Source organism: Lissotriton vulgaris, chromosome 2_1 (genome assembly GCF_964263255.1).
Source record: "Lissotriton vulgaris chromosome 2_1, aLisVul1.2, whole genome shotgun sequence".
Classification (NCBI taxonomy): Eukaryota; Metazoa; Chordata; class Amphibia; order Caudata; family Salamandridae; genus Lissotriton; species Lissotriton vulgaris.
In genome coordinates, this window is record NC_141687.1 from 877,952,194 (window position 1) to 878,024,282 (window position 72,089).

Here is a 72,089-nt window from a genome sequence, read left to right on the forward strand (position 1 = left end):
ACTTGAGGCAGGGAAGGTGTGCTTTGCTTTGCCGAAAATAATGTACACTGGACAACCAGAGGGTGTGGTGATGAAACAGAGGGTGGCATGGGTGGGCCAGAGGGTGGCATGAGTAATCAGAGAGTGGCAGTGGTGACAGAGAGTGGCAGTGATGAAGAAGAGTGTCTCAAACAGGCTGGACACGTAGAAACAACAAGTTCGCAAAACTTGCGACCCGACAGGTAAGCTCGCAAATTGCGAAATTGTAAAAACCCTCGCGAACTGGCAGAAACACGGGCGAACACAAAAAAAAAAAATCCGCAAATTCGCGGGAATTCGCGGATTTTGCGGATTGCGAGTTCGCAAATTCGCAAAATTCGCGAACGCGAGATTCGCAAAATTCGCCCATGCTTAATTGTAAGTGCCTTGAAAAGCGATCGCCATCACACATGAGTATGGTTGTCTGAACCTGGAGGGAGATCCTTGGTTTCCTTGGTTAGAGACACAAGCTAACAGCTCTAACCCCGCTGTGGCATAGTGACCTGCTACGAGAGGTGGGTACACTTACAGGGTTCTCTCCATGGGCGACAATAGGTTCTGATGTGTGGAGAAATGAGTTGTTGATAGAGTTCAAAGGTTCTCCGACAGGAATACGAGATGGTGGAAACTGAACGCTACCGATATCTTCAGATAGTAGATGCGCTGTGGGTGCATATTCTTCAGGGCGACGTCTTGCCAGACACTCCGCCTTTAGAGGACCACTTACTCACTCAGCCCATACTCGAGAAAGGTATCTCCACTATTTACCTGAAGATAATCAATAACTTTCCGACTTATTTGGAGCCCTGAGAAAACCCTGGACAGTTGACTTGAAAGACCTTGATGAAGATGACTGGCTAGAAGGCCGCGTTAAATAGTAATGCAAGCTCAGTTAAGGTTGGTACAACTTAAGATCCTACATAGGGCATATTATTCACGGACCCTCTTAGATAACATCGGGAAAGCCAATACACCATTAAGTACAAGAGGCTGCATACAGGAGAGAACCTTCCTTCATATCCTATGGGACTGCCCAGATGTTCAAGAATTTTGGCTGGGTGACGCTGGGGTGATGTCTTGGGCCACATATTTGCAGATGCCTTTAGATGCTAATTGGTTGCTCCAAATGGTAGAAGGAGAGGAAAACTGGCCCAGCCACCATAAAATATGGCTGGCAATAGTGGCCAGGGGTCTCAAAACACATCACAAGGAAATGGGGAGCACCAACCCCCATAAGTGTTTTGGGCTGGGAATCCAACTTTGATTGGTGTCAGAGGGCAAAAAAGGTGATATACGAACTGTGGTTGCCCCAGAAAATGGTATAAAATGTGAGTGGCCTGGAGGGACTTTAGGGGAGCTGAGTATAATCGTGTTTGGAGGAAATAACTGAAGAAAGGTTAATATATTAAGCTATGCAAGCTATCCAAATTGTATACCATACAATTGTTGGCCCAGGCAATGCAAATCGTGTACCAAACTTGATGGGAATGGCTCAAATGAGGAATATGTTCATGGCGTCTCATATTATACACGCTGTTGTCATTCTCTATGTCGTCTCTGTCCTGCCCTGTATGATGAGTTTGCTTCAATAAAGAGAATTTTCTTTTCAAAAGTAGGCTACTGTGGCACCTTGAGAATGTGTTTATCCTTGAGATAGATTTTACAGAACCAGACCAGTAAGTGGTGGCATGTTTCTCCAAAAAAGCAGGTCAACCTGGAATGCACAAGACACTAGAATTCATAATTTGTCATTAATGGTGGCTGGTTATGAAACAAGAAATAAAGAAATGTGTCTAGTAGTGTGCAATCTGTGCTTCAGCTAAGATACCTTGAAAAAAACTAGTAGGGTTATTGCAGCTACCGCCAATACCGTACCAACCATTGTCAAAAACCTGCATGAATTTCATCCTAGATTTAGCTCAATGAGAGGGGAAATCAATGCTGCTACTAGTTTACTACTAGTTTACCCAACTAAACATTTTATTCCACTTGAATAGATTCCCGCAATTTCTGTTTACTGTTTTACCAGTAATGTTTCTATAGGAAGTTGTCTGCCTTCATGAGCCACCATACATTATCATCCCAGATTTTCCCAGATTTTAGCTAAATTACGGACAGCTCTATTATATAAAGAGTAGGAGTCATGCACTATTTATCTACTAGAGACCACCTCCAGACAGATGGACAGACAGAAAAATACAATCAAATGCTATAGCAATATCTGTTCTGCTTTCTCATGTATCACCTACATTAGTGAGTTTGGTGAATCCACATTCAGGGTTTTCGTTTAACAATATGTTTCATAGCTCCTTATGATAGTCCCCTTTCTTCTGTTCTTCAGACATTCAACCTGGCATTTGGATTCCCATCTTCTCAACCTGCACTGTTCCCTCTGTGCAATCACTTCTCAAAGACATTAGTAAGATCCATAAATCTTCCCTTACCCATCTGATATTAAGGAAAGCTAAATATATGACCTTAGCTGACTAATATCGTAGTCCAAGTCCAGTTTTAGTAGTAGAACAGTTAGCCTTTCACTCTTAACCTATCCAATACCATCACCCTAAATTAGCATTAAAGTATGTGGGCCCATTCTCAATCACAAGATTTTTTTAATAAACATTTTTATTTCAGGAAAAAGCAATAACAGATGAACATTGAATCACAACCATAGTAGCATCCCAGCAGAGTCAAGTATCCACTGAAATACAAAAAGCCCTGAAGCTCTTGCCTTCCCTCCACCTTGACTCTGCAGCAAGACCTCAGAGCCCATCGTCAGTAGGCAGCACCAAGCAAAGAACACCAGAGTCAGTGGGATCGGTCAAAGAACAAATACCACATGGGAAGTGATTCCACTTACCCCCATATTTTGGTTACATTTTTAGGGCAGACCCCTCCAGTATAGACAGCCATTTCTGCCAAAATGCACCAATCCGTGTCTTTTTTCCAGGCACTCAGACAGGGCACCTGGATGGCCCTCGCCACTATCAACCACACTGTTATGTGAATTTCGTCCATGCGGGGAGATCCGTGGCCTCCCAGATGTTAAGTAGGAACCACTTCACAGAAGCCTACTCATTGGCCCACATACCTCATTTAAGCATGCAATCACATAGTTCCAGTAGTGTTGAATAGCAGGGCAATTCCATATCTTATGCAAAAACATCCACTATTGGATGCAACCATGATGACACATTCAGGTTGACGCCCTATCCATCCATGCCATGGTGGTACATGCAAAATAAGCTGAAATGGAGGATTGTTAACTGTACAAGGCGGACCCTGTCTCTAAGCCACTTCACATGGAGATGCCAGTGCCTCCAGGCATTCATCATCTTCTATACCGTCTAGATCTTTCTCCTACTTCTCTCATAGCCTAACCAGGGTATCAGGCTGATTTACGATATGTGAGGGAAATTGCTTTTTTAGGCATGTATTTGTCAATGAGTCGATTCACCAATGGGGAAGATTCAGGGAGCTACTCCCCTCTTGGGACCGCCTCCTAAAGGGCGTGATGGATTTTCAGGTACACATATGCCTCTGTTGGTCCCATTTGATATTCTTGTTGGAGCTCGATGAATGGCGTGACCTTTCCCTTTTTCCATTTATCGCCCACTATGGAGAGACCAATGATGCCCCATTTGTCAAATCCTTGTTGCTTTCCCAGAGCTGTGTGTTGTCCCAGAGTGGGGTAGCTGATGCAACTTTTCTTCTCCAGCCTAAGGCACAACAAATGCCAGAGGGAGAATGTAGTTGCTGTAGGGATTCAAAAGGTTTTGAAGTGTGAAGTGCCATACAATTCCCTCAGTTAACCCCCTGGGTGCATGGCTAACCAGTCCAGATGACAAGCTGGTTCCTCCTCCTGATTAACTGTGATAAGCTGTGCTGCCTCATCAGGACCTTTGGATGTCGTGGAGGGTGATGCCGTCATCGTACCATCCCCTTGTCCATATTTTTTAGTGCATTGTGACAGCCCTCCCATTCCAAAGTAGCGCACGGATTTCCTTATCAATTACCTGAAAATAAGAGGGAGGGACCAGGTAGGGTTAGTTATGAAGTGAGAATAGAAAGCGGAGCAGTACCATAATTTTAAACAGGCCAGCTTTCCTCAAAAAGGACAAGGCCAGGGTCTTTCAATGCTGTATATCTCCTCGGAGGTGTGTCAGAGGTAGCTCCAGGTTTCTAGCAAAGACAATTTCTGGATCTGCTGTAATGTAAATCCCTAGATATTGGAATCCCAAGCTGTCAGTTTAGCCATGCAGTCTTGGGCAATCGTGGGTCTTCTCTGTGAAGGAGGTAAATAATGGATTTATCCCACTTAACGGTGTACCCTGAGTAGTGGCAGAATAAAGTGGGGATGTGCATTACTCTATCAAGGGTGGGGGCTGGGTCGGATATTTATAATAAGATGTTGTCCGCGTAAAGGGAGATGCGATCCTCCCAGTCCTCCATTCATTTTAGTCCTTGGATTAAGGGGTTCTGCCTTATCAAAGCTGCAAGGGGCTCCAGGACCAAGGCAACTATGGGTGCAGAGAGTGAAAGAAAGAAAGAACATTCTTTATTGTATAGTTAATTAAAACCATCACAATGTTGCAATACATGAAATCCAATTTCTCTGTATGTTAAGACCATCTCAATATTCCAATACAAAATATCAGATTTTTCTGTATGTTAAAATATACCCCTATGTTAAAATGTAAGATTGCTTTGTGCGAAACATTAAAACTGAGAAGAGCAGCTAAGCAATGCTTGTGGCGTATAACATTGTTTCGTTAAGTTCTCAAAACAGGTTAAAAATGTTATCAGTTTGCAGATTAATTGCAGATCCTTTAAGTCCAGGCTTTTTTGTATTGTGGATCTGCAGGTGCGGATTCCTCTTTCATTAAACTGTCTCCGCAGCAAATAGTGCAGAGAGTGGGCAACCGTTGTGTTTTGCGCCACAGCTGAAATGCCCAGCTTTGCCAAGGTCTCGAACATATATGGCCACTCCACGGTGTTGAGGTTATATGCTCATCAAACAATATCATGAGTGCATTCTACCACAGCCTCCCAGGACGCCATGTAGGCAGTGCATGTTAAGTGAGGTGTCCCGTTCAGGCATAAAGCTTGATTAGTCAGGATGAATTAATAATGTTATCTCCTGGAACAGCTGGTGGCCTGCAACTTTGGTTAGATTTTCACTTAAACATTTCTTAGTGAGATATGTCTATGTGAGGCACAGTCTTCGAGAGGTTTTCCCTCTTTGTCTATAACAACAATGTTAGCTAATCTCTGGTCTCAGGGCAAAAGGCCCAAGTTCCAGCTTTTCTTAAACATTTGAAACAAATGCGGTGCTATCATAGGGGCTGTGAGCTTTTGGAGTTCGATTGGCAGCCCGTTAGGGCCTAAAACCATACTCTGGGCTGGATTGCTTGGACAATTTCGTTCTCCGCCCTGTCTGCTGGTGCCAGCCCTGGTAAAGGAATATCTGCCAGTAGCTCACGAGACTGCTCGGCGGAGGCCATGAATGTCAGACAGTAGAGGTGGGTGTAATAGGTCGCAAAGAAATCCTCTATTCCCTGTTGGGTGTCAACTCGATCTCCTTAGTCCTTTAGTATGCTAGGAACCCATCTATTTATATTTTCTTTGTTGTCTAACCCTGCTAGGAGTTTTCTTGCCCTGTCTCCTCCTTCATAGAGGTGTGGTTGATTGGCGTGAAATTTGGTCTTCACTGCCTCCACTGCAGTGTCCCTATGCTAATTTTGTTTGAAACTGAGATCATGTTGAATGTTGTAACAATTTGTGAGGTCCGAGTCTATTAGTTTGTTCTCTCCCTCCATGTGCGCCCTCTTTTTTTTTAATATACCGCCATCACGGAAAGGCTCAGACCCTTTATGACCGTCTTCTACACCTCCCGTAAGGCCCATGCAGAGGTCACAGAGCCCTTGTTCTCAGCAAAGTATCACTCTGTGGCCCCACAGAGGCCCTCATGAACGCAGGGCACTATGAGGTACCAAGGATTGCGCACTATTATATTGTGGACATGGTGAAGAGGCTGTCTGTACACCACCCACACAAGAGAATTTATTTATTTTGAAAGTTTTATAGAGCGCGAACAAGATCCTTGTCGCTGAAGGAGCGCCAAAGGAAAGCCCGTCTGCGCCCGTCAGTGTCCCGGAGGCAGACGGGGGCGGACGGGTAGGGGATTCCCAGGCGTACTCTCCAGGGCTTTTACTCAGGTACTCCTCAGCATCCCTGCTAAGTATAAGAGTAAACCTTATCAATGGGTGTTCAGGGGGATACAATTGCTCAGGGAGTAATTTTCACTGCCCCAAATGCGGGTGGACTGCAAAAAAGGTCTTAGTTCATGACGCCGCTGAGGTGCAGGATGCTCAGGTTGCTACTAAGAATGGCAAGGGAATGGCGGACAGACACTTCCCCTGTCCGCTGCTGAACACCCGGTCTGTGAGCAAACATGCTCTGGATCTTTTTAACCTTTTGCTAGAACGCAAGCCTGCTTGTCTTTTCCTAACAGAAACCTGGTTAGGCGAGCTTTCAAGTCCTGACATTGCTGCTGCCTTTCCCCCGAAATATTTTGTGATTCCGAAAGACCGAGCAGTTGGCAGAGGCGGGGGGGTGGCTTTAGTGATCGATAGGCGCTATAGCTGCTCCGTGGTCCCGACAGAGGGCATTGATGGAGCAGAGGCCCTTGGCTTCTGTTTGACTCTTGCGCCCTACCAATCCTGCGCAGGACTGTTAGTCTACAGACCCCCGGGTCCTATCGTGGCTTTTCGTGAGGAGCTATATACGGCGCGGTATCTGCCTTCAGTGTGAAGTTTAAACACTGCTTATTGCTGGGCGATTTTAATATCCTCATGGATGAGTCTGGTGCGACAGTCACCATGAAATTATTTGATACCACTGTATCACTGGGCCTACTACCCTATTTGGTGTCCCCTACCCATAATAAGGGCCATATTCTTGACCAAATATTCTCCACGGTCTCTATTCTAGCAGCTGTACCTGAACCAGTGCTGTGGTCTGACCACATGCTGGTTAGTTTTGACATCTTGTGTAAGTCCAGGCCCCATAACAGGGATCCTGGCTGCAACTCTCAGCCACAGCGTGCTTTGGGCCGTATTTTTGTGGATATGGTGGCGCAATACCTAATGTCTTATCCTTGTGAGCTCACGGGTAGCCTGGAGGACGACTTAGAGCGGTTTCGCTCATGGTTGGCGCGCTTCCTTGATGAACTCACACCTATTCTACCGGTGCATAAGAACTCGGCGCTGGCCTCAGCTCCCTGGTTTACGCCGGCACTTAACACCAGCCGGAGGCATTGCAAGAAGGCAGAAAGAGCATGGAGATCGAATTACGAAGAGGCTCTTAAAGTGGCCTATAAGCAGTGTGTTAAGGCTTTTTACAAAGACATCTATTCAGAGAAGAATGCTTATTATGCTAGGAGGATTGAGGAGGCATCTAATATGAGTAAAGAAATCTTCACGATCGTGAAGGAATTCACATCCCCTGCTTCAGCGACTACTACGTGCGCTTTCTCGGAGCCATGGATCGTGGATCTAGCAGGATTTTTTGCTAATAAAATCTGTAGCATTCAGGCCACATTCAGGCCGGCTGTGACAGAGGTGACTGATAATGCCGCACATCTCCATCTTCGGACGGAACTGAATAGATCTACGCTGTCTGAATTTCCGTCTATCAGCCATCTGACTTCGTTGGACCCCTGCCCGGCTAAGTTTTTAGCTAAAACTGCTACGGCCATTTACCCAATCATGAATCCCATTTTAAATTGCTCTCTTGAGTCAGGGGTAGTGCCGCAGGCATGGAAACAGGCTCAGGTGCTACCCCTTCTGAAAAAAACGACTATCGATCCTAAATGCCACTCTAACTACTGGCCCATTTCCCTGCTTCCGGTTTTGGCAAAGGTAACGAAAAACCACGTTCAGGCAGTCCTTTCGGATTTTGTTAAACGCATGATATCCTTCATCAGACACAGTCAGGTTTCAGAGCCAATTTGAGCACTGAAACTGCTCTGTTGGAGGTTTCTGAGGCCATTAGGGAGGTTCTTGACAGGGGAGGGAAAGCGCTGCTAGTAATGTTGGACTTGTCGGCGGCGTTTGACACCGTCCCCTACAGCCGTCTCCTTGCTAGACTCTCGGAGATCAGGATTTAGGGGACGGTGTTCAGCTGGTTCAAATCCTTTCTTTCGAACCACCAACAGATGGTCTGGTCCCCCCCATACTCAGCCGTGGTGCCGCCTCTGGAGGTGGGTGTTCCTCAGGGATCTATTCTGAGCCCCACTCTCTTTAATATCTATATGGCCCCTTTGGCGGTGCTGGCTGAGTCGTGTGGTGTCCAGATCGTCTCTTACGCTGACGACACCCAGCTCCTATTCACCTGCGAGAAGAACATCGATTTTGATGGGGAGCGGATCAGGATTTGCCTGAACTCCGTCTTCGCCTGGTTCCAGTGTAATCAGCTGAAGTGTAACTCCGATAAATCAGAGGTTCTTTTCTTTGGTTGTTCCCCTGTCCCTGGCTGGAAATCGTGGTGGCCGGCCGACGTGTTTCCTCCAGCCACAGACACTTCGGTGGCGAAAAATCTCGGAATGAAAATGGATAATGGTCTCTCTTTCAAACCTCAGATTATGAGTCTGGTTGGACAGCGTTTTGGCTTGCTCAAGATGTTGAAGAAATTCCTTCCACTCTTATCTATCTCTCATAGAAGGACAATGGTCCAGGCGCTGATAAGATCCAGACTGGACTACACGAACGTGCTCTATCTCGGCCTCCCTGACTATCTCTTGTCCCGTTTGCAGGTGGTGCAGAACTCTGCGGCACGGGCAATTCTTGGTCTCGGCCGTAGATCCCATGCGTCTGGGATCCTGCAATCGCTCCACTGGCTGCCCATTCGACAGCGTATTGTTTTTAAGACCCTTACAATTGCATTTAAGGCTCTTCATGGCAAGGGTGCGCGATACTTGAGGAACAGGATTGGCATTCACCATCCAGCCAGAGCATTTCGCTCAGCTTCACTGGCCTTGGCCAGAACACCGGCCATTAAAAAAGCCCGTACCGGCGGTCGTTAGATTAATCATCTGGCGCCCAAGGCCTGGAACGACTTGCCAGTGGCCTTAAGGAGAATTGACAATCTACTATCTTTTAGAAAAGAGCTCAAGACATGGCTCTTCAGCCAGTAATGTCATCTGTGTCTTCCTTTTGTGCTTTATGGGTCTGCTAGCGCCAGGACACTCTGTCTGAGTAGCTGAGCGCTATACAAATCCCTTAATAACATAACATAACATAACATAACATAACATAACATAACATAACATAACATAACATAACATAACATAACATAACATAACATTACATAACATAACATAACATAACATCCTGGCGGATATCAGAGCGCTATACAGTCAATAAATGTTACTTGTACATCAAAGAGAAGAAGAGCAGATCAAAACAACATCATATGTACAGGGGTGTATTATACAAGGACAAACAAAGTAAGAAGCGGTATACAGTCTGCCTCGTAGTGAGAGACTGAGTGTCAGTATAATGCCAAGATTGCTTACAAGGGACTTTTATCCAGTACAGGTTGTGGATTTCTATGTACCATATTCATGTGAATTTGGCCATGAGGATGGCTTTTACTTCCTTTTTAAATGAGGCAGTGGAAGGGGTGGGTCTGGTTTCTGGGGGTAAGGCATTCCAAATTCTGGGTGTCATCCCAGATAAGGATCGGTTATATTTTTTTTGGTATTGAATTTTTGAGGTTCAGAAGTAGTTTTTCAGCATTTCATGAGGGTCTGATCCCACCCAAGATTGTCAGCTTCTGTGCCAAGTAGCTGGGGGCATTGTGATGCATGGCTTTGTGCGTCATGCATGCTATTTTTGGATGAATTCGGGCTTCCAATGGTAACCAGTTCAGGGATTGTAGATCAGGGGAAATGTGGGAGCTTAGTTTAGAACCAGTTATGAGTCTTGCTGCTGCATTGATTGAGGCTCGTAATGGAGCCGTAGAGGCTTTAGGTAGGCTGCACAGAGAGACACATCCGTATTCTACTCTAGGGATAATTAGAGCTTGTACTGCTTGTTTGAAGTCATTGGGTGGTAGGAAGGGTTTCATTTATCACAATGTGTATATCTGGAAGTTTGCTCCCTTTGTAGCACTACTGATATGTTTTTGCATGTTAAGGTTGCTGTCCAATGTTATTCCCAGTGACTTCGCTGAGTCCACAATGGAGGGTTGGACATTGAGCGCCGTAATGTGTTTGAGCCAATCTTGCATTTTGGGGATTGGGGATTGAGGCTGCACAGAGAGACACATCCGTATTCTACTCTAGGGATAATTAGAGCTTGTACTGCTTGCTTGAAGTCATTGGGTGGTAAGAAGGGTTTCATTTATCACAGTGTGTGTATCTGGAAGTTTGCTCCCTTTGTAGCACTACTGATATGTTTTTGCATGTTAAAGTTGCTGTCCAATGTTATTCCCAGTGACTTAGCTGAGTCCACAATGGAGGGTTGGACGTTGAGCGCCGTAATGTGTTTGAGCCAATCTTGCATTTTGGGGATTTATGCGGGTGGAGCTACTAGAAGGAATTCAATCTCTTTAGGGCATTCAGTTTGAGATGATTTTCTGCTAGCCAGTCTTGGGTATTTCTAAGCGTTGTGTTAAGCAATTTGATGTCCTCTAGGGTGTGGATCTTATGGTATAGTTGTGTGTCGTCTGCGTACATGTAATATTGCTCGTTGGAGGCTTGTAGAATTTCAGTGAGTGGTTCCATGCAGAGATTAAACAGTGTAGGGGATAGTGAGGAACCTTGTGGGACTCCCAACGTCACTAGGACTGGTTTGGACAAGGATTCATTGACTTTAAATTGTTGCGTCCGATTTTGGAGAAATTAGGTAAACCAACTAAGAACTGCCCCTGATAGACCCATTCTGTGTTCCAGGAGGTTTAACAGGTTTTCATGTTGACCGTATCGAAGGCTGAGGAGAGGTTTAGAAGGATGAGTAAACAGGAACCATTTTGGTCAAGGATTTGCAATGCATCATCAATTATGTGTGTCATGGCTGATTCAGTGCTATGACCTGCCTGAAAGCCTGATTGGTGTTTGTTAAGGAGGTTGAAGTGATCAATATGCTTTGTTAGTTGTAGATGCACACATTTTTTCCAGGAGCTTGGCTAAGGTTGGAATATTGAAAATAGGGCTGTAGTTGTTCAGGTCCTCAGGGTCTGCCATGGGCTTCTTTAGTATGGGAGAATCTTGGCCTACTTTGAGGCGATCTGGGATGCAACCTTGTTGAAGTGAACTGTTTATGATTTTGGACCGGAGAGACCTCCGTAAAGCACAGGAGCTGTGATGCCAAAGTGAAAATGTAGTCAATGCATGATAGGCTGCCGTGCGCCCCTGAGTGAAAGGTAAAGTGTTGGGTCGCAGTGATACGGAAGCACCAGGTGTCTAACAGTCCCAAATCCGATAGGAGATCGGCATATGCTCCATAAGAGGGTCTAGTTAATTCTATTCTATTCTATTCTCAGATTTATAAAGCACATGGCTACTCACAATGGCTTTTGGGGCTGGCTAAAACAACACACATCACTGTCCTGCAGATGATATTCAAACAGTCTAGTCTTTAATAGTTTCCTAAATTGCACTTCTGATTTGGTTAGCCTCATATGCATCATCTTGGGGGCCAAAGGTCCCTACAGTCATCTAGGGCCAGGTTAAAATCACTGCCTATAATCAGCTACCATCTGGTTGGCAGAGCAGAAGAGCACCCAGGTCTCAAAACAGCGATTCATGCAATCTTGGGGAAACAAATCCCAGGAGGATGTTGATACCCTCCCAGTGGCCAGAGAGAGCTACATATATACTGTGTGTGTCTGGCCAAGTGCTCTGTATTGTGAGTGGTAGAGATTTGTATAGTAGGGAGGACAATCCTCTCAAGCTTGACCTGTATCCTGTGTGTCACCATTCTGTATCCCCATCAATTAAGGCGCAACTAGAGTTTCCATGAACATGAGTCTCCTGGAGGAGCACAACATCGGGGGCGTGTATTTTGAGGTAATGGAGTACCATTCCTCTTTTAATTTTATCCCCAGCTATTTACAATTCAGGAGAGTATTTTAAAATTAGGAGTGGCCAGTTTGGTGGCTATGACTGGTGGGAATGGGGTACTGAGTCAAGAGGAGACAGAGCTTCCCCCAGGAGAGTCGCGCTCTATTTTTGGCAGTGTGCTACTAAGAATGAAAGAAGAAAAACAATACAAAATGAAAATATACCCGCCCCCAAACATCCTTCCCTTCCTGCATGGCGGGCTTGAACGCAACCACCCCTCAACTCTGCAGAGTGCCTGTCGCCCTGATCCAACATGGGCAACCGGGAGAAGAAGATGGTTAGACGAGAGGTGTCCACCATTGTTATGGCAGAGTTTTTGGCTCTATTTAGCAGTGATATAGATCTTATTCTTGCTCACATCTAGGATAGGTATTCTTAGCCTGTGTTGGCCCTTTTAAGCCCTTTCTTCCAGACCTAGAAGAGGATAGCTGCTTAATATGATGATAGATCCTTTATTCTTGACTCTAATCTGTCTATTGCCTATTGGCTTTTGACATACTAGACACATTGGTATGGTTTATGTAGGTATTCTGGCAGAGCTAAGGGGCATTTCATCCCTTTCAGGCCTACAGGCCTAGAGCTAGAGGGACTCCATCTTGATGAAGCTGAGAGGCTTTTCAGGGTAAAGGTAATGTTTATAGTTAAGGCTGTTGTGTGCTAGAGGAAAATCCAGTTAGGACTGCTTCTTATCCGAGAAATGTGTTTTTCTCTTGGGCCCAGACGTAACAAGCAGATGGCCACTGCGGTTGCGAGGAAGCCTGGGAGCTGGCACAGGAATTCGGTAGGAGGCAGCCCTCTGGTGGAAATTTCCATGAGGGGAGAGGAATCCATATTAGTGAGCTACAGGAGAGGAGGAGAGTTCAGTTCAGCTTGGAGTTCAGTTCAGCGTGGTGTGCAGTTCAGCCTGGAGCTCAGAACAGCTTGGAGCTCAGAACAGCTGGGAGCTCAGTTCAGCTTGGAGCTCAATTCAGCTTGGAGAGAGAGAGAGAATGTCTGCTGGAGCTGCAGAATAGAGTGCAGTTCTTAAATGGAGAAAGAAGGCAGACGATTGCTGAAGATGAGGAGAGAGAGAGCAGTGCAGAGGGCATCAAAGAAGGCTGTCAGCTGGAGCAACTGAACCAGAGGCGTGGTGATGTGGTGAAGGAGGGAGAGACAGAGAGAGCCCTAATCCCACCAGAGGCAGAGAGAGAAATCTTCCTTCTAATAGGTGAGGTAGTCTGAATTAGTTACACTTACACTTACACTTTAACCTTGTTCTTATTCCCTAGACTATTGTATGTCTAATCTTTTCCCTTTCAGCGGTGCGTTCCTGTTACCCCGCAGATAAATTGTATGTTTAATCCTTTTCTTTCAGCGGTGTGTTAAAGTTACTGCTAGTTATAGAGACCCCATAGTTTATGTATACTTTATTATTGTTACAATAAATGACCCCATTAATTAGTGAATTAGTGTGCATGAGTTTTTTTTATGATAAAGCTATCTTGGCTTCTAGCCAGTTGCTGTTGAGCCACTGATGGATCAGAAGGGAGTAGGAGCGCTTAAATCAAGAAATAACTCAATCACATAGTGTGTATATCTTTGTCCCCATACAGTGAGGGTAATCCCCTTTCCTAGTAGTATTACTGTTTGAACAGATGCTACCCCTGATCAGGTAAGTAATAGTGAGGGAGAGAGGAGACCTGCAACTAAGGGACTAAGTTAGTACACCCTCCCATAATCCTGTAAACAGCGTCTTCTGTTCCAAAGCATAGGTAACCTTTTTCTCCTAGTCAGATGTTACAGCCAGAACAGATGCTGCCCCTGATCCGGTAAGTCTGAATAAATAGAGAGAACAGGGAGCCCTTGAGCTAGGGAATTGTTGACACTAAGTAATTCGGCTATCCCATAATATTATTGTAGTAGCAGATCCTTAGTGAAGAGACATATATCTGGAGGTGTTCATAGGAATGTGGTCCTCGTTGATATACGGCGTTAGTGAGAGCGCTGGGGTGGATGACCAGCGTGGATACCCACAGGATTGTGGCTTGCGTAAGTGAGAGCGTCAGGGGGGATACTGGCGTTTAGGTTTGCCGGATTGCGAACCGTTTGGAAATAAGGGAGAGCACTGGGGCTGCAGACCCACGTGTGTAGACGCACCGGATTGTGTGTCATATCTGCCCCAGGGTAGATTAGTCTGGGTCTGAGTGGCCGCGAGACTATAAGTTATCCTTAGTAATCAGTGAGTATTCTTAGTATCCCTATAGATTTAGTGGTGTTTTTAATAATATGAGCTTGTATATTGCGAGTTCCCCATCCTCAGGTAGGTACCCAGGTGCCTGGATAGTTGGTCCTGAGGAGGGATGTGATTACGTTCTGGCTGGGTTGGAGGGGCCCCTAGGGGCTGATCCCATCTAATCAGAAAATCCAGCCATAACAACCATCCATCCCCCCATCAGACAAAAGAAGAAGTGTTCTCAACAATACCAAAGAATAAAATATTAGGCAAAGTCATCCGGTGCCAGTCTTTAGGCATTGGTTAGTTTACCAGCAGCCAATCTGTATGCATTATTCCGGCTATACAGGTCTGTGTCTGATTTTTTAACAACGTTCGCTGGGATTCAGACCCATCCATCACTCACAGGCAATCAGTATGAAACTACAACTAGTTGTGTGATCACTCACGCAGGTCGTTATGAAAAACGTGTTCTTGCTGCTGAGGGCAGACACCGTCTTGCTATCTCAATACCTCCGCTCCTCCACCCCGGCCACCAGTTTATGTCCGCGGCTGGGGCCTTCCCAGCATACTCCAGCCCCCAGCCAGTCCCATGTTTCTTCTGGGTTGGAAAACACCAAACTGTTGCCTTCAGCCACAACTTGGAGTGTCACTGGGAAGATCATGGCGTACTTATCGCCCAGTCTCTAAGTAATGTTTACACTTCGAGAAAGCTACAGTGCAGTTTCTGAACTTTCAAAGTAAAGTCTGGGAAAAAAGGGATGGTGGCATTTTCATACTTGAGCAGAGGGGCACTGTGGGCTGTCTGGAGGATAGCAGGATTTTACCCCCGAATAGCCGCTGTGATGTCGTGCAGTGATAGTGGCTCATGGTCGAGGCGCGCCAAAGCTGCCAGAGCTGGCATGTCCCCCTTGGGGAGTGTGAATTCATCCAATTTGGTTTGCTGAGTGCCATGATTTGATGGGACCCTTGCCCCATCATTATGTGGGGCCCAGCGAGTGACTCACTTGGTCACCACAAAGCCTGGTGTGGGGAGAATAAGGGGGAAGGGCCTCCAGAAGCGGCCATCTTCCTCGGCCCTCAATTCCAAGATTGAAACAGTCAGCTGCATTGAAGCTCAAGATTTGTCATCACTGAAACGTATACTCTGTTTTCATTGTATCATGCTTTAAGAAAGCTATGTCCCACATCATCCCAACACCACCACCTACTTTACTCCAGGTAGCTCCTTAATATAAAAGTAGAAGAGATCATTTATTCAAGGTGAAATAGGGGACAATTGCAGTAGTTGGAAACATGGCATTGGTATGAAGTGTCAGACAAATAATTGGTAGCATGCTTCCTTTGTTCACAGACCACGGTTTGTTTCTACTTTTCACAAGAAGTTTCCATTAAAACCTAAAACCAAACTTCTGTGCCAAAACCTTTGCTCTTTTTCTGCGCCCTTGATTCACTTGTTCCCTATTGCCTCTGGACATTGAAATTTGTTTGTGCTGCCAATGCTTTGCTTCTCTTCTTCATACTGATGCTACACAACCATCTTATTCGGTTCTTGGGTTTGGTGTTTGGTATGCCTTGGGACTAGTCAAAGCCTACATGCTTTCAGCACCGGTATGTGAAATCCATCAATTGCTTGTTCTGTTTATTGTGCATACATCCTGGATGTTATTTACTTACTGTGAGCTTTACCTTTTGGTAAGGAAGTCGTAGCCTCTCCACTACTGTTGAGGATACTGTGCCATTTCCGTTGGGTCTTGCAAGTCTAGCTGAGGTCTTCCCACAACCTGCTGATCCAAGCATCCCTTTCTCTCTCTCTTTCTTCCAACGCCCTCCACCCTTTGCACATAGGGTCCCTTCACCATCCTGAAGCCTCATATAGGAGGTGAGTGGACCTTCGCGGAAGGAGAGATTATTTGAGATGCCCTCCACTTACTTATATTTGGGTCAGGACAGAAACTGTGAAATTGAAAGCTTCTTAAGCTAGAGTCCATTGTACCTTCGAAACACAGACAATGTCTATGCTTTCCACAAATTGTGTTTCACATAGATATTTAAGTAATAATTCAAGTGGATCATTCCTCCTCGTGTGTGTTTTCATCTTTCACAATATATCTTAGTTTTGTGCCTTGAGGCTGCTGCAACAGAGTGCCTTGCTAATCTGCAGTTTATCAAGGTCCGACTGGCCATTTCTCCCAATAGGCATTTTCACTGGGAGACAGAGCCACGGGGAGGGCAATTTTTGAAGTTTGAGGGCTGCTAATGACTCCTCCGTCACTTTATTTAGCTCCCTAAGGTTAAGTGCAGTAGAGTAGGCAGAGCAAGGTCTGCAGAAGAGAAGAGGCAGATGCGGGAGAGAGAAAGAGATCAGAGAAACATAACCAAAATTGAGTTCATACTCCTGAAAGTTGGCACAGCCCCAGTTCAAAGGGCCACCACAAAATACAGTTTCCCCCAGTCACCTCCACATATGTCAGGCCCCTTTTTTTGGGACTATGGTTAGCCAAGACATTTTAATTTTACTAAAATGATACGTATAATATACTTACTTAAAGGGGTTTTAATCTGCTCTGATCAACCAATGGACTGCCGTTGTGGCATTCACATTATCCTTCCATCCATTCCAGCCTGGACCAGTCCACTCCAGCCACTGGGTAAATTCACTTTGAGTGACTATATTTAAGGAGCACATCCGCACACATGGTAGTTCCCTTCAGTGTCAGCGCGACAATATGCAAATCACTAAGCGAGGTGCACAAAATAAATGGGTCTACATTTTACCTCAGACCATCCTGAATTCCAAGATCTGCTCACGAGTTCCCTTATCGGAGTACATTCTCTCAGCCAAGCTGTTTTTTGTTTCTCAGAGAAACAATCCCCTCATAAATATGGGGTTGTACGTCAAGATATGCTTAGTACAAAAATATTAGTACTTACTTAGTTATACCTACCTTATCCAATATTATTGGATAAGGTAGGTATAACTAAGTAAGTACTGATAAGTATGTATATACTTACTATTCGTAACTAAGGATAGTGCCTTGAAAATATGTGCATATATTGTCTGTGCATAGGGAGGTATGTGGAGGTAAAAAAAGAATTATCTACATTTAGCACAATATGCTTACCTTTCCGATATTCTATAGTCGATATTAAGGCTATGATATTTTTACACACATTCCCACTAACCCACTCTGGTGAGATATCAAAATATTCTGCTCTTTCCCCGTTGTAACTCTCTCTCAAGAGACTGAGGCAGGAATTGTCTTGCAGACCGGAGCAAAACTGACCCCAGTGTAGCGCCATTGCTAGTGCTCGATTAAGGCGCCTCTCTCAACAGATCCGCAGGGTGTTACCACAAAGGCCACAAGAGAGCGCTGAGCTACAATAAATGGCCAACAAAAAGGTTAGTGCTAGATTAAAGCCGCTCTCGACAGTTCCGTAAGGTGTTTCACAATAGCCATAGGAGGGCACCAAATTCCAAGAAATATCCACAAAAATGTTTTCATTTATTTATTTTGCTTGGTGGAGAAGTGATCAACACACGCAAGCCATAATTTTACGACTATTAAATAATTGTGCATCTGTAAGAAAAAGGTTTATTTTTTATACCAATTATCTACATTCTGAATTGCATTAATGTATCGAGGTCATTCCGGATTTAATCATGGCGCTGGAGGAAGCAGCAAGTGCTCAAAAAGTTTCTTAATGGAAGATGTTCACATTTTTTCTTTAGAACTCTCAAGCAAAATCGTAGAAAAAGATAAGAGCTTGGGTTCGTGGTATGAAAACATATTTCACTAGTGCCTCTGTTTACCAAACACCTACAGGAATAAGGCCTAAACTACATGTCCGGGCACTACAGTCATAAAATAAAACCTTGCAGAGTTATGTGAGTGCACACAAAGGCACAAGGCTATGGGTGTCCCCTTGCTTACGTCGTGGGGGAGTGTGTGTGTGAGGGGGAAGGAGGGCACCTTGAAAAGCTCCTGCCCATTATTGAGCACAGAGTTGGACTTCACATGAATCTTGTTAAAATCATGATCATTTATGTCCTCATAAACTGCTTATGAAAGCGTCACACATTAGGCCTGCAGGGGCATAGGAAGGGGGTGCGGTGGGTGGGTGCTCATCACTGAGGAGGGTGATAAAATGTCAAAATAGGTGGGGCAGATTTACAAGCCCTTGCGCCACGTTTGCATCATTTTTCCCATGTTAAAATGACGCAAAGGTGGCGCAAGGGGCTTGTAAATCTGCCCCAGTGTTTTTAAAATATAATAACATTTTTGGGCCTCACAACACTTTTTTCGTAAAAAATAATTATTTAAAACGAGTTTAATAACTTCGCCTGACAATTAATTAACCTCAACAAGTCAACATAATACGTATTGAAACTTTTTAGTTCAGTCAACAAACGCAACTAAAGCGGCTAAACTCGGTGCTGAATAGTGTAGAGTGTATGGATAAGGAAAGGGAGGGGTTGTTTCTTTCTGCCAAAGTCTGTCTTTGCAGTTTGTACTCGAGCGAGACGTAAACAACCGGTGACTCATCATCACTCAACCCGCAACCAGACCTCGGCCCTGCCAAGTGTCTCACATCTCATGTTATACTAATGCATTTTAAGTCAAAATACTGCATTCCTGCAAGCAAAAGTATAGGGGCCCGATATAGGTCGGTCGGTAACGGCCGAAAATCGATATTTTCGGCCGTTACCGATCGGTAAATAGGTTATTGGTATGTAGGGGGCATTATTTTACAGAATCGGTAAAATTACCGATTCGGTAATTTTACCGATTCGGTAAAATAATAAATCGGTAAATTTACCGAATCTGAGCCACCCATATGTAGGTGGGACTCTTCAGAGTCCCAGGAGCCTTACCGAATCGGTATTTTACCATCAAATCCAATTTGATGGTAAAATACCGATTCCGGTGTGCACGCACATGTGTGCATGCACACCTATGCCATGTGACAGGCAGACCTGCCCTTAGGGCATGTATGCCTGTCACATGGCACCCGAGCCTGTTTTGGGGGTGCCAGAGGGTGTCAAAGTGACACCCCCTGCACCCTTGTGAAAATCAGTATTTACCGATTCGGTAAATACCGAATCGGTAATGCCCATTCATTTCTATGGGCTTCAAAGACCATAGGAATGAATGGGCATTACCGATTCGGTATTTACCGAATCGGTAAATACCGAAATCATCCGATTCGGTATTCCAGCACATCTGGAATACCTACATGTCGACCTCATAGATTTACCGATTTTTAATTACCGAATCGGTAAAATTCGGTAATTTAAAATCGGCAAATCTATTTCACCTACATCTGGCCCATAGTCACGCACATCAGCTTATTATAAGAGTTGATTGAGCATGCGTGTTACCTCTTTTTGAGATCTATAGTATCAGCTCCCTATTTTTTTTTGTAAGGCTACCTATACACACGTAGGTCAAGGGAACTCACCAATCAATTGATGTTCTTGCAAGTTATGATGAGGCTGGTTGATTCACTGTGATTGGACGGCATTTTATTTGTTAGCGCAGTGATTGGTCACTACCATTACGCACATCCGTGCTTTGTGAAGCCTGACCTGCACCACGAGATTTGCGCTTGCCCAAGGCCATGCAGTGGCCATCAAGAGGGCGGGCTCCTAGTCATGGAGGGCTGCCCCCGCCCACCTTGTGGCCAGCCACTCCTCACCTGGGCAGGTATCACCCAGTAGAGGTAGGCGGGTCGCTGACGCACGTCCGGGGCAGCTAAGAGGAGCCTCAGGGGGTTTATTACTCCCTTGCACCTTCGTGGAGGCCTCTTTGCCGCTCAGGACGTCGCGCTACAGCTCGGGACACTCTTTTGGGGTGACACGCATCTTCTTTGTTCCCCCAGCCTGTCGTCGTGTGGAGCTCGGTCTGGCGTCGGGGTGATGTTTCCCGTGGTCGACGGGTTCGTCTTATTGGCCGGTGAGTTGCTCCCTCTCGGGGAGGGTTCACGTCCTGTTGTGTGCTGTAGGGGTGCAGAGGCCAGCCGCGGGGGCGCGCACGACACCTTGCCCTGCACCCAAATTTCCGGTGCGCGGCCTCTCTGATGCTCCGGGGAAAGGTTTGTGTCGCTTTGTGCTCCAGCGTTTAATTTACGAAAGGGAGGCATGGTGATTGATTCTTCGGGGAGGCCATGTTGCGGCGAGGCGGCTCGTAGAGGTGTTATATTATATTATATATGCTAGACAGGCAACTCCGTGTCCAAGTGAAGTAAGATTTGTATTAAGGAAAGTTTTGCGGGTGCTCTTTGTGGCCTGTTCGTGGCACAACCAAGTGGTTATTAGAGAGTTGTAGCGGGAGGGGGCCCGGTAGCGGCGCGCCTAAGGCCGGTCTCTTTTCGTCTGGGCATCGGGGCCCCACACTGCTACACTCCGAAATACACCCCGAAATCCAGTGTCGCCTTACCTATCGCTTATGCGTTGAGCAGCGGGTCTCGACAATGTGTTCGTGTGACCCTGGTCCATTCTCTGATCCCCTGTGCCTAGTTAAATCGCATGTGTCCTGGTGTTATGGCAAAGCGTTCTGATGCATGTGGGTGACGTTTGTGCGGTTTGTACCCGGCAGAATATTTCCTTTCCATAACAGTTTCCCTTCCCGCTGCCTAGATAACGATGTCCCTTACTCTGTGGCCACTTCGGGGAGAGCGTACAACATACCGGTGATTGTTACGCCAGGCGCGGATGATGTTAATAGAGGAAATTCAGGCTCAGGTTGGCGAGTGCAAGACGCAGTCCACCCCTAGCCATGCGTTCTTAGGTGGGCCCTCGCAGTCGATGCTCCACTACAGGAGCCACGTTTGCAGATGTATTATTCCCATCACTTTATAATGATCATTTACCTGCATGGGTTTGCCGGATTAGCAGTGCTCCACACTTGGCCAGCTGCTCTGGGCAAATTTATTCTTGAGGTTCAGGCTTGGGTCCGGTTCGATTTTCAAACCAGGTGCAATAGCCTTGTTGGTGCGGGGGCCCGGAATGGTGATGGGCCTTTCCAGGCATGTCACGTGGGTAATGGCGCCCGGGTGCGGCCATCATGGCTCTGTTGGTGCACGGCGACATGTGGGTGCAGCACACATGGGTAATGGCGCCCGGGTGCGGCCATCTTGACTTCTTCTTCTTTGTTGGGGCCAGGCACCTGGACTTTGCGGAGGAAGGTTTAGGCGCAGCTGCATGTTAGGCGTCACATGCAGAGGGAGGTTATCCACTTTGGCATTGGAGGCGCATTATTGTTTTCAGTGGTATGTCTACTTGTGGTGGGCTACAGATCGCTGTGGTTGCGCCATTTGTTAAGCATGAGGGGCAGACGGACTGGGTCCGGGATTCTCCCAACCCCCCCTTCTCCGGTCGGGTGGTGCTGGGGTAACAACGTTTCCCTTGGGCCCTGGGGTTTGGCAGGGCAAGGACTGGCTGTAATGTAGGCACTCTCGTGAGTTGCTTTTATAATATGTAAGACATTTTCTTGTGGGGTTTTTGCTGATTCTGTCTATCATAAGGTGGCACATCCTCGTCTTTTCACTGGCGCGGCACATCCATAGAGGGCATTCCATTTTAACTATGTTGGTGCTTGGGTTAACACTGGTGTGGGTGTCCGGGGAGGACCCTGAGGGGCAGATGCTGCTTTTCTCCGTGGTGGGTGCTTAAGATTGAATTCATCTCTTTCACATTGCATGCGGTGCCGTACAGCCCGGGTGGTCCTCTGTTTCGCGGTCTCCGTCATTCAGAGGCTGGCGGGGAGGTGAGCGTTTTGGATTTGAGGGACTCTGGCCGTGATTCGCTGGAGAGGCTACTTAGCTCGGAGCGGCCGGTCGCTCTCCTGGGTCACGGGCTTAAGCATTGTCCTCTTCTGGTTAGCTCGTGGTTAGCCGGGCATGGGCATTCGGCCTTGCCCCTGGTTTAGGTTTTATCACGTCTGAGTCCGACTTCAGCGGCAGAACCGTTCCCGTGGCGGGCATGTTCCCTAATTGCGCGGCCATATTATTTTGAGGACGCAGTGAGGAGTCCACCGATTGGGTGGTCCCGCCCGCCTGTTAACTGTTGATTTTATGTTGTTACTCTCTGGCCCCTGTTCCATTTTAACCTTCCGCTGCTAGAGGTCGAGGTTATAATCATCTCTTGCGCCCCCCGCCCCTTCTTTCTTTCCTAAGACGAGGCCAATTGGGTCAGTGCATTGGGGCAGAGGTAGCATTTCCCAGATATCCTGGGATCGTGTTACTGGCGCGAGTAACAATATCCCATAAGCAAACAACTTCCTACTTGCATATGTGGAAATCTGCCTGGTCTACGTGGCAACACTTGTTTCATTTGCGGCATAATTCAGACAGTCTCAGTTCCTTTTGCCTACAACTCCCAGTCTCAAAGCAGTGTAAACGCTTCTAATTAGATTGAACAAACTCCCAATTGTACTGGTGCATCACAGCCCTCCCCGTGCTCCGACATACCTTGTTCTGTTCCTCACTGACAAAACGGCTAAATATATTGAATACTTGGCGAGTTAGTTCAGTCCCTGAATTTCCATGGGACATCGGGCATTCGGGTGAGAGCATCTTGAGGGACACCTGGTGCGTCCAGACGAAACTGTGGGGGCGCGTGCCCAGATCAGTAATCTAACAGCATTTCAGTTCGCGTCAGTGATGCACTTGCATGCCCTGAGGGAGTGCGCTTGATCAGCCGTAGAATTACCTTACTTTTACGCCCGAATTAATCTAAATTCTTCGGTTGGCAATGGACTAGCCTGGCGCAGTGAAGGGTAAGTCCTTGTCTAGACAGGCAAGGGCTGTTGATGCAGCAGTAATAATGAAGCACAGGGAACTCAACATTAAATATGGCTAGAAAGATTAGTGAACAGAATGTTTTGTTTCTTGCCTCGCCCATCGCGCAGAATGATGCCAATTTTATCGGCCCCTTTCAATTCTTTTGTGCTATTCCAATGATGGAATGTTGTGTCGGGCCCTTGAAAACAGTTTGCATATTCAGTGCAAGTTATGTGTGTTGCGTGTGGTAAAAGAAATGCTCAATATTGTCCGTCATTTATAGAGGTAGCATCATGGTGTTCCAAAGGACGCATCACTCCAACCATGGGAGCAAGACACCTAGCTCAGTTTCCAGTTCTAGCCTCAAATATTTAAGGCCTCTTACCCTAAATCAGAATCTTCGAGATGCCACTAGTCCGGAGACTGAGGCGTGTAGAGTAGCCATGTCAGCCTAGCTGAAAAGCACAAACCAAGAGGCACCAGGCCCGTGTCTGTCACTGGAAATGTACTGTTAAAGAATGAATTGCCACTATCCTCCAAAACTGAAAGTGTTGCACAGATACTTATGTTAGGAATCCTGGTTGGCTGAAATAACTTTCCAGGTCATTGTTCCCATGTACCTGTGTTATGAAATTGACAAGCTATTTATAAGGAAAGGCACAATACGATTTTGAATGGTGTCAGCCGTGTCGGTGCTAAACCTTAATTCATGTTACTTCTTTATAATCTCACCCCTCATCGGTTGTGCCTTCCCTTCAAGTTTCTAGGAACAGGTGCGAGTGCACAAGCCTTAAACGTCACCAGTATTGTTCATTTTGTAGGATGTGCAGTTATGAATATTTTCAAAATTCATTGTCCCCTGTACGCCAATTTGCTCCTGCTTGGGAGCCCGGCATAGTGGGAAGTACATCTTAATGTGCAACATCCTGTCTCAATGGTATCTTGCTATAAGTTGTCCAACCATTCCACTACAATGTGAAGCATTTTGGTGGCAAATGACATGCCCACGATCATATTATCCAAGATAAATATTGGATATTCTGCCAGCGTCATCAGCAGTTTAGCAGGACAGTTTCACTGGCGATGGAGGGTGCGAGTGGTTCATTATAGACTTATTGAAAGCGATCTTTCCTTCGATCCCTGCTTCTATTTCTAATAATACATTACTTTAAGTCTCTATGTCCTATCCTGTACCTTTAATATATTGTCGTACCCTCCAGCTTCACAGAGTATTAGTTTGATCTCTGATTACGTGCCCGCGAGTTAAGGAGTGCACTAGCACGGCTCACTTTCATTCCATTGCTATAGTCTTCTAATTTTGTACCACGTATAGGTTTGTCGATGGCATCATATTCTTTCAGCAAGTTTTCGCATCTGTAGCATAGTGTCAATTTAGATATGGGGTAATATAACTTGGGTGGTATCCTCATCTTTCTAAACACCAGTAATTCCTCGTTTCAAAGTGTTTGAGGTCACTGATAGGTATGATAGGCTCAGCTCTACTTGATGTATATATGCTTTGGTGTCCATCTGTATACATGGCTGGCTTCCGGCCCAACAAGAGAATTATTTCTGAGTTCTCTTACCAGCTGTTGAATCACTTCTTGAGTAATTGATATTGGGAGTCTTCTTGGGACCTTCCTCTTCAGGTATTTCATTGGCAGTACAGGCTCAGGCTGAGGTTTCTACACTTCCTCCGCTTTTATGTGTAATGAGTGTAACATTGCAGGCTGTAGACCCTACATTCCACGGAGCAGCAGGTGCTCTTAGACTGAGGGCACAGCAGTTGCTGCCTTAAGCCGTGTATATGCGGACAGACAACAGCAGTATTGTGGAAGAGCATTGACTAGTGTCATGGGTCCTTTTCTTTTCATAGGTTAAATTCCATCAGTGCAGGTCCTGGGCTTGTTCATATAATGAGTTATATCTGCACCTACTGTCTAAGGCCCCAGGAGATTACATGCGCATGGGGGTTATTTTGGATCCTATTAGCAAATGGTAAGACCTAGAATTTGCCTAATTATCCTAATTCTAGTACAGCTTAGACGGACCTCCTACAGTCTATCCTTCGCCATGACAGCACAGTCAAGCTAATACCCTATTGAACTGAGTTCATACAGAATAGCTACCTTAGCCACCTCGGCCAGGCGGCCCCAGGGAGTATCGCAGGGATGGGGGATATAGCTGGCGCACTGTGTGTTGACTAAGAGCTGTCTTTGCATACAAGTTGCTAATTTCTCAAGTACATGTCCTGGCAGGCTCCACTTGTGCGTCCACGGCGTTCGGCCACTTTTCTCTCCTCACTTCTCCAGCCTATAAGCAGCACTTTGGCCTTTTCCTGTGTCGGCACCTAAGAGCATTATCTTCTGAAAGGCTCCGAACTTATGCTATTGATGAGCCCAGTGAGAACAGCCTTTGGATGTTTATTACGTGTCATTGGCCGGGAAAGTGGGCAACTTCTTAGAGGGGCCCCGGGGCCACATAGTGGTCCCAACCCTCCCTGCTGGTAAACAGGCCTATTGGTTACAAGAGGTTAGTATAAGTGTATGTTACTAGTTTTCCCTGGTAGAAGATCACTTTACAGTTGTCAGACTCTCCTCAACACGATCGATGGGAAGATACTTCCTCACTCTAGGCAAGTAGAATCTCTAGAAGTGTGGTTCTGCCCCCAATCACTGTCAGTGGAAGTGTCTCTTCTGGGAAATCTTGTTGGTCAGTTTGAAAGCCCACGCCTTCACCTTGCTGATGCAGTAGGTGCTGTAGGCACTCAAGCTCTTGTCCACTGTGACTTAGAGTTAGTGATGCGTACTTGTTGTTAGAGAGAGTGTAATCTTTGTACCTGGCAGACTCTTCCTTGGGTTATCAATGAGAGGCCCCTTAGTAATGGAGATCTCTTCATTAGTTAGGTCCTCTTCAGATGAGAGAGGGCCTGTAGTTTTGGGAGGTGTCTTTAAGAGTAGAACCTTTTTGTGCCACACCCTACTCCTTCGTCCAGGTGGGGGCGACTTAGTGTTCGGGCCGTACACCTAATCTGACCTCTGTCGTGTGGGGGCGGTAGTGGCGGCCTGTGCCCCTTTTGTTAGTAGTCAGTGTGGCCTGTCTATGCGCACCCTTTCCTGAGCTTTGAGATCTCCCCCCCTGTCTGCACTGCAGTGGGTCTGCATGGGCTTGCACGGTGATTGGGCACTTGTTTCCTTGGCATCCTGGGGGCAGCTAGGGTACAAAGTATATTGAGTTAGCGTCATCCCATTACTCCGGGAATCACGCACAGCGTTGCTTAACACCTGGCTGTTAGAGGACTTTAAATTCCTTTATGCCCCTCCCAAAGTGAGAAGCTGGCCTGACGTTTTATGTCGCCAACCTTGTGTATTCATCTTTCACAACATATCTTAGTTGTGTGCCTTGAGGCTGCTGCAACAGTGTGCCTTGCTAATCTGCAGTGTATCAAGGTCCGACTGGCCATTTCTCCCAATAGGCATTTTCACTGGGAGACAGAGCCACGGGAGGGCAATTTTTGAAGTTTGAGGGCTGCTAATGACTCCTCCGTCACTTTATTTAGCTCCCTAAGGTTAAGTGCAGTAGAGTAGGCAGAGCAAGGTCTGCAGAAGAGAAGAGGCAGATGCGGGAGAGAGAAAGAGATCAGAGAAACATAACCTACATTGAGTTCATACTCCTGAAAGTTGGCACAGCCCCAGTTCAAAGGGCCACTACAAAATACAGTTTCCCCAGTCACCTCCACATATGTCAGGCCCCTTTTTTGGGACTATGGTTAGCCAAGACATTTTAATTTTACTAAAATGATACGTATAATACACTTACTTAAAGGGTTTGTAATCTGCTCTGATCAACCAATGGACTGCCGTTGTGGCATTCACATTATCCTTCCATCCATTCCAGCCTGGACTAGTCCACTCCAGCCACTGGGTAAATTCACTTTGAGTGACTATATTTAAGGAGCACATCCGCACACATGGTAGTTCCCTTCAGTGTCAGCGCGACAATATGCAAATCACTAAGCGAGGTGCACAAAATAAATGGGTCTACATTTTACCTCAGACCATCCTGAATCCCAAGATCTGCTCACGAGTTCCCTTATCGGAGTACATTCTCTCAGCCAAGATGTTTTTTGTTTCTCAGAGAAACAAGCCCCTCATAAATATGGGGTTGTACGTCAAGATATGCTTAGTACAAAAATATTAGTACTTACTTAGTTATGCCTACCTTATCCAATATTATTGGATAAGGTAGGTATAACTAAGTAAGTTCTGATAAGTATGTATATATTTACTATTCGTAACTAAGGATAGTGCCTTGAAAATATGTGCATATATTGTCTGTGCATAGGGAGGTATGTGGAGGTAAAAAAAGAATTATCTACATTTAGCACAATATGCTTACCTTTGCGATATTCTATAGTCGATATTAAGGCTATGATATTTTTACACACATTCCCACTAACCCACTCTGGTGAGATATCAAAATATTCTGCTCTTTCCCCGTTGTAACTTTCTCTCAAGAGACTGAGGCAGGAATTGTCTAGCAGACCGGAGCAAAACTGACCCCAGTGTAGCGCCATTGCTAGTGCTCGATTAAGGCGGCTCTCTCAACAGATCCGCAGGGTGTTACCACAAAGGCCACAAGAGAGCGCTGAGCTACAATAAATGGCCAACAAAAAGGTTAGTGCTAGATTAAAGCCGCTCTCGACAGTTCCGTAAGGTGTTTCCACAAAAGCCACAGGAGGGCACCAAATTCCAAGAAATACCCACAAAAATGTTTTCATTTATTTATTTTGCTTGGTGGAGAAGTGATCAACACACGCAAGCCATAATTTTACGACCATTAAATAATTGTGCATCTGTAAGAAAAAGTTTCATTTTTTATACCAATTATCTACTTTCTGAATTGTATTAATCTATCGAGGTCATTCCGGATTTAATCATGGCGCTGGAGGAAGCAGCAAGTGCTCAAAAAGTGTCTTAATGGAAGATGTTCACATTTTTTCTTTAGAACTCTCAAGCAAAATCGTAGAAAAAGTTAAGAGCTTGGGTTCGTGGTATGAAAACATATTTCACTAGTGCCTCTGTTTACCAAACACCTACAGGAATAAGGCCTAAACTACATGTCCGGGCACTACAGTCATAAAATAAAACCTTGCAGAGTTATGTGAGTGCACACAAAGGCACAAGGCTATGGGTGTCCCCTTGCTTACGTCGTGGGGGAGTGTGTGTGTGTTAGGGTGACCAACTGGCATTGGTGCAAATTCAGGACGGTGAGTGTAAAAATTCAGGACAAAGGGTCAAAATTCAGGACACAAATTCAGGACAGGAGGTCAAAATTCAGGACAAAACTTCAGGACAATAGGTACGTTTTACAGACACATCAGAGGTAGCGCAATAGTATATAAGTAAGCCCAGCCATTTCCAAACATATTCAACCATTTGCAAACCTATCCATCATGTATCCTTCCATCTATCATTTCACTCATCCATCCCTTCATCCATCCCCTCATCCATCCTTTCACTCATCCTCCATTATCCATCCATCCATCCACCCTTTCACCCCATCAATCTGTACACTTATCCATCCACTCTTCATCCCATCCATCCATTCACTCATCCATTCAGCCATTTACCCTTTCACCAATCCAGCCATCCTTTCACTTACTAATCCTTCCACCCATCCACTCTTTTAGTCATCCATCCATCCTCCCTTTCTCTCTCCATCGACCCTTTCACTTAGCCATCCTTCCATTCATCCATCCACCCACCCATCCATCCACTCATCCACTCATGAATCCATCCATTGCCCCTATCACTCATCCATCTATCATTTCACTCCTTCACACATCTATTCATCTTTTTGTCCATCTACCCTCCCTTTTACTCACTCATCCATCCTTACACCCACCCTTTCACTCATATGTCCATTCATTCACCCTTGCACTTATCAATCCATCAATCCATCCATCATTTCACTCATCCACCTATCCCCCATCATCCACCCACCATCCACCCACCCACTCATCCATCCTTTCACCCACCCACCATCCAATCCACGGATCCATCCTTTCACCCACCCACCATCCACCCACCCACTCATCCATCCATCCTTTCACCCACCTACTCATCCATCCATCCTTTCACCCACCCACTCATCATCCATCCTTTCACCCACCCACTCATCATCCATCCATCCTTTCACCCACCCACTTATCCATCCATCCATCCATCCTTTCACCCACTCTCCATCCATCCTTTCACCCACCCATCATCCATCCATCCATCCATCAATCTGTCCTTCCCCTCATCATCCACCCATCCATCCTTCCCCTCATCATCCATCCATCCTTTTCCCTCATCATCCATCCTTTTCCCTCATCATCCATCCATCCTTTTCCCTCATCATCCATCCATCCTTCCCCTCATCATCCATCCATCCATCCGTTTCCCTCATCATCCATCCATCCATCTGTCCTTTCCCTCATCATCCATCCATCCTTCCCCTCATCATCCATCCATCCTTTTCCATCATCCATCCATCCATTCATCCATCCTTTTCCCTCATCATCCATCCATCCATCCTTCCCCTCATCATCCATCCATTCTTTTCCCTCCTCATCCATCCATCCTTTTCCCTCATCATCCATCCATCCATCCTTCCCCTCATCATCCATCCATCCATCCATCCTTCCCCTCATCATCCATCCATCCATCCTTTCACCCACCCCCTCATCATCCATCCATCCATTTCCTCATCATCCATCCATCCATCCTTTCACCCACCCCCTCATCATCCATCCATTCACCCTTCCCCTCATCATCCATCCTTTCACCCACCCCCTCATCATCCATCCATCCTCCTTCCCCTCATCATCCATCCATCCATCCTTCCCCTCATCATCCATCCTTTCCCGTCATCCATCCATCCTTCCCCTCATCCATCCTTCCCCATCCTTCCCCTCACCCATCCATCCATCCTGATCCATTTATCCTGCCCCTCATCCATCCATCCTTCCCCTCCATCCATCCATCCATCCTTCTCCTCATCCATCCATCCTTCCCCTCCATCCATCCAACCATCCTTCCCCTCATCCATTTATCCTGCCCCTCATCCATCCATCCTTCCCCTCATCCATTTATCCTTCCCCTCATCCATCCTTCCCCTCATCCATCCATCCTTCCCCTCCATCCATCATCCTTCCCCTCATCCATCTTTCCCCTCATCAATCATCCAGCTACCCTTCCACCCATACATCCAGCTATTTACATTTTCTCTCCATCCTTCCCCTCACTCATCAATCCATCTATCCTCTCTCATTATCCATTTATTCAATCTTTCATTCATCCATTCACCCTTTCACTAATTCATCCAGCCATTCACACATCCCTTCACTTACTTACTCGCCCACCTTTCCATATTAATTTTGAGCTGAGCCCTTTGAGAAGAGGCCCATCAAGAACTTCACCCTCGCTGCAAGAGCCATTCCAGGAGTGAGACAGAAGCCACCCAGGGCAGAGACAGGATCCACTACAGGAGGGGACAGGAGCCACCACAGGCGGGGGACAAGAGCCATCACATGGGGGGGGTGGACTGGAGCCACAACATAGGGGGACAGGAGCAGGAGTCATCACAGGAGAGGGAACGTAATCCATCAGGGTAGGCACAGGGGTGGGCATGCAGTATTCTAGTATCATCTTGGGCTTCTCGCCCCCTCCTGCACAAGACAACGAGAAGACAGGCTCTCTGTCCAAAATGCCATCCCCCACTGTGATGTAGAGTACTTACAGGAGATACTCTAAGAGAACTGATTGAACTGATTGTCTTCCATACTTTGTTAATCAGTGTGGGTGCGATTGTGCCATTTCTTTATTGTATTACATTATATATGTTTGAAGAATCGAGGTTTGCTTACAAATTAGTGACAGTAATTAAGCTCGGTGAAGAGAAGCAGGTGCTGCCTCGGTGTAATCAGGGGTGTAATCTGGCCGAGCCTAGGATGTTTGGGGCCCTGGTAGAAATAGAATGTGTGAGCCCCCCTCTAAATAGCAGATACAAGACGCATTCAGGGCTGTTTGCATGTGAATGGATGCCCCTGCTCCTGAACCTGCAGCCCCTCCCTCTGTCACCTTCGCACCTCTTAACAGCTCATCAAGGGCTGGAGGTGTGAGGGTTGCCATCCCGCTGTGCCTCTACAGTGCTGCTGGGGGTCTGAGCTTTCATACAGCATCGGGGTCAAGAAGGGAGGTGGGGGCAAGCTGTGCCCGGTTAAAATTACGGACAAATGGCGTCCGTTAAAGAATCCTTCACGGACAACGGACAGACAGCCAAAATTACGGACTGTCCGTGAAATTTACGGATGGTTGGTCACCCTAGTGTGTGCGTGTGTGAGGGGGAAGGAGGGCACCTTGAAAAGCTCCTGCCCATTATTGAGCATAGAGTTGGACTTCACATGAATCTTGTTAAAATCATGATCATTTATGTCCTCATAAACTGCTTATGAAAGCGTCACACATTAGGCCTGCAGGGGCATAGGAAGGGGGCGCGGTGGGTGGGTGCTTATCACTGAGGGGGGTGATAAAATGTAAAAATACGTGGGGCAGATTTACAAGGCCTTGCGCCACGTTTGCATCATTTTTCCCATGTTAAAATTGACGCAAAGGTGGGGCAAGGGGCTTTTAAATCTGCTCCAGTGTTTTTAAAATAAAATAACATTTTTCGGCCTCACAACACATTTTTTGTAAAAAATAATGGGGCATATTATCAAGGGATTTATCTCTGCTTTTTTGGCTTTAAAAGCCAAGAAAGCGGAGATAAAATTATCTCCATATCAGCAACAGGGTGCTAACACGCAAATTCACATGTTAGCACTCTTTTTCACTACGCTTCCCTTTGCATCTCTAATGAGATGCAAAGTGGGCGTTCCAGAGCAAAATAATAGGAGAAATGTCGCTAAGCGACATTTCTCCTATTATCAAGCTTCACGCTAACCCTGTTAGAGACAAAAAAAGCAGCACTAACCACGGTTAGCGCTGCTTTTTTTACACCTGGTATTTTCCTGACTTAGCCATGATATCCTATGGAAGGTGGATATCATGGCTAAGTTTGTGAGCCCCTATCATCAAGTTAATGCCAAACTTTGAGAGATTATCGTTGGTTTTCCAGCGAAAATCTCTCATTTGGCAGTTAGCATGAGGATTTTTATCACTTCTGAGATAAACGTTGCTAATAGCAAGTTATCTCCGATAATTTCCGCGATGCTTAGCGATAAAAAATCGTTGCAAAGCCTAGTTAGCGATAAATATCGCTAATCGTTGGTAATATGCCCCATTATTTAAAACAAGTTTAATAACTTCGCCTAACAATTAATTACCCTCAATAAGTCAACATAATACGTATTGAAACTGTTTAGTTCAGTCAACAAACGCAACTAAAGCAGCTAAACTCAGCGCTGAATAGTGTAGAGTGTATGGATAAGGAAAGGGAGGTTCTTTCTGCCAAAGTCTGTCTTTGCAGTTTATACTCGAGCGAGACGTAAACAACCGGTGACTCATCATCACTCAACCCGCAACCAATCCTCAGCCCTGTCAAGTGTCACACATCTCATGTTATACTAATGCATTTTAAGTCAAAATACTGCATTACTGCAAACAAAAATATAGTCACGCACATCAGCTTATTATAAGAGTTGATTGAGCATGCGTGTTACCTCTTTTTGAGATCTATAGTATCAGCTCCATATTTTTTTTGGGAAGGCTACCTATACACTCGTAGGTCAAGGGAACTCACCAGTCAATTGATGTTCTTGCAAGTTATGATGAGGCTGGTTGATTCACTGTGATTGGACGGCATTTTATTTGTTAGCGCAGTGATTGGTCACTACCATTACGCACATGCGTGCTTTGTGAAGCCTGACCTGCACCACGAGATTTGCCGCTTCGCCGCCAGTAGAGTGTGTGCTGGTAAGGGGAAGTTTGACAGTCGCTTAAGTATGGCCCACTGGGTTGGGTATAAAGTATGAGACAAAAAAAATGAGAATCCTAGCAAAGTTGTTCTGGCCACAAGACGCTGATATTGCGAAACAGCCACGGTTTGGGGGTTTTCCGAGGCTCGATGGTGCCAGCAGGTGAGCAGAGTCTTATCAAACCTTTTTATGACTTATAATTTCTCTGCATTCCTGAGACACTTGAACTGCTAATTGTTCAGTAGCTCGGTATGAAAATGAGGCTTGCAGTGTCATTCCCTTTGCTGGGCCTCTTTGTGAGGATTTCACTGCAGCTGTTAATTCTGCTCTACTTTATGAGATTTGGAATGAAGTTTACTCGCCTCCACCACTTTTGCTGCGCTGCCTGTACAGACATCTGTATGCTCATGTGAGACATGTTTTGCCAAAGATCCACCTTACAGGAAAGAGCTCATCCAGCCTCTCACACAAACCAGCTAAGCTGCTTCAGTTGTTATAGCTGCCAAGTGACCATTTCGTCTTTTCACACGTTTAGCCAGTAGTATCAATTGTCCTAAAATGTAACATCATGTAGGTTAATAAGTTAGAACTATAATAAGGTGTTACACAGGATAAAGAGCATTTTAGGAAGTCAAAATTAAATAAGAGTTCTTCAGACTAAAAGAGGCAGCAGTGCTAAACATGAACAGGAGTCAGAGAGACAGACAAGAGTAAAAGTGGTGCAACAGGAGGGAGAACGGACAACAGGAAGAGGGTGAAATGAGTAGAGAGAAAGGAGTATACAAGAGGCAAAAGGTGATGGGAGAGAGCTGGGTGGAGAGAAACTGTTTCCCTCGTCTTCATTGCTTGATTTTGCTCATGATAAAATGTCACTCATAATCGTTGAAATGTCATTCATAGTTACACTGAAATTATGGAAATGTCACACATAGTAATCCAAAACCTTAGCAGCTATGTATCTAATCTACTGCCGCTAATCTCAACACTGTGTAGTGGAGAGTGTATGGATAAGGAAGGGTAGGGGGTGTTTCTTTACATCGAAGTCTGTTTCTTCAGTTTGTAATTCGAGCGAGAAGTAAACAGCCGGTGACTCATCATCACTTAACCTGCAACCAATCCTATCTGCTGCCGTGCCGGTCAGTCACCCCACGTCATTCTGTTGAGTTAGTTGTTCATTCTTACTGAAGCTTATAAGTGCCATGCTGAATTTATTTTTGTTAAATATTTTAGTTCATTGATTCATTGTGATCATCCTCTTCTCTATGATATTGAGTCTGGTAAGTAACTTAAATGTTTTGATGCATGATATTTGTTTGTATTTGTACATTAAGCCAAAGCTGCGAAATTAAATAAACACATTTTTGGGTATATTAGCAAGGAATAGCAATATTTATCGGAAAATGCTCTTAGCGCAATTTTTTTTTATCGCTGCCTATCGCTGGATATGTTAGCGGAGAAAACATGCTATTAGCAATGTTTTTCTCCATTGTGCTAAAATATCCAGCAATAGCGGCAAAATGCGTGATTATCACTGGAAATCCAGCGATAGTCACGCATTAACGCCAATGGGGACTTAACCTGAAAATCCACCTCCCATTGGATAAACAGGTAAGTCATGTTTTTAGCAGGCGTTAGATTATAGCGATTTTTTTTCGCTTTGCCTGCCTTGCTAATAGGCAATAGCTGTGTTTGCGACTGCTTTCAGTCGCTAACAGTTTGAGTACTCCCACTTTGCATGTAATTAGTGATAAATATCGCTGACATGCAAAGCTGGCCCCAAACCAGTCGCCATCGCCTAAAAGCTGTTGATAACTGCTGTTAGCGACAGCTTGCTGATAGGGCGATAAGTGCAGCTAAAGCGGCTATATGGCCCTTGCTAATATGCCCCTTCATTCATAAGAAATTTCCTTCACGAAGATCATGGCACTTGACTCGTGTTCAGCTGGAGTAGAATATCGGTAAATCTTTCCTGCTTAGCGTCGTCGCACTGGGTGTATCTTGCATGAAGGTAATCTGCTGGCTTCATCACTGTTGGTTGTATTAGAGCAGCGTTTCTCAAAGGGATGTGACAAGAAATTTTCCGCACCGGGTACCACCTGACCTTGCTACGCCACTGTAGGCCTGATCGTCAAATACATTTGAAACTTTACCCTTGTTGTTTTAAACCTACTTTTGAGCATAGTTTTTTTGAATTTCTGGAATTTACAAAGGCGGCCAAGATTAATCCAAATGAGGCTGCCATAGCCACACTATTACTACGAGTATTCCTGGAATCTTTTTAGTTATTCGGTTTTTGCAAGTGCAAATGTAGAATTTCATATTTGTTCTTGCAAAAATCTCAGGCAAGTGCAAATGCACTCAATAACATTTCTGTTTTTTCTCTTACATGTGGATAATACTTTTCGCTGAGGAGAAACCCCATTCTCCCACACCACCTCCAATTATGGGATTGTTTTCTTCTCATTCCCACCCTGGAAACCGATGTCCTCTTGGTTTGTTTGACAGGAAACATTCTCTGAACATTTCCATTCTATACATTTATGAGTGTGCATACATTTTCCAGCTGATCCCCCTCCTCGAATGCCTACTGCCCTCCGATGTAATCAGATTTACAAATTCACATACTTTCAAACGTGTTGTGGTACTTTTCTACACAAATAAATAGAAGTGCAATTTCAACTTTTGTGAATGAAAAACCTAAGTATGCACTCTCAATTAAGCAATTTGGAAATGTACATTCAATTTACCTGTGCAAATAGTTTTGTGAATCGGGCCATTCGGTCTAAAAAGACCCTTTTGCATATTGCATTTACCTCTCTCTCTTCCTCCGTGTCTTATTCTGCAAGCAGCAAAAAATAATGCAAAACAATTTGCCTCATTTAAAAAAAAAAAAAAGAATTTTAACGTGTTTCACGAACGCAATTTCTGTCAACAAATTGTGTGGTTTTTGCAACGTTTTAACAATCTGTTTCCTCCCTCTCTTTCGTAAAATAAATGTTCACCTTGCCACTTTGGATCATGGCACCAGGTTTGTATTGTTACCAAACTCTTCATTTCTGGAGGGCCGATAGTCACAGACAGTTTCAGATTATTATTACAAGCAGATACACAGGGAGTGGTTAATTACACCACATCACAGGGGCTCGCTGAAGAAGGTACCGCTCCGAGACCATCTGATTCCCTCTGGGATATTAGATGTCGTTCCGCTCTCAACATTGCCGGGAACTCATTCATCCTTAGAACTCCCAACATGGCGGTCGGAATAAAGTCCACGTTGTGTAGCCTGTTAGGAAATCCATCCGAAATATCCCCCTGACAGCCTTCTACCAGGTATTAGTGACAGAAGTGATGAATTACAATCTGATAGCATTTACCCAGGGGGAATATTGGAGCAGGTTGGATGCTGCGGGTTCGCGCGGTCTCCTCGGGCGGAATCCTATCCTTCTATGAACGGAAAAGCTGGGACGTATTTCTGGGAAATGTCAGGGGCTTCCAAGCTCATCACATGTGAAAGGAAATGGACGCTGATTGCCGCCGACAGCTGCTAGTAAACTCGTTGATTTTATATTGGTACTTAATGTAACACACCAAACAATGCTATCTCAGCATTGCTCAGCTGAAAAGCGCGAATTGGATATAAATTCATATCAGTGACATTTCAATATTTAAAGAACCACAACTTAACATACAGTGCGGGATATAGGAGGAGGAAATAAATTTACGTTGTTTTAGTCATACACCAATATTTAATATGAATTGGCAAACCCTACGTGGAACCTTAAGGGCATATTATCAAGGACAGGTGTTAAAATTATCGCCGTTTTATCGGCAGGAAACTGCCGATAAAACGGCGATAAAGGGCTTGATAATACGCCCTTGTTAATTCCCATAGACGGCCATGTTCTGATGTTAACATGGGCTTCTATGGGAATTAACAAGGGCATATTATCAAGCCTATTATCGCCGTTTTATCTGCAGTTTCTGCCGATGAAACGGAGAAAATTTTAACACCGGTCCTTGATATTATGCCCCTTAGTACGTCCAATATTATGTTGCATCGCTGGCATTTTAATGGTGCACGATCTGCCATTGATGCAGCCTTATAACAGAATTGGCTCAGCAGGGACTTTCTGCATGGTTCCATTGAATCCAGGGTCTGACTGAGTATGCAATGATGTGTTGCAGATATTGGGGTCTACTCACAATGTGCATTTTGTCATGCGCTTAATAGTACTACAGTAGTATTACTCGTACTACAACATACTGTTCACAAGCCTATGGATGGAGACCTCCACCTCTCCTATCTTTTCTATGTGGCGAACTCTACCACATGTTCGGAGATCTTCACACATGTACGTATTCCTTTCAGTAATAAATATGGGAGGAGCTTGGGGAATACTATTAAATGTGAGGGGATTAGAGAGGACTAAAGAAGGGTTTAGGGAGGGGTAAGGAAGGGTTTAGGGAGGGATATGCAAATTTAAACACCACATTGCAATATGGAAGTAGAGTGTGGTAACTGTTGGATTCGTTGAGGGGCGGTTATAACTGGCAAGTCTCTGTTGGCTGCAGGTTGGCGCCATTCCACTCCCTATACAACTTGAAAAAACGTATGGAACCCACCTGGTGAAGAGATTCCCTACTGTATCTTAGCACATTGTTGTTCACAAAGTACATTTCTAAAGCTACTAGTGCCAAAAGAGACCCAAAACAGTTGTCAATGTATTCCAGCCAAGTCTTTGAGTAAGTTCAGCACTACAAAAGGACAGTAACAGATACTCTAAAACACTCTCAAAGAAAATAATGGAGACAGAGGATTCAAACAATACCTCATAGCAAGCAAGGTGAAAGAAATACAAATATTTCAAATTGAATTATTTATATAAATATCTATACCAATCTCTCAATCTCTCTCTCTTTCTCTCTCTCTCTATCTATCTCTCTCTCTCTCTCTCTCTCTCTCTCTCTCTCTAATCTATATATATATATTCACTGGAAAAACCATAGGTTATAGACCATATATAGTTAGGAATTAGCATTTACAAAACCTTGAAAATTCACTGAAATAAACCATTGGTTATAGACCATATATAGTTAGGTATTAGCATTTACAAAACCTTAATTTACTCGCACAAAACCATTGAAATTCGCATATATAGTTAGTTGCACTAACTATATATCGCGCACCCGCAATCCACTGCTGATGATGTCACATATTACATCATTCATGACATGGTCAGTGACATCACTGATTACATCACTGATGACATCTCAAATGACATCTCACATGACATCAGTGATGACAACACCCAGTGACTGTATGTTTCTGTAAAGTTAAAATATGTCTTACATATTGAAGAATGAGTGGATGTATAAGTGTCTGGATGAAGGATTTAGTAGTTGCATGACTGACTGTATGAGAAAGTGATTAAATGTGTCTCACTGAGTGCATGGGTTAGTGACTAAACTGTCCTAATTTGTGCATCATTATATCTGTTGTTCTGTAAACTGCTGCATGTGTTGATCAGTAGCTATATGAGTAACTATTTGGGCTATTGATTGGTTGCCCAAGTATTTGTATGGGAGAGTGAGTGTGTGTGTGTGTGGGTGGCTGGGAGGTGTGTAACATTGTGCATAGATGTGTGAGCAGTTGATTCACTAGATGTATGGGTTCAAAAGTGCATGTGGAATCAGCTGTATGGGCGGTTGACTGTGTGCATGAGTGTATTGGTGAGTGAATGGATATCTCAGTGCTATATGTCAAAGTAAGTACATATATAAAAACAGTGCATGTGAGAGTTGACATATATAAATAACTGTGCATAAGAGCCAGTGAATGTGTGAGTGGCTGTATGGATAATTGTAAACTTGTATCAGGGATTGTATAAGAGAGTAAATATGTGTTAGTATATGTTTGAATAAGTAAGGTGTGTATAACTGTATAGTTGAGGAAATGGAGGTGTGATTGATTTTTTGCATGACTGACTAGGTGTGTGAGTAACTCCATGGATGAGTGACAGTCTGTGAGTGTCTGTATACACTGATTGTATCTAAGGTTATATTAGAGTCTGAAGAGGTTCATTGTATTATCACATAAATTATATCATCAGTGATGTGATGAGTAATGTCAAACGAGATGTCATCAGTGATGTCATTTGAGATGTCATCAGTGATGTCATCAGTGATGTCATTTGAGATGTCATCAGTGATGTCATCAGTGATGTCACTGACCATGTCATGAATGATGTAATATGTGACATCATCAGCAGTGGATTGCGGGTGCGCGATATATAGTTAGTGCAACTAACTATATATGCGAATTTTAATGGTTTTGTGCGAGTAAATTAAGGTTTTGTAAATGTTAATCCCTAACTATATATGGTCTATAACCAATGGTTTTTTCAGTGAATTTTCAAGGTTTTGTAAATGCTAATTCCTAACTATATATGGTCAATAACCTATGGTTTTTTCAGTAAATTTCAATGGTTTTTTAATAGCAAATATGAAAAGCTTTAAAATGTCAAGTACGTGATAGATAAAAACATTTGTGTGTTTATGCACGCTGATGTGCTTTGAACGCTGCCCCCCACCCTCCTCTTTTCTTTTAGGAGTATTCTCTCTTTGCAGATAGTTAAGGGTAGGTAACGCAGGCCTTTGCCCCCGTTGTAATCCGTCGTGCCTGCTTCTCTCTCCATTTCATTGATTATTATCCAAGCATTTACTGTTTTAGAGTTGGTTCTCTTTGTTCATTCTCTATTTACAAACAAGCACAGAGTCACAATACTCTATTTAGTCTTTGCAGATAGTCAAAAATCGTTTAAAAAAACAAAAGGAATCAAGCAAAATCAGTAGGCCACTAATGGGATCTCTTTTTGACCTCGCTAAAATAGAAACACTAGGAACAACCCCTCATGAGAAATACGAAACTAGTGACATGAACTGAGCTCGACACCATGATGGCTGCAAGACAGCTCGGCTCCGCCACCCACCCCGCCCGAAATAACGACAAACCCTATGCAAATATTATAAATATATACAACACACCAGCAAAGTAACAGGGTAAAATGTTTTATTAAATAACTATTTACATGGCAGCCTGCTGCAACATCCATCACTATTCCTGTTGAGGTAGCATAGCTGGTGGCCTAGGGGTGGAGAACCGTTGTGCAAATTGCCCGGGGACGACACCATGCGCCAAGACTCGTCCCCAGTACATCCAGAGCTGGTGTCCGACAAGTTGTGTGTGAGGATGCCTTGCTGATGCCGCCACCCCCACCACCACCTTTTTGTTGCCTGATCCGGCTAGCTCAATCGATCGAGCATGAGGCTCATGCACTCTGATCTCCTTGGCCTCAGTCAAGCATCAATAGTAACATTTTCATACGTGAGTGTAGGTTCATGGTTTTCCATTCACAGACTAAAAGCCTGGAGTGGGAGTGAAAGAACCATAACTAGGTAACAAGGAAGGCAGACGCTATGGGAAGGACTCTGGATATGGTATGTTCCTTGGTCCCTGAGTTACTTCGATGTCACTGCCTTGCACTAATGGCATAAGGCCTGGATGTTGGGTGCCATAGTTGAGGGTTCCGAGCAGCGCTTGTAACACTGTCTGAAGTTTATTTGCACCTGCTGCAGCTTCACTATTCTCAAAGTAAGTGGGGGCTGTTTGTGGACCTGACTGCATTGGAAATCAATGTGATGTGGTGCCTCCCTGAACCGCTTGACGGAGGCCCCCGAGGGGCGGTGTGATGGCGCCGACCCCCTCCCCAAGTCTTGTTGCCCTGGTGTGGCCTGAGATCGCCCCCGACATAGGCGGCGGGCTCCTGGGGTCAAGCGGAACTTTTTGCCTTTTGGTGACTCTTCCATTCTGAACATTGTGCCACAATCCGTTTGACCTGAAGACACGTCCTGCGGTGCCCTAGTCCGACCATTACATATTCCTGCACCAGGAGACGGCGTGGGATGCACTAGAAGGGAGAGGCGGCGTGAACGAGCCTCCCCCACCTCCCCAGGTGGAGGTTTCTCAGGTACACCCCAGCGCTTCACGCAACCAGCTGAGTTGCGCCCGCTGTTGCGGCTACAGCGTCTCGCCCACCATCCATTTAACGGAACCTTTTTGGACTGCCGAAAGGGGTTGTGTTCCGACTGCTGGTTGGTGGAGACATTTTGACTATATTCTGGACCTGCGTTGTCGCGTAATGCGTCATATGACGCGCTGCGTTAGCGCACCCGGAAGTGCTCCGGTGCGCAAGGCGCAGCTTCCCGGAAACGATCCAGAGCGCGGCGCGCAGCGCGTAACGTAAGCATAACAGGTCATGTGACTTGTTAATAAAACTTTTCATTGGTTCATTTTACTTTTGTTATTCTAATGATGAAAGGCTTGGTCATATGACCTAAAAATAACGCTTTTCATTGCTTTCGAACATTTTTTTTCCCAAATGATGAAAGCCCCACCTTTTTTTTTCTCGCTCTGACTTGTAAAGCAAAGGACCCAGATGCATTTACAGTTTATCACTAACAATGTTCCAGGCTAATGTATTTTCCCAGGAAATTTACAACTGTCCTGCAAGTAAAATATTCCTATTTCAAGAAAAAGGGCGTTTCTTCGTCCCATGAGGGAGCCGTTGAGCAAAAGAGGCTCGGCCTGCTGTCTTAGTCGCTGATAGGCATGAATATCGGATTCTTATCGATCACTTTATGTTGCAGGAGTGGAAAACACAACAGCCCTTGACCATTTATCTTTACTGCGTTCCTGCGTATTATACCTTTTAACCGTCATGTAATCGGGCTGCTTTCTTTCACTTGCCTTTTACTGATTCGAAAACAGTGGCTATTATTCAAAACTTTACCAAAAAAGGTACTACTACCATGTTTTGTTTTAAAAACCTTTATTGTGAAAATGTCAGTATACAAATATGGGCCTATAACCACGTGGGCCAGCCACGGAGCAAACTGGAATCGTATATGATGAGGGGACATTTACACTGTAGAAGAACGTAACGGGTGGGCCATTAGGTTGCAAGAAGTAAGGTGTCTAACAGTTGCGGAATCGATGGACGTACATTTAATAATTAAAGTACGACAGGGCCAGTTACAATAAAATTATCTAGATATACATTTGCAGGCAAGTACCATGGGTGACGTTAATTCGAACTTTCAATAGTACAGTAATCAATAACACATCAGAACTTAATATCAATAGGGATGTCCAAATGTTCAATCAGTACTCGTCCCCGCCCGCCATGTGCTTCAAAACTGCATATGTATCTCGTGATATCAAGGTTGGGCAACCAGTACACAACAAGGAGTTACGAGTCCCATTTATACCGGCGCCATTTTGGGCGAGGCCGGGCAGGTCCAGCATATAGTCAAAATGTCTCAACCAACCAGCGGTCAGACCAGAACCCCTTTCGGCAGTCCAAAAAGGTTCCGTTAAATGACAACAGAAAAGATAGGCAACAAGAACAATCAGTCAAAAGAGGGGACGCTTTCGTGAATGGGGCCCATGCCCTAGCAGGCAAGCGTCCGAGTTCCAAGGTGTCCGAGGGCCATTTTAGTGGACCAGTTCCAAATCCAAAGAGCCGGCCGCCATTTTGAAAGTCTTGTTGCAGCCGCCTTTCGCTGCACCGCAAAAGTAAACGCAACTCAGCTGGATGGGGGGTGAGGCACTGTGCCGCAAGAGCGGGCGCAATGCAGCGGGAAGGCGAGTGAAATGCTAAGGGGCGCCCCACTGCAGATGAGGTACCTCCACTTGGGGAGGCGGGAGCGGGCCGTTTGCGCTGCCTCCCCCCCCCGGGCACCCCACGCCGTCTTTCGGCACAGCATTGTAGGATAGCCACACCAGTGCGGCAACTTGCTGGACACCACCTCGGTGCCATCCAGATCTCTGCGCGTTCGAGTCCCTGTACCGCAAGAGTGGGAGGAAAACAGCTAGATGGCGGGTGAGTCACTGTACCGCAAGTGCGGCCGCAACTCTGCTGAACGGCGAGTGAAACGGCAAAGGGCGCCGCACTGCACATGAGGTGCCTCCACCTAGGGAGGTGGGAGAGGGCCGTTTGCGCCCCTTCCCCCCCCCCGGGCACCCCACGCCGTATTTTGGCGCAGCATTGTAGAATAGCCACACTAGTGCGGCAATTTGCTGGACACCACCTCGGTGCCATCCAGATCTCGGTGCGTTCGATTCACTGTACCGCAAGAGTGGCCGAAACTCAGCTGGACATGCCGTCTTTCGGCGCAGCATTGTAGGATGGCCACACCAGTGCGGCAACTTGCTGGACACCACCTCGGTGCAATCCAGATCTCAACGCGTTGTGCTGCCTTCGGCCTATTCGCACATCGGTCCGCTACTGATGCCGCCTCACAGGCCAACGGATTTTGTAGGCTTTTATAGCCCAAAGCCGCATAACAGGTCATGTGACTTGTGTATAAAACTTTTCATTAGTTCATTTTACTTTTGGTTTCCTAATGATGAAATGCTTGATCATATGACCTAAAAATAACACTTTTCATTGGATTGAAACATTTTTTTTTCCCAAACGATGAAAGCCCCACCTTTTTTTTTCTCACTCGGCAATCCAAAAAGGTTCCGTTAGATGACAACAGAGGGGACAGGCAACAAGAACCATCACTCAAAAAAGGGGAGGGCAATATATTCCCTACCGGGTCACGTTGAGGCTCCACCGGAAGTCATCGAATTGATAGTCTACAGTGTTTCTGGATGTTTCAGACTGAAGCTTGCGTCAGCATGAGAGCACCACCATCCAGTAGCTCCGTCGTGGCCATTCCGCAAGCAATCATGGCAGCCGCTCCCCACCGGAAGCCTGCGGGAGTCGGGGGCCCCCAAGACTTTTGTAGAATCTTCAAGGCTGAGGGGACGCTTTCGAGGATGGGGCCCAAGCCCTAGCAGACAAGCGTCCGAGTTCCAAGGTGTCCCAGGGCCATTTTAGTGGACCAGGCCCAAATCCGAAGAGCCGGCCGCCATTTTAAGAGTCCTATAGCAGCCGCCTATCGCTGCACCGCAAGAGTGGGCGCAATTCAACTACATGGTGAGCGAGACGCTGTAGCCGCAAGAGCGGGCGGTAAACAGCTAAATGGCGGATGAGGCACAGTGCAGCAAAAGCGGGCGGAAAACTGCTGATTGGTGACTGAAACGGTAAAAGGGTGCCCCACTACAGCAGACAAGCCTCCACCTGGGGAGGCCCGTTCACGCTACCCCCCCCCCGATCCCCCCCGGGGCGCCACACGCTGTTTTTAGGTGCAGCATTGTAGGATGCCAAAACCAGTGCGGCAAGTAAAGGACATCACCTGGGTGCCGTCCAGATCTCGGCGCGTTCTGCTGCCTTGGGACTATTCGCACAACAGACCGCTACTGACAAGACACAGAGCAGGAAAAGCGGGCGGAAAACCGCTGAATGGCAAGGGGGTGCCGTCCAGATCTCGGCGCGTTGTGCTGCCTTCGGACTATTCGCACAACAGACCGCTACTGACCATTGTTGCTGTGTTTAAATTTTTTTTTTAAACGTATTTACTGTTGTTGGTGCTTTGTATATATTTATAAGTTATTAAAGTGTTATAATCCTACTACTTTGTTGGAGTGCTATATATTTTTAATGTGACACATAATTGTGAAGACTTTGATGGTAAAAAGGCATCCCTGGAATCTTCCTTTTCAGGCTCGGTCCCACACACCCTCCCCAATCACAATACAGGATCGTTATCAGATAGTAGGAACGCGTGTGGTGTGACGGATCTCATGGGATGGGGGCCTTGATCTACTGTAACTCCTTTGAAGAGGGGTGATTCTTTACAGTTGAGGCCATAAACTACATCCGCAGGGCTAGGTGATAGCCTGAACTGGCCTGGACAATCAGACACAAAGGAAGAGGAGTGTCAGAGGGTGCGGTAGTGAATAGGGTGAAAGGGAGGTGTTGAGCGGGCACAGGGTGTGATTCTCAGGGAAGAGCAGCGCAGATGGGGGGAGGTTTATGGTCCATGCATAAGAGATAGAGCGGGGGTGACCAATGCGTGGGGGAGATGCTTGCGAGGGTGGGGAGCCATGCTGAGGATCGGCGGCGTGCAGAGAGTGGGTCTGGTCAAGGCATCTAAAATGGCTGCCGTGCACGACAAAAGTGTGGAATTGGAAAAAAAGCAAGATGGCGCAGACAATGTTTATCAATACGGATTAATTTATAACAATTATTTTTAACAATATATTTACTCGCAGTGTCAAAATGGCGGTCAACACTTCCTGATTTCCTTCGAATCGAACGTTAACAGACGTCACGATCGGCGTCGTGCAGACAGTGGGTCTGGTCAAGGCATCTAAAATGGCTGCCGTGCACGACAAAAGTGTGGCATTGGAAAAAAAGCAAGATGGCGCAGACAATGTTTATCAATATGGATTAATTTATAACAATTATTTTTAACAATATATTTACTCGCAGTGTCAAAATGGCGGTCAACACTTCCTGATTTCCTTCAAATCAAACGTTAACAGACGTCACGCAGCAAAAAAAAAAAAAAAACGCTCACGCGCAGCCGCTGGAAGACAAGTATCAACATATATGAGCATCCTCAGCCACCCTCAGAAAACATAGGGGGTCAGGATACGTCTCCCGTACCCCCTTATAGCCATTTCTCACATTGTTTTTCCTCCATCTTGTAATTTAATTAAAACGATACACAAAATGGCGAATTCCCGTTTCGCGTCCCGATTCGCTACCCGGTTCGCGAATCGGAAAGCGCTTCTACCGCAAAAAATCAATTTTTTTTTATTTGCCCCACGGGACCCTTTAATAACCCCAACATCATTCCTAGGGGGTCAAAAAGGGTCTACCTTGCCCCCTTTCATTAAATTCCCCCTTCATTTTTCTCCTCTTCTTGTCTCTCGATCCTACCGAGAGACAAGATGGCGGCAGCACCGGACTGTTTAGAATGTTGACAGACACCGGAGAGCCAATCAGCTTCGCTTTGCAAAGCTCCGTTGCGCGAAAAGTTCGCGAACCGGAGCGCTACCCGGGACGCTGTCACAGATATATCTGTTTTTTAAAACGTTAATTTCTCAAAATCCACTGGAGCACATATATTGAGACCCAGCAAAGGCACATTAGGCTAACAGTCCCTACAATTTTGCCAAGTTTCGTGCAAATCCATTCAGCCGTTCGAGCTAAAAGTGAGGCCAAACGCCCTATGGAAAACTCAATGTTAAAAACGTGTTTTGGGACCCCCCTTTTTTCTCGACCCCCCTTGACGAAACCCCCCCAAAGGGGCTGCTCAGAAACAAAATGTGCCATTTTCCTGAAAATTTCAGCCGATTCCGTCCACAAATGCCAAAGTTATTAGACATCGAATTTTCAAAAGTCCCATAGAGAAAAAATCCTAACTATATATACCTACTGGCGACCGCCAGTAGGTAATATATATATATATATGTGTGTGTGTGTGTATATATATGCTTATAAAAGTATATGCATGCATATATATCTATATAGCAATATAGATATGTATCATGTTAAAAGTTATATTGAAATGAAACTTATTTTTTGATTCAATAATAATATTTAACTATTGTTTGTAATACATAAATGCAATTTTCAAATATTACATAAAGATTTAATTTAAGAAACACTATTACAACTGAATTTATATGATTTGGCTCTTTTACTATCAGTTACTTCATTAGATACCTACTCGGTATTACTAAGCCCCGAGGAAGTCTAGTCAAACGAAACACATGCTGACTGTGCTAAATGATCAGAAGGGTTATGCGAAGACATAGGTTGTACTTGTCTGTGTTTCACATACGGTCTGATAATTTATCTAGTATATGTAAGTATTACCTTGAAAAAATTATCATAATTTTTTCTGTTTCATATAGCAACATGTTCAGTACATTTCTAAAAGTATTGCGAGTGAAAAACCTCCTAGGCAATTATTTTTGGAAACAATTCAAGAAAGGGAAAACATCAGAGGATGAAAAAATTATAAAAAGACATTCATTTTAATAATGTCATCATAAAACACTTTCTGCTATGTACAGCACATAACATATAATAATACACACATACACAATATTTAAAAAATTCAATTCTTTCTAAACACAAGAATAAATTACAGAGATTGTATCTATAAAATCGGTGGCAAATAATCAATCGACGCGCGTTTCGGCGTATACAACGCCTTCTTCAGGAGCCACACATTTACCTGTAAATAACAATAAATAACATTCACAATCAATATGCACACTTACATAATTTAAAATCATCATCTAAATCTCTTTTCATATTTAACAGATTTTACCACAACAATCATCATAAAACCATTAATATTTCGTCCACATCCCTTAATACTAAATCATGTTTCCATACTGAAAGATTTTTATTATCCGAGTACTCATATTATTCATCGGGATACTGGTATTAATTCACTGAGTGTATAGCTATAGTGCCGAGCCAGGATGAATTCAATCTCCAGGCACTCACTGGCAATTTCACAGTGACTCCTAACGTGAATCACTAATTTCTATAGAGGTACATACCAACTACAGAACACCCATCGAGCTGTAGAGGATCTCATATTCATAAAGGGAACTGCAATACGTACTCCCCATGAATATATAGACATATATAAAAGGACTAATAGATAGTCGTCCAATGAACAGTGCAATATGATAAAAACACTTACATCAAATATTTCTTCTCTAGATGTTGTTTCTCATCGGCAACTCATAAGTTGGATGACCTTGTGGCCAGGGTTTATTCATAAAGATCCGTTCCTTAGATCAAAGTAGAAACAAGATGTTTTCCAAAATAGCAGTAATGTTATGAAATAGGTTTTAAATGAAAGGCCACTATGTTTCCATTTCCTTATCTAAATAATCTAATTTGAAAGAATATATTATTCTTAACGTTTATGATGATAATGAAGAGACCCGTTCGTGACTTAAGGCCAGACTGTAGACTAGATATCCAGTAATCGCATCTTAATGACAGTTCCAATCTCAACTCGAGTTTCTAGTTTCTAGCTCTAATCTTCTAGGATGGTGTATTAATCTAAAAAGTTCTATGGTGTAAAGACTAGTACATTCACAATTCTTGATACGGAAGAGAAAGTCCAATGGTATTTCCTCTATCGATATTTTGAGTGGGGATATCCACACCTATCTTGTGGTCTATGATAATGACCTGCGCGAAAAACAAACTGTGTTTGACCAATTTAAATAATTCCACATAGTCTCAACTTCAGGTTTATATGCTTTTTCGAGCGAGGTAATCTTTAGTTTCATGCTTTAAATAGTACCTGATAACAAGTAGTTTTATCCACGTCTTCCAATAGCGTCTTTTGGGTATATTAAAAACGGGAACAAGTTAACGTGTATATCCTAATAAAAGATACCATATGATATGTAAATGATAATTATAGGTGCCTCGATTCATAAACAAAGATGTATTTCCCCCAAACTAATGTCCTAAAAGTAACTCTATGTTACGAGCCAGCCGATGCCTGTAAATTCCAGATTACTGCTATTTCCTCAATAAACTTAAAAAGTGAATTTGCATCCGATAGACATGTGCCGTTTTTGTGATACAATTTTAATCTGTATGAACTCAGGATATATGAGTCTAAAATATAAAGAAAAAAGAAACACAAGTTTTACGGGTCCAGCATTAGATTCTATAAACGCTTTGTACCCTTACAGGCCAGAGGCTTTCCTTTCGCATCATTTAGCCAACATTGCCTGGATAGAAACAAGTGGTGGCCATCGGCATGTTAAGCCATCTGCAGGAAGTATCAACCTCCTAATGCATTATGGTCGCTTAAATAAGAAGTGAAAAATGTCTAGCGGTCACGTGATCTTGACCTAAATGTTACGCCTGAAAAAAGATGCCCTTTAGTCGATCAAAATGATATTTACCTAGCATTTCTCGTGATTCTGCTGATTTCTAAATATATTTATCATAACAGTCTAGCAAAGTTATTATTCACAATAATCCGTAGAACTATATGGGGTGTTGTTATCGCTATTTCGGCAGCGAAACAGAAAGAGGACTCTATCAATATTTACACCGCCTCATGTCTCCTATATTTATAAAGACAGAAAAATGTGTGTATATCCATTATATTAATAAAAGCTGACTATATAATCTGTAGTTTTAACGAATTTTATGTAACTGTGAGGCTCTAGCGCACAGTATTCATATTAGAAAGTACGGCAAGAACAACAAAGCATTCCACTTTGGACAATAAAGTCAAACAGATCATCAATGCCAATTGGCATATCCTTAACAGCAACCCCACCCAGACTAATAAGCTACCCAAGCCTCTGTTTGCACACAAACGAAACAGAAAAATCAAAGATTTAATCGTCCACTCACGTTTTAAAGATAGGTCGACAGATTTGAGACCTGTCCAGAGATCGATAGTGAATAATCTGCCAGTTAAAGGAACCGTGAGATGCTCCTCATGCAAATCTTGCAGCAATATCCTGGAAGGAGATTCGTTCACCCATAATGGGTTTACCACTTGTGCCACTAACATGTGGAATTGCAAAACGATGAATACTATCTACTTCATTTTGTGCCCTTGTCTTTTGGGTTACATGGGTGAGACCTCAAGACCAACTCAGGTTAGGATGATAGAACACCGGTCAGCCATTAGAACAGGCAAAATTCAAGCCCCTTTAGTTAAACACTTCATAGAAAAAAATCATAAACCAGAGGACTTTAAATGGCGAATTTTGGAAAAGATTAGAACACCAGACAATAAAGGAGGATGCAAGATACGTAAGAAAAGGGAAGTATATTGGATTTTCATTTTGGATACCTTCAAGAATGGCTTGAATGGCGATATCCCATGGGAAAATGCAATAGTCTGATCACATATCTGTCGTTTAAGTAAATTATAGATTAGGGGGTGTTTAACTATAGACACTATTGTGTTCTTGGTAACCCCGAGAAATGATTATGTCATTTATCTGCTGTAATATTAACATAAATAATTAGACTCTCATGAAGACTGTTTTGGTAGCCTTGGAGTCATGAGTAATTAAACACAATTGGCTCTGGTTTTCTTAGTAACAAAGTTGAACTGAAGTGTTCAATGTAAAATTGAAGTCCCTTTTCCATCTTCACTACTGATATTAATGTAGTGCACAGCTTCTTGGGCTATTGTCACTATTAATTTTTCACATTACCTAGATAAACACAATTGGGAGTTCACTAACATAGAAACTATAAGGCTTTCATTTATCACAAATAATATTATGTCTTCTCAAATGAAATATTTTGTGAGACCGGTAGGAGATATAATGAGTCTGATTGTTGTTCTTGCCGTACTTTCTAATATGAATACTGTGCGGTAGAGCCTCACAGTTACATAAAAATCGTTAAAACTACAGATTATGTAGTCAGCTTTTATTAATATAGTGGATATACACACATTTGTCTGTCTTTATCAATATAGGACACATAAGGCGTTGTAATTAGAGTCCTCTTTCTGTTTCGCTGCCGAAATAGCGTTAACAACACAGCATATAGTTCTACGGGTTATTGTGAATAATAACTTTGCTAGACTGTTATGATAAATATATTTAGAAACCAGCAGAATCACGAGAAATGCTAGGTAAATATTGTTTTGATCAACTAAAGGGCATCTTTTTTCAGGCGTAACATTTAGGACAAGATCAAGTGACCGCTAGCCATTTTTCACTTCTTATTTAAGCGACCACAATGCATTAGGAGGTTGATACTTCCTGCAGATGACTTAACAGGCTGACGGCCACCATTTGTTTCTATCCAGGCAATGTCGGCTAAATGATTCGAATGGTAAGCCTCAGGCCTGTAAGGGTACAAAGCGTTTATAGAATCTAATGCTGGACCCGTAAAACTCACGTTTCTTTTTTCTCTATATTTTAGACCTATATATCCTGAGTTCATACAGATTAAAATCGTATCACAAAAATGGCACATGTCTATCGGATGCAACTTTACTTTTTAAGTTTATCGAGGAAATAGCAGTAGTCTGGAATTTATAGGCATCGGCTGGCTCGTAACATAGAGGTACTTTTAGGACATTAGTTTGAGGGAAATACATCTTTGTTTATGAATCGAGGCACCTATAATTATCATTTACATATCATATGGTATCTTTTATTAGGATATACACGTTAACTTGTTCCCGTTTTTAATATACCCAAAATACGCTATTGGAAGACATGGATAAAATTACTTGTTATCAGGTACTATTTAAAGCATGAAACTAAAGATTACCTCGCTCGAAAAAGCATATAAACCTGAAGTTGAGACTATGTGGGATTATTTAAATTGGTCAAACACAGTTTGTTTTTCGCGCAGGTCATTATCATAGACCGCAAGATAGGTGTGGATATCCCCCCTCCAAACATCGATAGAGGAAATACCATTGGACTTTCTCTTCCGTATCAAGAATTGTGAAGGTACTAGTCTTTACACCATAGAACTTTTTAGATTAATACACCATTTTAGAGGATTAGAGCTAGAAACAAGAAACTTGAGTTGAGACTGGAACTGTTGATTAGATGCGATTACTGGATATCTAGTCTACAGTCTGGCCTTAAGTCACGATAGGGCCTCTTCATTATCATGATAAACGTTAAGAATAATATATTCTTTCAAATTAGATTATTTAGATAAGGAAATGGAAACATAGGGACCTTTCATTCAAAACCTATTTCATAACATTACTGCTATTTTGGAAAACATATTGTTTCTATTTGATCTAAGGAACGGATCTTTATGAATAAACCCTTACCATGAGGTCATCCAACTTATAAGTTGCCGATGAGAAACAACATCTAGAGAAGAAATATTTGATGTAAGTGTTTTTATCATATTGCACTGTCCATTGGACGACTATCTATTAGTCCTTTCATATATGTCTATATATTCATGGGGAGTACATATCGCAGTTCCCTTTATGAATATGAGATCCTCTACAGCTCGGTGAGTGTTCTGTATTTGGTATGTACCTCTATAGAAATGAGTGATTCACGTTAGGAGTCACTGTGATATTGTCAGTGAGTGCCTGGAGATTGAATTCATCCTGGCTCGGCACTATAGCTATAGACTCAGTAAATCAATACCAGTATCCCAATGAATAATATGAGTACTCAGATAATAAAAATCTTTCAGTATGTAAACATGATTTAGTATTAAGGGATGTGGACGAAATATTAATGTTTTTATGATGATTGTTGTGATAAAATCTGTTAAATATGAAAAGAGATTTAGATGATGATTTTTAATTATGTAAGTGTGTATATTGATTGTGAATGTTATTTATTGTTATTTACAGGTAAATTTGTGTCTCCTGAAGAAGGCGTTGTATACGCCGAAACGTGCGTCGATTGATTATTTGCCACCAATTTTATAGATACAATCTCTGTAATTTGTTCTTGTGTTTAGAAAGAATTGAATTTTTTAATGATTTTGTATGTGTGTATTATTATATGTTATGTGGTATACATAGCAGAAAGTGTTTTTATGATGATATTATTAAAATGAATGTCTTTTTATAATTTTTTCGTCCTCTGATGTTTTCCCTTTCTTGACTTGTTTCCTAAAATAATTGCCTAGGAGGTTTTTCACTCGCAGTATCTTTCCCTGTCCTAGGAATTGAACGATTCATTGTTATGAGGGTCCTTGTTTTTTACATTTCATTTCTAAAAGTATATCATATAGAAGTGTGATAGAATGAATGAAAGCTGAAAACACAGCACAGCAGCAGACAACAACAGAGAGCATTACACAGCTAAACATGGCGAAAGAGCAGTGCAGGTCAAAAACTGATGAGAAGGAGGCGAAGAGTTCACTTGATGACCTATAAGGTCGTAGTTAAAGGAAAACTCATATTTAGATAGCTTGAAGGAATTGATGGCTTTAGCATACAGGCACATTGGCTTGTATTCTGTGTTTTCAGAATCTGATAGGAGGTCTTAGGAGCACAATGATGAAGCACACACATGCATTCACCCCAAATACACATGCATTTAAAAGTAGAACAATACTTGGGGGCATATTTCCAAGGCCCATGCGCCATGGAGCATCCCTTTTTTTGACACTCCGTTGGCGCACAATGCTGATCTATGTTTGCAAGGCCACGCAAAGCAACCCTGCGTGGCATTTAATGGCCTTGTAAATATGGCCCCCTTCATGTATTACTCTGTGTGAAAGGGGAATTTCGTGGTAGTTGTTGAGGGTGTTCCCCAAACAACACCCATGACCCATGGATTCTGATGATCATTCCCAGATTTACAAGGTTTTGTAAACCTCAGGATGCGTCAGAGTCTAATGACTCCCCAGGGTAGTCATTAATGTGGCATATCAAGTAGCACACATAGAAGGAGAAAAAGGCCATCAATGATTGTTTGCGTGTTTGGCAAAAATGTGCCAGACAGCACAATCCCCAATTTCTGCCAGTCTTGTGCATCAGATGCCCTTGAAATGCAAGGAACCTGGGGCACTCCATTATGTTCCTTTGCCACAAATGGACAAGGAGAAGCTCAAGAACCTGTTACCACCGCTTACAGAGGAAGCATTGAAATGGATTAGACCTTTTGAAAAGCAAACTGCAGGTATCACCTTGTCAGTAGGAGACATAAAGAGTTTGCTTCGTTCTCTTATAGGAGATAAAACAGACACTGTTTTTGAGAAAGCTGGAGTGAGAAATGTTACCCTCACTGAGACTAAATATGATGGATTTCCATTTAACTTAATGGGGACAGTAGTTTGGGAACAGCTAAGGAAAATATATCCAGACAGGCCAGACACTGGGACTCAACAAGTGCAGCTAAATGAGGACCCCACTCAGTTTCTTAGTAGGATGAAAGAAATGTGGATCAAAAAAGTAGGTCAGGTTTGATAAGTAACAGGAGGAAATGCTGTGTTCTTTTAAATTGTTGTGACAAACGGGTTACCCTCTGATCTACAGGATAACCTTGGTAACATAGTGGCATTGGAAGCCAATCCCTGGGCAAAGGCACAGGTGCATATGATCCATTTTTGTTTGAAGAAGGAGGAGAAAGAGAGAAACAAGCAGGAAGTGACGGGGACAGCAGTAGCTAAGTTGATGCAGCAAAATTTGACAAAAGAAGGAGCAGTGGAAGGAACTGTAGTTGCAGCCACCACTCAGATGACTGCAATATCTGTGGGATCGGTCCCAGGAACCATCCAACAACAGTACCAACAGCAGCAGGACAGTGTAAGGGCACAAGGAAGTAGGAGAGGAGGAATAGGAAGAGGCAGGTTAGGTCCACAAAGGATGGCTCAAGTATGTCATTATTGTCACATATATGGCCATTTTATTAAAGACTGCAGAACTAAGAGATGGGATGAACAAAATGGAAGGATAGGAGTTTACAATAAGCCAAGAAATACAGCAAAATAGACACAGGCAAACCCACAAATATTATATGCACCTCTGACACCACCACAAAATGTGCACCAATCAGTAATGCCTCCAGCAAAATAGACCTGGGCAGTAAACGCTGCTCCACTCATGGAGTTTGCAGAGTTTTTCCCAATCCACATTGAACACGGAGTTACAAAAAGCTCAGCGTAGCAGTGCGTAGAGTAGTTTTTACTCTCTTGTGGCTCGCCAAAGATAAACTCGCCAAAGGGAGAGTGCTGGCTCTATAAAACTAACAGATCTCCTCTCTGGAATGAATTGTACCTAGCATGTGAACACAGCCACCCATTTAAAGGAGCACATCTTATACCAAGTTTGAACATTTAACCTGGAAATTTCAAAGTTATCAATCTCCCCATGTACATGGTCAGATCATCATTTTATTACATTTATTAGGTCCTGTGTTCCCCCAACCAAAACTCCCCAGATAGGAAATCATCTGGCCAGAAACAGGAATCGTGCCAACATTGGTAAATTCTGCTCATTATTAACTGCCACAGTGCCTATTGAACAGGAGTCCCTCTGCAACCAGGCAACAAGCATCAAGAAGTGGCTTGAATCTGCCAGTGATAGCATTGCCCCTTTAGGAAAATCAAGATTAAGCGACCCCATGACGCCCAACGCTGGTTCTCTGATGACCAAAAATCAAAGAAACTAGCCTTACAGCAAGCTGAAGAGGGGTGAAACCCCGAAAACTGGTCCTAGGATGCTTGTTTCCGGCCCAGGGAGGACTTGTCTTGGCAGTTTGAGCTGGACTGTTCACATGAGGCACAGGGTCAACACTGATTTGCATACAGTCAGGTCTAAACTGGGGTGGCATGGTGAGCAAGAGAATGATGGATTTAACCCAGATCTCTTGACTGAGGGTGAATGTTTTGTTCTGCATTCCATCCATCAATTGTGTGTCTTTTGCTTTCTTGCCCTAAGTGCACCAGGTATGCCCAGATGTGGGTCCTGGGCTCACTGTGCCACTGGAATCAAGCTATCCTAGCTGAAGCGGGGTGAAACCCCGAAACCGGTCCTAGGATGCTTGTTTCCGGTCCAGGGAGGACTTGGCTTGACAGTTCAGGCTGGGCTGTTCCCACGAGGCACAGGGTCAAGACTGATTTGCATATGGCCAGGTCTAAACTGGGGTGGCATGGTGAGCAAATGAATGATGGATTTAACCCAGATCTCTTGACTGGGAGTGAATGTTTTGATTTGTTCTGCATTCCATCCATCAATTGTGTGACTTTTGCATCCTCCAGACTAAGGCAGCTTAGTTCTCCTAAAATATTGTAAACTCGGCTAATAAGTCCAAGGATATTTTCTCCATAGTTGACGAGCTGCTCAACCTGATAGAGTCATGGCAAAACCTGTTCCCTCACAATCCTTATGTGTTTCTCTCAATGCCTACATCATTGATAAAATTGCCACCATCAAGGCTAGCATCCCTACCCTCATCTCTTCTACGACCTCCCCAATCATGTGTTAAAACCCACTCCTATAGGATCAAATTCACCCAATCTCAAGGGAAGAATTATTTGCTTTACTTTAAAAAGCTGGATCTGGCTCCCCCACAGATTACTGTCCTCCTCATATTTTACGGAAGCTTTCCTCCCTTGTCCAGACCCACCCCGTTTATTCCTTAATAATTCTCTTAAACAAGGCATTGTCCCGATACCTTTAAAAGTGCTGAATTTGTCCCAATCCTGAAGAAGCCCAGCTCTGACCCCCTGGTCTTAGCTCCTTCATTGAACACTCTCACTTCCTTGACTCGCACCAGGTAGGATTTAGACCTGCATACTCAACGGAGTCAGTCATCCTTGCAGTCATGAATGAGCTTAGAATGGGGCCGACAAAGGCCTCACCCAGGCCCTGGTACTCCTGGATTTGTCAGCTGCTTTTGACACGATGCCTCCTGATCGGCCGTTTCAGCAACGCCGGGATCCAGGGTCTGGTGTTAAAGTGGATCTCTTCTTTTCTTAATAACCGATCTCAAGCAGTTCGCCTTGCCAATTTCTCCTCAAAAAAAATGAACTTGACCTGCGTGGTTCTTCCCTCTTGCCCCTTCTTTTTAACTTGTGCTTATTACCCTTGATTTGGTCTCTGCGTGAAAGAATGGTTGAAACCTTTAACTACGCTGACGACCTTCTTCAGAGTCTAATTTCCAGTCTACCATGAGCTTTATCAGTGAATCGATGAATGACAACCAACTGAAACTAAATCCTGATAAAACAAGTTGATTCTCACAGCAGGAACTGCTAACCCATGGAACTCTAATTTGTGGCCTCCACTGCTAGGTAGCCCCCCACTTCCAGCAGGCTCCGTTAAGAGCTTGGCGATTGTGATCAGTAATGACCTGTCCATGAAAGCCTAGATTGGCTCAGTGGTCTCTGCCTGCTTTTTCCATCTGTCTAGAATCCGGAAGATCAGTAGACTCTTGACCACTGAGGCCTTGACTCCGCACTGATTACACCAACTCACTATATGTTAGCATCCCAGCATATCAATTACATCGCTTGCAGTTGATGCAAAACCAAGCGGCCAGGTTAATCTACCATCAGCACCAGACATCATCACGTCAGACTTCTGATGAAGAGTCTACACTGGCTACCGGTGGCTAAACGCGGTGCCTTTAAGCTGTGATGTTCCATCTTTAAAGCCCTCGCCGGGAATGACCCAGCTTTCATTTCCTCAAGGATCCAGTGCTATATCCCTTCTTGGGAACTGCGTTCTTCCAATCTTAAGTTGTTGACCACTCCCTCATTCAAACGGAAAAAACATGGGGAGCTCAGATTTACGGTATTAGCCCTGCAATTTTGGAACTCCTTCCTGTGGAATTGAGGTCTGTGACTCCCTATGCACAGTTTAGAAAACAGCTCAAGACCAGGCTGTTTTCCCAGGCATACGAGTAAGCTAATGGTTCCATCGATGCTGCCTCCCCTTTGTTGTCTGCGCCATGAAACTGTTTGGTGTACGCACGCTTAATACATATTTTTAACATAACATAACAATTTGACGAGTGTTAGCGAGGAAAATCCAACACTAAACCACCTCCCTGCGAGATTTTCTCAACGTGGACGGTCGTGGTAGGAACAAGGAGGAAGCTGCTGCTCGAGCAGAACAGCTACTCGAGTGGCAGAAATGAGCTGTGCCATCTTACTCTGGGCATGGTTGTGTTTGTGCTGTAAAACAGAACAGCTGTGCTAAAAAATAAGCACAACTTACCTCACGCCGCTGCGTCGTGGTCTCTGCGGAGCACAGCAGAGTTGTTTTGTCACTTCGTGAAGTTTGGTATAGCAGGATTCTGCATACTCCACCTAGGCCTAAAGCAAAACAAGTGCTGCCACAGCAAAATTACCATGCACCCCCAATGGTAGTTCCACCTCAAAAATGACAAAGAGGCGTGATTGTGAGAGAAAGAAATCCTCTCAAGACAAATTTTGTGAGAAGATACAAGCAATGAAGGTGCCCACAGAGTATTTCCATGTTTCCAATATTGTCAATGACTCACAGACCAGATGAGGAACCCACTGTGATGGTAGCTATCAATAACAAGAAGCATGCATTCCTCATGGATAAAGGGGCAACCTGATCTTACATTAGAGAGGAAAACGTTTCAGAAGTTAAAAGGTGAGCTAACAAATGCTCCAGTTTTGCGAACTCCTGATTATCACTTTTCTCATTGCAATGGTCAAGTGATGACAGCTGTCCTTATACAAAAATATCCTTTAGGACACAAACGAATTGCATATTTTAGTGGACTGTTGGATTCAGTGATGAGAGGACATTATCCTTGCTAGCAAGCTCTTGCCACTGCAGCATTTGTAATGCAGAAGAGCACTGTCATTGTCATGGGGGCACCTTTGAGTCTCTATGCAGAGCATGCAGTGTTTGCTTCCATTAAGAAGGCTAAGACTACTCTGACTACACAGAGAGTGTCAGGATATAAGGTAATACTTTCACTACCGTCTTTGAAGGTTGTGAAATGTCATACATTAAATCCTGCAACATTCTTTACTCATCCTATATTAAACTCTGAGGATGATGCACATGAATGTGAAACTTACCTCCCTAAGGAATCTAGTCAAGCGATAGACGACTCTACACCAGGTAGCATTGTCTATTTTGTTGTTGGTTTTTCTACTATTTACCAGGATACAGGAGTGAGACATACAGGTGCTGTTTCAAAAGACAATGGTCCCTAAACAGTAAGAGAATACATAAGAACAATAAAAATAGATCACAAATCGATTCTATATTGTCTGTCCAGCCGGAAAATGTTTAATAACAAATACAGTTGTGTAGTCAGTAATCTATACAATATCAAGTGGGACACAGCGTTTGTCCTAATACCACATATAGACAAGTGTGACATACATAGAGGGTGGGTATTAGACAAGAAGAGACAGTCTGCCTAGAATCCAAATTAGCAGACTAATAATTCATAATTAAACTATTGTGACTTTTCTTATGAAATGATCAAGCATATAGTGTAGGGTGTCGACGACGTTTCGATATCTATTTTAAAATGATGGGATCATCTTCAGGACATTGGGATTCATGCCTTCTTTACATATCTAATTAAAATTCTTAACTGATATCCGGGAGGGGTCAACCAGAATGTTAACCGGGTGGCTAAAATTAGGGGAAGAAATTACCTGCAATCAAAGTATGTAGTCGTGTGCAGCTTGAGATAGGCGATATAATGAAAACCAGAATCGGTAGTAAAGGGAGGTCCGCGATGGGGGTCCAATACATCAAACGAGGCGGTGCTCTATAGTGACTCTACATTAAATCCTACAACATTCTTTGCTCATCCTATATTAGACTCTGAGGATGATGCACATGAATGTGAAACTTACTGCCCTAAGGAATCTAGTCAAGCAACAGACGACTCTACACCAGGTAGCATTGTCTATTTTGTTGATGGTTTTTCTACTATTTACCAGGATACAGGAGTGAAACATACAGGTGCAGCAGTAGTCAGAGCACAACAGCATGATTCTTCAGACACACTTCACATAGTAGTGCAGTTAACACATAGTAGTGCAGTAAGTTAAGCAGCAGAATTGATAGCCTTGATAGTGGATCTCAAGCAAGGAGCAGGGAAAGTCATCATGGTCTATGCAGATTCAGCTTATGTGACTACCATTGTACATTCAAGCATCACAAGATGGTGCAGTAGAGGTTCCTTGAGTTAGACGTACGTCCTGTTATGCATAGGAATCTCCTCGAGGCTTTAATAGAGACACTTGCATTACCACAGGCAGTGGCAGCTGTGAAATGTGCAGCACATACAAATGGACAGTACTTTGGTTCTCGGGGTAATGCACCAGGAGATTGGGCACCTAAAGATGTGGCTAGCCTCACACTCCCACCTGTGCCATTGTGTTCACAACATGTCCCTGTTTTGGTGGCTCAAACTGCCTCACCATCTAAACCTGAATCTAACGCTACCATAGATAATGTTGCGCCTCTTTATGCTGAGACAGTGCGCTTACATCTTTGAGAGTTGCAAAAGGCTGCTCCAGCACTTGAGAAACAGTCATGGGAGGCTAGAAAATGCTCCCAGTCTGGGGATGACCTAATATATATATACACAGATATCTGCAGGTAAACCAGTAATGCCTCAGGCTTTACTTATGATAGGTCTTGATCAGTTGCATACCAGCTCATATTTCAAGAGATCATTTGTCTGTGAAATAGTCTATAAATTCTACTATCCCACGAACAAAAGGTCCTTTTAAAGCTCTCCGTATTGGCTTTATAGACATGCTAGATGCAACAGCTATTGGTATCTTACAGTGGCAGTTTTCTTTTTTCCTGATGGATTGAAGCAGGACCGTGCATCCATTGTGATGCTAAGTCAGCTGTTATCTTTTTGATTAGAGAGGTGATTCCATGCTGGGGAGTCCCAGAAGGAATCAAATCTGACAACGGCACACATTTTTGTATTGCAATCTTCAACATTTTATGACAATGTTAGGGATAAAACATAAACTATTCTCTGTTTACTATCCCCAAAGCAATGAAATCGTTGAGTGCCTAAACGGTGTGCTAAAGAATAAGATCAGCAATCTATGTGCCACAATGCATAGGAAGTGGTTGTATTGCCTACCACTGGCACTCTTTTCATTTGGGAATATGCTTGGATCCAATCATCACCTGACACCCCATCACATAGTGACAATGAGACCCATGAATGTACAAAAACCTGCCACAAGAAGTAAGGAACAGGAAGAAAGCACAGCAGAGATCTTAAACAACAAAATGCATGTTTACCTCTGTGCTTTAATCAAAGTTGCAAAGTTTATTTCTAAACAGGTAACCAAAGGCAAGGAGAAGAGTCCCACCACTGAGGTCCACCTCCAAGTTGTACAAAAATGTGACGCCATCTTTGTTCACAATATTGTTTGGAAATGGAAACAGCCCAGATTTGACACACCTTTTACAGTGACTATAGTGACCCTCTCTGCCCTCAAGGAGGATGGCAGGAAATCTTGGATCCACCGTTATTCATCTGAATCCAGCATCACACCAAGCATCATCAACAATGTAAATGGAACAAGAGGGGGAGAAGATTGTCATTGTAAAAATTCCCCCCTCAACCTCTTCCCTTGGACAATGTTTTGGAATAACAGAATATAAGTAATGTATTTTTATTTTTTTGTCTCTTAATACTATCTTTTTCATTGTTGCTCTTCTATTGCAACATGTTTTCTAGTTCTAACCACACACACCTACAAAAAGAACTTTCTATCCTTCCTAATGTGTCCAATAGTGTTCATACTAGATTATCAGATAATATATGGTATCAGCTTATGTGGATGTTGAGGATGAGGTATGCGGATGCACCCTGGATGTGCACAAGTCTGGCTGTTGTTCCTGCGTAGAGGGCGTTGCCGGAGTTGAGCTGGCTGGTGTTGTGGACCTGGGTGACTGTCTGTCATGACTAGGAGTGGATCTATCTGAAGATCATTTGCAGCATGCGGAGGGTCTTGCAGCATGAGGTAGAGATGGTGTTGAGTTGCATGGTTATTGTGAGCGAGGAGTCTACAATGAACACCTGCTTGCGTGTGTGGCCACTGTGTGCATGGGTGCTGCCCAGGCCAGTGTGATACAAGGAGTTGTCCCAGCCGTAATGAGACATTCCCCAGATGATGAGCTCAGTCTTGTCCAAGTCCAGCCTCAGGTGGCTGATGTTCATCCATTTGTCAACGCAACTCATGCCTTCTTGAAGGTTGGATCTGGGAGTGGCTGGGTCTTTGGTGAGGGTGAGGATCAGCTGGGTGTCAATTATTATTATTATTATTATTATTCTGAGTTTTGTATAGCGCCTGGTTACCGATAGGCATCCCAGCGCTTACCAGAACATAACACTACTAAAAGAATGCAGGGATTAAACAGAGAACAAAAAAGTTTTTAAAAGTTTACGGAACCGAAGAAGACTAGCTTCCGAGCGCAGTTGTAGGGGCAATGAATTCCACAAGGAGGCCAGATTTATTGAAAACCTTCTGCCACCGGTTCTTGCCTTTTTCACCCTGCCAACCTGAAGGAGATGTTGGTGGTCAGAGCGAAGAGAACGAGGGGCCTTGTAAGGCTGAACCATCTCCTCCAGAATAGGTGGACCTACCCCGTGCAGAACTTTGTGGGCAATGAAAAGTGACTTGAATTTCACCCTGTCCCTCACAGGGAGCCAGTGCAGTGCCCTCAACGCCGGGCGGGCAGATTGACGCCTAGGGAGACCCGTCAGAAGCCTGGCAGCCGCGTTCTGCACTTGCTGCAGTCTGTTCAGGGTAGATTCGGGTGCGCCCAGGAATAGCGCATTGCTGAAATCCAGCCGCGAGATGATAAGTCCCTGGATGAGAAGCCTTCGAGTGGCCACTGGGAGCAGAGGCAGAATCTTCTGGGCTGAGCAGAGCAGGCCAAAGCACACGCCAGCAGTCTTTTTGGCATGGGTTTTATGGCATGGCATAGGACATGATGATGAGGATGTGTGCGCATGTGATGGTGGAGAGGGGGGTCATGGAGACATTGTAGAATGTCATGCTGAGAGATGAGCCCTGGGGCATGTGCCCGATGACCCCATTGCACTACGTGGTGAAAGGGGGAGGCGGAATCCCTGGGCCTTGCTGGTGAGGTACTTGGCGATTCCATCCTGGGCCTTCCTCTGGATCCCAGTGTTGGAGATGTGTGATCTGACAGTGTGGTTGCACATGGTGTAGTATGCCGTTGAGAGGTCGATGGGGTGAGAGGGATGGTCTCACCATTGTTGAGCAGGGTCCAAGATGTCGTTGGTGGTGGCAATGAGGGCTGTTGAAGTGGGGTGATTACTGAGGAAGATGGACTGGGGCGGGTTGCCTGGAGATGTTTGTTTGGAGGGAGATGGTCAGTTGCTCATTGACTGTCTTCTTGATGACATTTGCCGGGTAGGGAAGCAGGGTGATGTTCCAGGAGATCCTGTGGTACTCCCGTCCGTTGTTAAAGAAGGGCCTGAGTCTCTGCATGCCTCCAGCTCCAATGGAAAGTGACATACTCAAAGGAGACATTCATGACGTGCTGGAGGTGGGCTTCAAAGATGGTGTATGCTGTGATTGAGATGTTGTGTGGGAAGGGTCCTGATGGAGAGCCGGAGTGGATGCTGTACATGAGCCGGGTGGTGTCTTTGCTGCTGACGGGAGTCCAGGACCTGAGGGGGGTGTGTCCTGTGGATAATAGCGCTGTCTGCCTCTGTGTGGCTAGACTGTTGTGTAGACTGTCGTGTAGCATGTTGTGTATGTCCACGAGCTTACAGTGGTTGAATTTTGCAAGGGATCCACTTGGCCTTGCAAGTGTGGGATGTCTTTTGGATGTAGAGCTGGGGTCAGATAGTTCACTCACGATCCCGATGAGGTCCTTCATGTTGTGTGTGTTGGTGCATAGGCCATACCTGAAGAATGTCCCCTTGTCCGTGCTGATGTTATGGTGATGTCTGTGTGTTGTGGATTCCAGGGCTGCAAGGTAACTGATGGTTGTTTGTCTTGCAAGGTTTGCACAAGAGTCCGGCTACTCCTGTATGAGTCCACTAGGTCTGCCTTGTCCCAGATGGCTTAACTGTTGTGCCACACAAGAAAGTCTGCCAATGTGGCAAGAGTGTTGGATTAGTTGCTGATCCAGTGTGTGTGGTTGCAGCGTGTGGTGGTGGCGTTAGTTGGAGTGTCCTGGGTTAGGGTGCCACACAGCTCGTTTGTGGTGACTTATGTCAAGCATCTTTGGTGGATCTGTAGCGGAGTGTGGTGCAGTGTGTTGCATGTCGGACAACTGGATGCAAATGTTGATGTACCAATGAAGGATGGTGTTGTGGTTGTCCTCCAGCCAGAAGTTGCTGTCCCCCTGCCCCATGTAGTCTGTGTAGGTGAGGGCCTGCGTGCTGATGTAGTTGTCCAATGTCTGAGGACCATTCAGTAAAGCCGGTTCCCAGCTCTGTGCTCTCAGATTTTGCCACAATTTCTGAGGCAGCCTCCCTTCTCAATTGCAGAAGTGTAAATCCGGTTCCCCTAGTGACCCCTTGCCCGCCAAGCAATACAATTTCCTTGCTAAAATTCACAATCACCATTTAAACGCCATCTGGAAACTTTCCCTCAGATTGGGCTCTTATCCTGCCCATCCTAAAGAAAGCCAACGCAGATCCTACATCTCCTTGCAATTATAGACCTATCTCTCTTTTACCAGCTCCTGCCAAGATTTTAGACAAATGTATCTGTCAGCAACTGATGACCTTTGTTGAAGATAATATCCTCCTTCACGACTCCCAATCCAGCTTCCGTCCCGGCTATAGTATGGAGTCGGCCCTCATTGAAATGGCAGACTCTACACGCTGTGCGGTCGACGGAGGTTCGAAGGCGGTGTTGGTGCTGTTAGACTTGTCTGCATCATTTGAAACCGTCGCCCATCCCATTCTTCTGAACCGCCTTAAGACCATAGGCGTGGGGGGCTCAGTGCTGAACTGGATATTGTCCTTTCTATCTGACCGCACACAGCAGGTCCGAACCTATCCGTTCATATCCGTTCATCTCCCCAGTCACACCACTGAAGTGGGGCGTGCCGCAGGGCTCTGCTCTGAGCCATGCATTTTAATATTTACTTTACCCCGCTGGCTGAATCGACTGCCATGTCTGAAGTCAAAATCATTTCATATGCTGATGATACTCAGCTTCTATTCACCTTTAATGCTGTGTCTGCCGCAACTTTTGACCCACTGAAAAATTGTGTCATATTGCGGACTGGATGGACCGCAATTTCTTGAAACTTAATCCAGATAAGCCGGATAGCCTATTTTTTAACCAACCTTCTCCCTTCTCTTCCAATCGGTGGTGGCCAGAGGAACTGGGCATTGCTCCGGCACCCAAGGTCTTGGTCAGGAATATGGGAGTTAGATGGAACAATCAGCTATCCCTTGCCATACAGGTGCAAGAAGTGGATGCCGCTTGTTTTGGCAGGATTAAAATCATCAAGAGATTTATTAACAATCTGCCCAATGCAACCTGGAAAATGGTGGTTCACGCGCTGATTACCTCCCATTTAGTCTACGTCAATGGCTCATATGTGGGTCTCTCATTAGGCTTGCTCCGTATACTACATACGGTCCAAAACGCAGCTGCTAGCCTGGTATGTGGAGTCCCACTTTGACAGCATATCTTCCCATATCTTCAACTACTCCATTGACTGCCCATGACTAAACTAATAGGATTCAAGGTGCTGACACTCGCCTTCAGGGCAGGACAAGGCTGTGGTCCTGTCTACCTTAGGAGGAGACTCCGTCCCTATTGTCAATCGCGATCTCTACGGTCCAATGACAAGCGCTTGCTCATTACTCCTCGGTACACAAAACCTAGATCAGGAGGTTAAACCTTTTAGGTATGAACTACTCAATGTTCGACTAAGCTACCTCTTCTGCTGCGTCTGATTCAGTCTGAATGTGAGTTTCATAAAGCCCTTAAGACCTGGCTATTTAACCGGCTTGATTAGTTGCTGCTCTGTATGCTGCCTCATTTTCTGCCCACTTCAGCGCCGGGACACCCCGTTGGGGTAGCTGTGCGCTCAATAAATGCTGATTATTATTATTATTGTAGATGGCTTTCAGGGACTGTGGGTGTAGGCCTGGAGATCTGTAGATGATAGTTAGACTGAGGGTGGTCAAGGGGTTGGTGTGAAACCAGAAGTGCAGCTGCTTCACAATGCTGAGTGTGTCCTTGGTGTTGTAAGTGACTCTGAGGGTGTACTTCAGAATGAATTGCAAAACATCCTCCTGGATTGTTAGTGCGGTCCCTGCGGGTGATCTCATATCTGTCTGTGATGGCAATGTTAAAGTACTGTGCTGAGGATGCATTCAACCAGTTACTGTAATGAAGGCAATGTGTGGGGCTGTTGTGTTGATGAGGTAACAGAGTCCAATGGCGTGCTGGTGGATGGAGCGGGTGTGCAGTAGGAGGCACATGACCTGGTTGTATGGACAAGGTCTGCTAGGCGGGGCAGCGCAGTGTTGGCAGTAGGAGTTGCACACACAGCATGCAAAGCTGTCGTGTGTGCGCTTAGGGGTTGCCTGATAGCAGGTGGTTGATTAGCTGGTGTTCATTGTTTGGAGGGTGTCTGGAGAATGAGTCTGTTATATTACGTGGGTCATGCAAGGACCAAGGGGTCTTGCACTGTGCACGTTGCAGGTGCTGACCGTCCTGTCTTTGGCATGGAGGTGGCTCAACGGTGGCACAGACAAGCTGCTGCCTGCATTAGAAATGAGTGGAGGGAGGGAGGAGCATCTGGGAGGTGTGTGGGTTGCAGAATCAGGTGGTACGGTGCCGCAGGTGAGACAGCAGCAGGAATGAGTGAACACCTGCCGGCGGGAGGGGTGAGACACCACGCAAAAATTAGCACACAAAGACAAGGAGGTTAGAAAGGCACAATGTAACATGTGTATGGAAAGGAATGAGTGTCTGGTTACTCATGGGTCACTGAAAGAAAATGGAAGAACAAGCACCAAAAATGACAGGCACAGGATCAGGCATCAAAAGGCCAAGCTGCGCCCAGGACACACGGTGTCAGCAGGTGTTGCCTGCCCTTTGTGGGTAGCAACCTGCACAAATACATACACAACCATGTACTTCATGCACAATAGGAATCATTAGCCTTGATAAACTGCATACATGTTGCCACAGTACACATACTCCCATATGCACAATCTTTGTCAATTATGTCATAGATGACGCATGCAAAGTGGCAAGAGATCTGCGGTGACAGTGATGAGGCACATTGTACTGTGTTGAACATATTTTCTACACAAATGGATCAAGTATGTGTTGAGGCCATGCTGCTTTAGCCAATGTTCATGGCCAGTGCCATTCCTCTGAAGAAAATACAAGTCATGCAATGAGTTTACCTGCACTGCTGGTGAAACAATGTGCACAGACTGCCTGGGACTGTCAGATCCTTGAATCCTCAGAAACGTGTGATGCTCAAAGTGGTCCATCTCCCGATAGCCCCTTGGTCTGAGTAGAAATGACAGACTCAAAAGGGTGACCAGGCGGGGGAAGGAAAGGAAGGGAACAGCAGGGAGGGAGATCTGAAACAATGGTAAACAAGCATAAGGATTCAACACTTCTTGTCACAGAATCACAGAATACCTCAGGACCTATACTGTAACAGTTACACCTGTAAAGGAAAACAACAGCCACTGTATCCTAGTTGGGTTCACAGTATTGAAAGTGATACTAGATCTGAGGATCGAACAAGGACATCACTACACACTTACAAAGAAGGCTGTTCCATACATTTACATGTATTTATCCAGCAGGTACCAACATCAACCAAAAAGTCTTAACTGCCACGTAACTGGGAAATTTGAGCTTACTTCAGGATGAGCTCTAGAAGCCCCTGCTGTGAAAACAGATAAACAATCCCTATGGATTCATAGCACATGGAAAGGTGATGAAACACCATAACACACCAAAGATTATGTTGTACTAGTTGCTAAAGAACTGGCCAATATTATGATCCTATTCCAAGGATTGTGCAACTAGCACAGGGTTCACAGAAGACACATAAAAGGTTGCAGAGTATTGCAGCTATATGAAGGGGGTATAACGCTCTGCAGGCTGCTTCAATGCAATTAGAGTCATGCGGTAATCCTGACAATCACAGTGTATGAATAAGGCTCCAATAAACAGAAATTCAAATGCGCTGCAGTGCAACTTACACAAAGCCAACAATCCGTAGTTACCCCTGGGAATCAGTGATGGTGAAGAAGGGAAATTACACATCCCCCGCAAGAGCCTTAAAAAGCTCATCCAACAAGGGAGGCAATTAGGTAAACACAAGGAAGCCCCGCAAGAGCCAGTCATTGGCTCGTACAACTGGGCTTTGAAATGCCAAACAGAACAAGATTCTGGGCCGGAACTCAACAGAGAGTAATGAGGAGCGATGGCACAAAACCACCCCTACCATGACCAGGATATGCAGCACGCCACTAGAGAATCCTGGGATTAACGGCACCTGACTGGTGCCACCGAAGCGTTTACATTTGCTACAGCACAACGTTGTGACAACATCAGGGCAACGGTCTTGGCATCATGGGAATAGAAAATTAACTTCAGCTTACCGAGAAGCCTTGCAAAGCAGTGTTCTCCACCAGCCCTGAGGAAACGACGTGACAGTGACATGACATACTTGCACAAGGTGCAATGCATCCATACGAACAGACTCACAGGACAGTTGACAGATCATCGCACCCCAACTCCGGGACATCATTAACTGCTCCTTCGCATCTGCCACCTTCCCGGAGAGCTGGAAACATGCAGAGCTCAGCGCCCTCCTGAAGAAACCCACCGCGGACCCCACGGACCTCAAGAACTTCTGCCCCATCTCACTCCTACCTTTTCCTGCCAAAGTCATCGAGAAGACCGTCAACAAACAACTCTCCGCCTTCCTCGAGACAAACGGCTCCCTCGACCCCTCGCCGTCCGGCTTCTGAGCAAACCACAGCACCGAGACCGCCCTCATCGCTGCTACCGACGACATCAGGTCCCTGCTCGACAACGGGGAAACAGCTGTCCTCATCCTCCTGGACCTTTCATCAGCCTTCGACACTGTATGCCACCACACCTTGATACAGCGCCTCAACAACACCGGAATCCAAGGAACGGCCCTGGAGTGGATCATCTCGTTCCTCGCCGGAAGAATCCAGAGAGTCCGCCTCCCCCCCTTCCGATCCGCGGCCACCGAAGTCATCTGCGGCGTTCCTCAAGGATCCTCACTCAGCTCCACCCTCTTCAACGTCTACATGAGCCCTCTCGCAGCTATCGCACGCCAACACAATCTAAACATCATCTCCTACACGGATGACACCCAGCTGATCCTCTCCCTCACCAACGACCCCGCCACCGCCAGAGCCAGCCTCCAGGAAGGAATGAAAGACGTCGCGGAATGGATGAAGCTCAGCCGTCTGAAACTGAACTCAGACAAGACGGACGTCCTCGTCCTGGGACCAATCCCCTCTGCCTGGAACGACTCCTGGTGGCCCTATGCACTGGGCACCGCCCCCAAGCCCACCGACCAAGCACGCAACCTGGGCATCATCCTGGACTCATCCCTCACGATGACCAAGCAAGTCAACGCCGTCTCGTCATCCTGTTTCAACACCCTGCGCATGCTCCGCAAGATCTTCCTGTGGATCCCCACTGAAACCAGGAAGACGGTCACCCAGGCCCTCGTCACCAGTCGACTGGACTACGGGAACACCCTCTATGCTGGAACCACAGCCAAACTTCAGAAAAGACTCCAGCGCATACAGAACGCTTCTGCACGACTCATTCTGGACATCCCTCATCACAGCCACATCTCTCCCCATCTGAAAGACCTGCACTGGCTCCCCGTCAGCAAGAGGATCACGTTCAGACTCCTCACCCACGCACACAAGGCTCTCCACGACATGGGCCCCAAATACCTCAACAGCTGCCTGACATTCTACACACCCACCCGCCAGCTCCAATCCACCAGCCTAGCCCTCACCACCGTCCCACGAATTCGCAAATCCACCGCCGGAGGAAGATCCTTCTCCTACCTGGCTACCAAGACATGGAACTCCCTCCCCACCCACCTATGGCTGACCAACAACCATCTCTCCTTCAGGAAACAACTCAAGACCTGGCTGTTCGAGCAGTAGCGACTCCCCCCCCCCCTCACAGCGCCTTGAGACCCTAGCGGGTGAGTAGTGCGCTTTACAAATTTGTTTGATTGATTGATTGATTGACAGAACATGTGGGACATACGCTGGCCCAAACCTTCACAACATGGTTGATGGAAAACAAAATGTACTGGAGCACAAGATTAAGTGGATGAGCCAAACACATCCTGCTGCACACAGCGAGGCTGCATTTTCCCATAGAGCCTGTGGTTGTGATGCCCCACACAATGTCAACCCGTGGTATTCGCAATGTGTCAGGGGCAAGGTTTACACACATTGATGTCTTCACCAGAGTCAACACTCGACTACAGATGACTGTCAAGAAGGGTGACTGTCCTGTCATGGGAGTGGTGCAACATGTAATTTTATCCATGGTGATGAGACATGTATGGATGGTACTACAACATGCCTAGAAACAGTTCCCACACATTCACAATGCATACCAACCCCAAACAGCCTGCTTGGGTCTTTTACCCGAACTGACATTTATACATGTCCGTGCATGGAACGCTGATTCGGCCCACGTTGTAATCATGAGGAATAGCAGGAGGACTAAGATGACTTGAACAGACAACAGGCACAGCAACCTGGGAATGACAGACTCACAAGGGGTCACCGGTAAAAATCTTTGCAAAAAACATGGGCATGTACAAAACAGAAACAATGTTGGACAAATGCAAATTTCAAGCTCAGAGATTGCACATTACTGTGTGGCATTACATCAGCACTTGTTTGACACATCAAAACACACATCAAAGTTACTTTGCATACAGTCAGCTGGACACACACATTGCAACACATGCCACTCCATGCTGCAAGCTTGCTCACTCATTCCCAGTGACTCACAATTATGAGAAGAAGTTGCGTATGAGCTGACTAAGGATATCATCCTCCTGCTCCTCATCACTTGCATCGTGACCAAGCCCTTGATCCTCAGCGGTGGATCTTCCTGCTCCTCAGAATCCAGGATGAGTGGCACTGCCTTCTCAACTGCCATGTTGTGCAGCATGCAGCACACGATGAAGATCTTACAGACCTTGTCCGGTTCATATGGGACGAATCCGCCCGTCTTATCGAGGCACCGGAATCAGCACTTCAGGAGGCCAAACGTCCGCTCAATCACTTGCCTGGTCCGCCCGTGTGCATTATTGTACCGCTGATCTGCATCTGTTCTTGGGTTGAGGAGAGGTGCCATTAGCCATGGTATGTTGGAATATCCTGAGTCACCTACAAAGATACATCATGTAAATAAATGGGTCAAGAGATGCAGTTAGAGCAAAAGATACTGAAACACACAGGACAAACAGAGTTTACTCACCAACAAGACATGCCCAATTGTTGCGCAGCTGCAGCATCATTTGTGGCACCCTGCTATGCCTCATGATGAATGCATTGTGTGCCGATCCTGGAAAACGTGCACAAATGTGGGAAATCAGCATGTTAGTAAGACACACCACCAGGGCATTTATTGAATGATATTGTTTACGGTTGCAGTAAGCCTGCTCCTGAGCCTGTGGTGGCACCAAAGCCACATGTTTCCCATCAATGGATCCAATGACATGTGGCATCCCTCCCAGGGCATAGAAATCAACCTTGACATCTCTCAACTCTTCAGGAGTTGGAAATTTGATGAATTCATCAATGTGCTCCAACATGGCTGCGAAAACATCAGGCAGGACACGGCTGAACATCGTCTGTGACATTCCACCGACATCAGCTATGGTTAATTCAAAGGTACCTGTAGCAAAAAAATGAAGGGCTGCCATCACCTTTATCTTGGGGGTCAGCGCAGTAGGATACCTGTGGTGCCAGCTTGTTCGTCAAGTCCTGAATGAACTGGCAAGTGAATTTGTAACGTCGGATATAGGCACGTTCCCTCATGGTAGCCAAGTCTGGGAATGGCCTTGGTAGAGGCGGTGCCCTGCAGGACATATGTACATAGCACATGCAAAACTGCTACTACACATCAGGTCACTTTGGAGTCTGGCGTGTGCAATACATCCAGGTCACATATGGCAGCTTGCTGGCACTCCTATGAAAACTCAGATACACCTGTTGATTGACAAATAAACATGACATGCCCTGAAATGAGCTGCTGTGCTGGTCTGGAAGAACAGCCCGAGATATCACGGGAGTGACACAGGTCACTATACCTGCAGTGGAAGGTTGTTATCCCCTCCAGACAGCTGACTGCAAGGCACAAGCACCGGTCACTTGGAATGTCAAATGTACATATCAAACACATTGCGATTAAGGTGTGCATGTGACAACAAAACAACACAGCCATTGTCACGATGCAGACATGTATGCCTGGGGAAATATGATGTCTGATGCCATCAGACCCAAA